The sequence below is a fragment of the Pomacea canaliculata genome, linkage group LG1 (assembly GCF_003073045.1).
Source record: "Pomacea canaliculata isolate SZHN2017 linkage group LG1, ASM307304v1, whole genome shotgun sequence".
Lineage (NCBI taxonomy): Eukaryota > Metazoa > Mollusca > Gastropoda > Architaenioglossa > Ampullariidae > Pomacea > Pomacea canaliculata.
Window position 1 is genome coordinate 15083377 of NC_037590.1, and position 60948 is coordinate 15144324.

The 60948-nt window shown below is 37.7% G+C and overlaps 4 protein-coding genes across 5 annotated transcripts; 2 read left to right on the forward strand and 2 right to left on the reverse strand.

Annotated features, from left to right (window-relative positions):
• Positions 1-23017: 23017 nt before the first annotated feature.
• LOC112561664 (elongation factor Ts, mitochondrial-like) lies at positions 23018-27507 on the forward strand. The gene is made up of 6 exons (XM_025234268.1): positions 23018-23173; positions 24204-24370; positions 24993-25121; positions 25240-25347; positions 25868-26039; positions 26398-27507. Exons 1-6 carry the CDS (start codon positions 23155-23157, stop codon positions 26859-26861), a joined length of 1059 nt encoding a protein of 352 aa, XP_025090053.1. The 5' UTR covers positions 23018-23154; the 3' UTR covers positions 26862-27507.
• A 606-nt stretch (positions 27508-28113) lies between these two features.
• LOC112561672 (guanylate kinase-like) lies at positions 28114-35203 on the reverse strand. Its single transcript, XM_025234282.1, has 8 exons — positions 35081-35203; positions 33387-33533; positions 32242-32283; positions 31771-31867; positions 31305-31449; positions 30873-30957; positions 30407-30492; positions 28114-30166 (listed from the first exon to the last, which is right to left on the reverse strand). Exons 1-8 carry the CDS (start codon positions 35136-35138, stop codon positions 30122-30124), a joined length of 705 nt encoding a protein of 234 aa, XP_025090067.1. The 5' UTR covers positions 35139-35203; the 3' UTR covers positions 28114-30121.
• Positions 35102-49717, forward strand: LOC112561653 (beclin-1-like). 2 transcript variants are annotated; one of them, XM_025234249.1, is made up of 17 exons: positions 35102-35211; positions 36761-36943; positions 37155-37225; positions 37679-37734; positions 38042-38126; positions 40466-40528; positions 40811-40884; positions 41193-41265; positions 42459-42583; positions 44117-44179; positions 44659-44742; positions 44998-45058; positions 45583-45671; positions 45927-46037; positions 46631-46676; positions 47143-47240; positions 48335-49717. In XM_025234249.1, exons 2-17 carry the CDS (start codon positions 36799-36801, stop codon positions 48435-48437), a joined length of 1347 nt encoding a protein of 448 aa, XP_025090034.1. In that variant the 5' UTR covers positions 35102-35211; positions 36761-36798; the 3' UTR covers positions 48438-49717. The 2 variants fall into 2 exon arrangements, with proteins under 2 accessions (XP_025090034.1, XP_025090043.1); XM_025234258.1 differs by having other exon boundaries at positions 46634-46676.
• Positions 49718-50034: 317 nt separating this feature from the next.
• On the reverse strand, positions 50035-56380 carry LOC112561679 (sensorin-A-like). Its single transcript, XM_025234293.1, has 3 exons — positions 56080-56380; positions 54303-54391; positions 50035-51244 (listed from the first exon to the last, which is right to left on the reverse strand). Exons 1-3 carry the CDS (start codon positions 56310-56312, stop codon positions 51210-51212), a joined length of 357 nt encoding a protein of 118 aa, XP_025090078.1. The 5' UTR covers positions 56313-56380; the 3' UTR covers positions 50035-51209.
• Positions 56381-60948: the final 4568 nt, after the last annotated feature.

The window sequence follows — 60948 nt, forward strand, 5'->3', positions numbered from 1 at the left end:
TCAAACTTTGTTAAAGATGTCGAAAGGGAAATAATAGCTCTATCTGGCCTGGTCCACAAAGAATATCGGTTTGGCATTAGTTTGTACAATTGGTAATACTGCACTAGAAATCTGAATTTTAAAATTGGAGATATAAAAATAAAACAGTTTCAATATTTTTTTTTTTTTTATCAATGAAAGCATTCTATAGATGCTTCTCTTAATCCTGTGTCTTGCTCGCAGGTGGCTTAGTAAATCATTATAATACTTTCCTGCCTAACAGATATATGAATTGTAAAATAGCAAACACGAAAAACTGATTCTGTTTATACACTTCACATGCGGAACAAATATTTTTACCTCTTAAAAATACTTAACCGTTGTCTTTTCCTGCATGCGTCATGATGTTTTAACGAGATCCTGCTGCCCAAAATATCATCGCTCGAATGCCCTACATACTTGCACTGGGCTCGTTAATCTTATTTTAACGTTTTCTAAAATTATTTTTAACCTTCAAAGTTGTTGACAACCTGCATACAAGTCAATATCGCCCCTGGGAAAATGTGTCGCTAGGACACAGCTACCTTCTTACGCATTGTCAGCAGTCGTGGATGATGCTGTTGCCGGATCTTCTGTAGGTCTTCCATGAATGGTCTTTGCACACACCTTCTGATGTATGCCAAATGTCAAGGCCAAAGTTCATTGATTCGTTCAGCAAAGCTGCAAGTCTTTGTCGCAACTCATCGATTCTCGACGACTTCTTTGCTCTCTGGCGATGTGATTATTCACCTTCCACGTTTACCATTTCCTCCTCGAGCCACACTTTGGTGGAGGATCAAGCCACGAGCCTAAATGTCCTCTCTTACATAATCCTATTTCCTTGAGAAGTATTTCCTTCGTGGTCTTCCTATGATATTTAGAATCGCAAAACTACAAATACTTATAATGTAGCCAGTCCGCTGCCATTAATATACTTTTTATGTGCGTTCTGTTGCCTTTTTCTTTATAAAAACTGTTTAAGTCATTCGGGTGTAGACCTGACTGTCTTGTCTTTTCTTGTGAAAGAAATGAACACTCCTCTGCAGTCTGGTTGACGAACCATTGTTATCTATTGTTCATCATGCAAGGTCGCGTAGTCGCGTTTGCTATGAGTTCTTGTTTGTTTTTGCTGTAGTAGTGGGCAGTCCCCGTCGCTATGGCAACACACAAATGAAAAAAAAAATGTCCAAGACGATTTTTGTGTTTCTCCTCGTGGCACAAATCCTTTTTTCAAATATTTAGCTTTGCTGACATCTTGCAAGGAGATGGCGAGATGTTAAAAGCTAACTTGAGCGGAAATTTTGTTTCCGATGACAAGGTGTAATCTCTTAAATACTACTTTTCACAACAAAAAATGTGAAGAGCCCTACTTTCGTCTGCGAGGTATCAGTTTCAGGTTTCGACAAGGATCGAAAGAAGTCAAAACTTTATTGAATACATTAATTTCATTATACATTAATTAATGCCTGTCATTTCATTTCCTTTGTCATCAAGGCTACAGCCTATGGAAGAACTGGGAATGGATGTTAATTTAAATAAAACCAATTAAAGTTTGAAGAAACGCTGAAGAATGACAATTTCTTGCTCAACGTCGGTCTGTATATTTCTGAGTATCCACGTGTCGTTTTGTATGTCTCTGAATCTTTTCTTTGGTCTGTGTGTTTGTAAATAATTTGGCGAGTTCTTTATGAGTTCTCTTCCGCTCGCTATCGTGGACAGTTGCTTTTAAGCATGCCACTCGTGATTCTAATTGCGATTAGTCATGATTCTTGCTCAAACCTTCAGGAAGTCTACCTTACCTGCGATATCTGATGATGTCTGCCAACACGTTTTGTAAGCAATATATGTTTTGTACGATGTTGAACCACATCTTCCATTTAAGAGAGTAAGCTCATGATACATCTACATTGAGGCGTCTACTGTTTGAGGATTTAAAAGTTTTTGTTTCCAAAACCAGAAATGTCTGACGATTTAGAACCAATCAACACGCATGTTTCTAAGTTGGAATTTTCAGCTTTTTCCAGCGAGTCGTTAACATGGATCAATGGGAAGGAAACGTCAAGAAGACGTGAGGGTAAAAAAACAAATAAACTCAGTGAGTTATTTTCGGATCTGTGACGATAGTAAGAAAGAGTTCAGCCTTTGTAAAGACCGAATCTTCAAACTGTTCATTGTAAAACTCTGGTGTTTCGTGGGGCAATGAATTCTTGAACTCACCCTATGACAGTTCTCTTGCCACTGTATATATTATTCTTTCTTTGTCCTCTTCTTCTTTCTGTTTTCCCTGTGTTCATTTTAAGTGCACAGCTGATCTTCCAGGCCATGCTTCGGTAAAACTTCCTGTAAAACTTTGAGACTCTTTCTGTAAAAAAAATAAACATCTGCTTCTTAGAGTTAAGCTGTTGAGCAGTTTGCAGGTGCTTCTTCTCACGCTTCCGCCTCCATTACTGCGGTGCATAAACATTCACCCGAGAGATTTTGACTGTCAGTTCATTGGAAATATATTGATGATGCTGTGTACACAGTGTCTGAAAACAAGAGACCATTATATATAAATCGTCAGATTAGACAGGCCTAATGAACTGCTCAGGAAAATCCATTCAGGAAATCCGCACCACGAACATATATCTCAGTCCTGGGGAAGTCAGCGTTTTCCGGATAACATTTCCCACAGAGAAAAATAATTCTTTTTACAAAAACTAAGCAGAACCATACAAAAATAGTTTCCTTACATCAACCGAATAATTATAAGTTGTTAAAATATATCAACAGACTTTGGCTGAAATCTTCATGGCAAACACTACTTCTTGATCCTCGTTTGTTCCGCGTGATCTGCTTCATCTGGAGAGTGTTTCAACTCGTGACAACCACCACCAATGTTGGAGCTCATCGTCCTCCGTTGGTTTCGCCAGGACTAACGAAGTACTTATATCTGATGTCAATAAGTCGTTATTATAAGTTATCACAATATTATTCACAATGTTCAGGACCAACAAGGATTCAGAAGTGAGAAAACACACGTTAGGTTCATATCTGACTACACAGCTTTGAAAAGTTCTACATAAAAAAATATTAGTAACTTTCTCTGAAATCTTCAATATTTCGCAGTAAGTGGTCGTCGAAAAAATTATTCCATTAAAGAATTATTTTAAATTGCAAAACTTTCTTATGGCTAGAAGCAAAAGCCTAGTAATCAGCTAAAATGCTTATCAGGCTCTTTTGTTAGAGGAGTTAGAAGACATTTCATTCATACAAGGCATTAATTGAAACTTCAGGTTCTTTCAGTGCAATGAGTTCCTTTTTAAATGTGTTACTTTCTTAAACATCTGTCCCTGATATATCACACCCACAAGCCTTCAAAGTACAGCTACTGTGCTAGAAACTTGAGGCTCGTGATTGTTCTAGAACTTCAATAACATAGGCTGGCTGTACTCAGTGCTTTGCATTATCAAATTTGTGAACGCCGGTAAGATATAATGATACGGTTGTTCAAACCCCTTGTGCATAATAATAAGCAAAGGCGGAGACTACTTTATTCCAGATATAAAATGCACCGATGGTATGCCTCTAGGTATGACAATCTCAAATCATCTTGACATAGTGCGAGCTTCAGGCTGTCAGAAAAAAAAATGTTCTCGTCTAATTTTCCTGGAATAAAGGAAGGTAAGAGGCAGGAGAGGAATAAAGGAAGACGAAACCGGGAAAGACAAAGTGGGCGTATAGAACGGATGAAAGAATTTTGTAACAAGAGATAGGGAAAGTCAAATTGAGAGGAATAATTCTGCTGGGGCGGTGGGGTTCAGGAAGTTAGTTTTATATATATAACTCCATGGTGGAGTTGGTTACTATGCCAAGGGGGAATAAGTCTAGACGACCGCGGGACTGTGGCACTGGAGAAGGCATCGTCTGATGATTTTCAGAAATTTTTTTATGTAGGGGAAGACCTTCTCTACAATGCACTGAGTGTACCGGAATGAAGGCGTATAATAATAAATGTTCTGACAGGTGCACAGAAGAATTTTCAGTTAAAACCCTCTTGCCTGGATGGCATCAAGATTTAAATCTTTCTCTTACCTAACTAACGAACAGGTTTTATAGGCTGTTTCATGACTGAGAAAAGATGAACATATGGCGCTAGATGGGTTTGGTGAAGTTACTTTTTATTTATAAGTTTATACTTATTCCATTGACAAGTGTATTTTAGGCGTAATTATAAATAAACGATTGTTTGTGAAATCCTGAATTTTGAGCGGAAATGTTTCAGAAGGTCGGTATTTATTATTTAACCACAACTTGCCATCTAACTTGCCTTCTCCTTTAAAAGTGGGGCCGGCAAGTGGCACAGTTTACAGCAGCAAGTAACACTTGCAGTCGTTCGCAGTCTACAGGTTTCTCCCAGACAGATGAGATAAAGGCGCTGTATGAGAGGTTAGCCCTTGAAAAAATATTGTAGTTCCAACGACGATGGCATAATTCAGCTGACAGAGGAAAGACGGACAAGCTAAAAATTAAGCTAAGAAAAAAAAACACACACACACAAACCTAGCCACACAACACAAAAAAACACAAACGCAAGCACGCACTCATGCATATAAACAACAACTGATACTCTTCCGGGTGTAAATAATATCTCCAATCGGCTTCGATACACATTAAACCCGGGTTGCCTTACTATTGTTTCCTTTTAACTTGTGGCGTGGATTATTCAAAGAAAGGAACCCTCCATTGCTGTTAGAATTCCTGCAACAATCGCTGATTGAGGGTCTGGATCAGAAACACATAACCAAGCACGAAAACTACAATGTTTTGCCCAACCCTGAATTCTCAAAGATCACCGAGGACGACCAACCTGATTCCGTCCGCAAGGACTCGGTGGCACAGGTTTCAAACCCTGCGTGGTGTATCATTTATCTACTGAGCATCGCAGGGGGAAGCATAACGACGGAACGAAAAACACTTAGCAGACGTGAGTTGTGATAATTTTCTAGATAAATCACCAAAAACAAAACTAAGTTGTACTCAAGCTGATTTGTGCGTACAATGGTCGTTGTTTAGGGTTATCTCTAACTGAGTTTATGTGTCCATGACTTCTCATGTCGGAGTCATCTACCATTCAGTCAGACAGCAAAGAATGGCAAAAAAAAGGTGATGTGAAGAGAAGACGAAAACAATAGGATTCATTCTTTTTCTGTGCACTTGATTGCGTGTTCAGTGTGTGATATATTGCGTGCCTATCACGTGACATTTGCATGTGATGCTTAACTTGCGTCTCCATGGCGCCAGCAACAATTATACCTTCGCTGGTTTGTGTTTTGCTGTCGTGTTTGCGCTGATTCGCCGCATTCGTGGTGTTTGAAAAATTCGTTTGCCAGGCTACGAATGAGCTTTACAAAAATTTAAATTATATTAAAAATTTCGTTGTTTTATCAGACATTATAAACAGTCCTCGTGGGGAAATTGGGTCACCAAATAAAATCACTGAGAAACGCAAACCTAGACTTTAATTTAAAATGTTAAACTCTGAGAAAAGCGACACCAACTTGAATGGACACCTCAGGATAGTTATTGCCCTTGACCTCATCGACACGATGTCTCCAGTTTATGTCTTTAGGTTCATTATTGGTTTGTTGCACTGTGCGTGTATCTAGCTTGTGTGATGAGATAAAAATATAATTTACTGAAGTGAAAATACTGTCTGATAATTTTTTTTTAAATGTACATTTTCTGCCGTAATTTTTATTTTAAAAAAACTTGATCAGACTGATTTCAAAGCACAGACGATGTCTGTGACAATTAGTATGAGAGACCGCGGATGGATTGAGGAGGGATGGTAGGCACATACTACGCAGTCGTAGGGGTCAGGGAGGTCCGAGGGTCGGAGAAAGATAATGTCACAAGGGCGTGGATGTTCATTAACTCTTTCAGGCCCCTCATAAAGATGGAGGAATCTGCACAACCTTCGGGAAGGGAAGTGACATCTAAAGGGTCTCGCCCACCACCGAGTACCGAATGTAGTGACATGGCCGCGTTACAAGACATTGGCTGGAACTTCATTACAAAAAGACAAAGGCGAAAGAATCCCTTGCCGTACCCACATAAATTTGTAAAGTACCTTTAGTGGCATTTGCTTAACCTCAAGCAAGATTTTGCCTTGGCACACTTATTTTTCACTGTTTGAAGAAAATATCCATTGACATCTACTTTATCGTCACAACAAAGCCCGCTATCATTAGCCCGATAACAACTATACCAAAAGATGGACCGATGATGCTTCGTCTTATCCATGATGACTACGAATGCTACAAAACCTACTCCTATCATCGCTCTGTTCGCTGTCAGACTATCTAAGATGTCTGTCCTATTGCAAAGTTCGGGCACTTTTGTGCAAAAATAAACTTGCAGTCTGCGTGGAGGTTAGTCCCCATCCATCCGGATGATTACAAGGTTGCTGGGCTGGAGTGGAAATTCGAATACGACGCCGACGAGACACACTTCTTCGATTTTCGGCGACCATTCGCTTCAAAATGCAGACCTAACCTTTCCAGTCGCATGCTATTAGAGGCATTGTGAACAGAAGTGGCTTCACCGAGGTCTTGGACTCTATTGACGACTTCTTACAAGCTTTCGAATCGTAAAGAATTGTATCGAAGCTCTGCAATTTTGATAACCTTTATTCTACGTCTGGGGTTCACCATTAGTTAGAAAAATATAGTCTGTCCTTCTCAGCATGTAACTTACTTAGGCATGGATGTTACACCAGCCCTGTAATAATCACCTGCCGACATTCAAGCGGTGAGTAAAGACATCTAGACGACAGTTGAAAAATCTTGAGAACAACTTATGAAGTCGTGCGAGGAATTTTTTTTTTTTCTTTTCTTCGGCGAATTCTTGACAGTATTCGGCTTCGACTTTAAAAGAAAAGACTGGTCCAGGTGGATGGCATTTCATTGTGGTTCACACGGACTATCATTAACAAAGGAAGGTGCAGAAACCCGTACGTTAGCGACCTGCTAAGCCAGATGCTAGCAGACCATGAGCTGTCAAGATAATATTCTTTCCTGACCTTCTAAACTCCGTCCTTGACACTCGACACCACTGCACGTACCGGGAAAGTAAACAAATTCCAACAGCGTCTGGCCTTCTGGCATCACTCTCTATTCCTTCCACATATCAATCAGATTGTACCTGTTTCTTTGTGCTCAGAGGTAAACAAGAAAGTTGGAAAACAAGCTGGCCATTCAAGCGGTGACCTGCTGTGCGGGAATGTTTACCGACAACACAAAACACTTAAATCTCTCACTACCAACACGTTTACCACCAGTTTCGCAGAGAGACGAACATCCTCCGGTCTCAGTGACAAACAATACGCTAGCCCTGTAAGCAGCATGTCTTGCCCTCAGGTTAACACGATCAGGTATCAGACTATCTAAAAATAGTGAATTTCGAGCACTTAGAAAGAGGGATACACCATCCTGTAGAAGACACTTGTTTCCTCAAGACTACCTACCCTCTGAGTAACAAATCCAACAAAGGGAACTGCTGTTCTTCGAGAGAAAGCCATCACACCAGCTGAGTTATTGCAGCTTCACCTACATGCTGCTGCTGGTGTTATCTTAAGGGCAGCCAGTCTAATTATACTGTTTTCGCATCGAAAGTAAATTTAATTAAAATAAGTTTTAGGCCAGGTACTTTCTTTCCCCTGACAAAATTCCCAATAGGATCACGAAGTACTAGGTGTTAAGACTGTACAATTTATGCTTTAACCATCTAATGACATGTAAAACATTTTGACACTCGATGCTCGGTTATTAACATGACCTTAATGAGTCATTAACAGAACTTCACAAGTATAACGTTTCCTGTTTGGGAAAAATGCCGTTGATTCTATTGGGGATTTTGGGGGGTAGGGGAGGCTGGAAGGGTTTGTAAGAAAGTTGAAAAATTGTCAGTCCAAGGTGCACCTAGCATAAAAATGTGAACCCTTGGTATTCATATAGACGACTTGTAAATTACGTGGAAAATCATTTATCTTAACACATTTTTTCGTGATTTCAATGGCAACAAGAGATCTGGATGGATAAGGATGATTCCACTTGACAAAACGGATTTTTAACAGGACATTGTTTTGCTTTAACTATCAAATATCGTCGTCAATGTAAAAATAAAAGGCGAATTAATTTCACTAATGTGTTTTACTTTCAATTAAGGACTGTGTACCGGCAGATGAAACTTGCAATCGTTCCTTTTGATGTTAAGATGCAAAATCGTTGTCCTCTGTCTGACTTGTCTTTTGTTCAGGGCTAAGGTTATTAACTATTTGTGGTGTAGCAAAGAGACATCAAAGGATTTCAAAATGGCGCAAAAACTGTCTGATATTAGCGGCGAATCCCTGTCACACGCACACTCTACCGTTGCTTTAGGACGAAAAATAAGATTAAAAAACATCAACAAAATCTGAAGAAAAAAGCCTGGTGTAAATGTTCTTCAGAAAAAAAAATTAAAGTGTGAAGGTATATTACCCATCTACATTTCTCTACATTTAAATCATATTTTTTCCATAACACTAATAACCATAGAAAATGTGTAGCAGTTACAATGTCTCTCTCCCTTTCTCTTCGCCCACCCTCTCTCTCCCCTTTCTCTCCCCCTTTCTCTCTCTTGAATGTCCTCCTTGAAGCACCCTTTGTCGGATCCGGAGCTCCAATATTCAAAGGAATACAAAACGCAACATTCTTTACCCAGATTGCCTCCTTCCTCGAGGCACTAACGAGATCCGGCGCACAGATCCTGAGGAAAATGCAAACAAACAAAATACAAAATTTTGAGATAAATATCGTGTTTTTAATATCTAAACATAAAAATTTATATAAAAATATAAATTTACATAACACGAAACTAACAATAGTCTGAATGCAAACACAACTCGTATGTCTCACCTCAACAGGTTTCTACACTCCACTGACAATTCTGGTCAGGACTGAATGCGAAGACTAGGAAAACTTTCAGGTTCCCCCACACCCGACCTGGTTAATGGAAAGACTACTCCACAGATTGAATTAGTACAAAACAGAGCAAGACCAGTAACTACTAACTCATCCCTGACTCTTAGAGCATTCAAAGACGCCTTTCATCAAAGAAAAAGTAGTCGTCGTGAGACGGGTACACCACTCCTAATCACTTGTCGTCTGCCCACCATTTTCCTGTTTTCAACGACTTTAAAAAAAGCAGTTTGACGACAGTCCCTTTTTAGAACTACTGAACAGGAAATTTATAACCTCTTTCTTACAGTTTAAAAAAAATACAATGAGCAAGCCTGTCTAGAAAACATGCAATTGTTTTTAATTTCGGAAGGAAAGGGAGATTTTTTTTGTTTCCGTTGTTTGATAGAGACTTGTCAGAAAACGTTTTTTGTTGTTTGTTATGTCTGTGGAAGGTCGCTCTCATTAGGCAGGTTCTGCAGAGGTTTTTACAAGAACTCAGACGATGAGAGCAGTGATACCGAAAGAGAGCGTTTGACTAAACAGCAAACGGTCCTTTCCAGATGGTAGATGCATGTCAAAACAAGGGGGTAGATGTAAGACAAGACAAGGGATAGATAGGTATAAAAACAAGGGTTAGTTCTGGCACGTTTCAGCTTCGCTCCCTACCTGGCATCCAAACTGAGCATTTTTTGTTGTTTTTTTTTTGTATCAATAGACGGGAAGAGGAGGCTAGCAAGAAAAGCAGACGATATTTTAAGTCTGTTATCGTAAGTAAAATGGCGGTGAAATGCATCTAGTGTGTCGGTGAAGGGTCTGCTTGCTTTGTGCTTCTCGCTTTCCGCTTTCATTGCTGGATAACAATCTTGCTCTCAGCACTTCTTTAAGGGAAACAGGGCAAGCAAGCCTCTTCTTTCCAGTCCATCAAGCCTCTTCGCACAGTTCTTTGCAGTGCATCCACAATTGGGAACAGGCGCAAACTGAACTGCAAGGAGCGTTCACATTTCATCCTTCTTTTTTTCATTCTCATCACTGATACAAGTAGGCTTGTTCTTCGTCCTTTCTAGCACCAGAGCATATGCATACGAAGATTTATTTCTGTCCTGTTAATGGAGCGCCAGTTTTTGCGTTCGATTTTAATTTTTTAGTGCTAACACGAATAATTTTACATTTCTTTTCCGTCCTTCACATTATTATCTTTACATTGGCTGTTGATTCATGGCGGCCATGTTGAGCAAGCACTTCCAAGCGGTTCTATGGCATTTCGACCCTGCTTTGAGTCCTTTGGAAGAACTTGCATCCTGGCATCCTTTTTCTTGCATCTCACTCCTTCAACACTTTGACGCTTCGCACAGGCACAGGGAAAAATGAACACTGAAAGAATTTTCGAAAGCTCAGCACCGTGAAAGACTCATCATCTACATGACAAAATCAAAGAAAATAAATCCAGACCACCACTTCTAACACTTTTTTCTCTTGTTACAACCCCATGCAAAAATTTGCGGTCTCCACTATCTGAAAGATTCAATTAAGAGTTCGTCGACACAGCAGAAGTCAACTGAAGCTCAAGAGATTCGGTTTTGCTTATTTAGACTGTATTTTATTTATTTGTTATGCATTTTTTATTGTACAAACCTAATTCAATTTTACATAGTTTGATCACACGTAAATCTTTCTTATAGAAGTGGAGGGTTAGGCCTAAGAAGTACCTTTCCATCAACCTCTTCGAGTGAACAGAGAGCTCTTGCTTCAAGATGCGGTGCAGACGTTGAGCGGAGACCATCATGGAAGCTCCCTCCAGTCCACAAAACCTCCATACAGAAGTCCGAGCAAGAAACAGTGACAGATGAGGCCATCTTCGCACATTTCCGGCTCTTTATTTACAAAAACGACACTACTTCTCGTTAAAGAAATGTCTTGCCATAGTTTAATCTTAATTGCAACGTCTTCTTCTGCATGTCAGCATCTCTCGCTCAGCAGTTTTTCTCCCATTTCATTACTATTTGGACTAAGACCTAAGATTCTTTCGAGACATTGGATGGCAGGTCTGGGCTAAAGATTTTTGCATCTCTTGCATTCGCAAATTGTGCACATTACAAGTTACTTGATGATGGTGGTCTGATGACCAGGACTGGAAATCTCCTCACATTTTGCTTCCCTGATTGACATCGCAACGTGCGGACCTCGCCAAGACGCAGGCAGTAGTCGTGCTGAGGTGACATTTTCATGGAAGTTTAGAGACACCAGAGGGCGCCAGGTGAGGATGTAATTACGCATTACACTGTTTCTTAACGAGGCTGAGGAAGGGGTGGGAGAAATGTCATGATAGCAAGCGTGTGACCATGAATTAGGAGGTCTTGCGGATAAATTAGTCAGGCGCTGTTTCGGTCAACGATGGACCCCACATACAAAGGTGGTCACATAATTATGATGAAGCAGAACGATTCCTTTGACTTGATGGAGCCATCAGATTATAATGAAGCTAAGTAATTCCTACGACCTGGTGTCGCCATAAAGTTTAAGGGTCGCTGAACCTATCCTATCAATTAAAGACGGTGGGGTCCATCAGATTATAAGGGAGCTGGGCAATTCCCATCATCTAGTAATGTTGCTGTCGTCATGTCGTCGTAAAAGGAGGTACTTGCGCATGTTTTGGGTGGGTACCTGACTCCTTAGAGGTTTGAAAAGATAAGGAAATGAGGGAGAGCTAGAAAAGTGAGGTCATACCCTCCCCAACGACCCTAAAAGGTTAGGGGATGACTTTTACCGTTACCTTTTTTTTTTTCGTTATGTTACCATTTTTTCATTTGTTATTACATCTGTAAAGAATGACTAAGGTCTTTTCATAGAGTGATGATTAAACTTTCGAACCTACTTATTTCAATGTGCTTTTTATTTCTTTTTTTTTAATCATCAGTTCAGTTACCTGCAGCTTCTCACAGCACTTCTATTTCCATAAAAGCCAGCTTTTTGTCTGGAAGCTGTCATGGTCAGACATTTCTGACGTCTGTAAATTCTGTGAAGCTTTACAATTATTTTTATTATCATTTTCCCAACTTCGATCCTGGCTAAAAGCTTTCATTTGGTTTTTGAGACATTTCCTTTATAACGAATTTTTTGCGTGTTTTAGATATTTTAAATACTTACATTTTTCTAACTCAGGATTTGTTTTATGTCTCTCTGTCCTATTTTTCTCAGATAAATTAAAGGGTTTCATGACTTATTCAACACAACATTTTAAAACAGTTTCCTGCTGGGCGTGAATGCAGGAATTCTTCCTGATTCTTCCCCGCTTTTACAGACGTAGTTGTCAAGTTACCTTGAGTTGTTCTCGCTCTTAAAAATAAAAATGGATGCTTAAAGAAAGCATAAAGCTTTGTGCTAAGATCTAATATGTAGCAGAGCTATAATTTCGGTAAAAGCTGTTGCAAGAAACTTGCAGGATTAAAAAAGAAAGATGCCGGCACTGCAGACGCACCGAAGAAAGAATAAAAAAATTTCTTTGCTATTACTGACTTCCATGACATCCATATCAATAACCTGTAATGTTATCGTCCGATTCTTCCAGCGTTCGCACTATCTGTAACAGACTGTTACTATCAGAATGAAAGCAGAATGTCGGACTATCGTACCCAGGGCGGTGTTTGTCGAGACGACGCCTCAGGACAAGTGGACGTCTATCCCACCTGCGCATCTACATCAGTATGATGTATTCCTTACTTTGTCCTTGTCTGAGTAGATTGATATAGGGCTGCTTGACCGTTTGCCGATTGGACCGCAGCACTAATACAACCAAAATCCCTCGAGGACAGGAGGAGCAACAGCTGGGAGAAAGGGACCACAAGCCTGCCACCCTCTATACAGAGCATGATGTCAGTGCTAAGACCAGAAAACAACAGATTAATTCTGCTAGAACCTAAATTCAAGGCTTTTATTCCGTAACAGGAAAGTTGTGCTGTTCAGAATCCTAGATGCAGCTCAATAAACAATATTCCAATATTAGGTTGAAATGTCATCTTATGTTAGAATGATCAACAGCACAGCAAACACAGAAGGAAAATGAGGCTTCATCTGATGAAAACTCAACAGCCCACTACAATCAAAAGAAGAATACATAAAAACAAAAACTCTACAAAACTCGAGTTGCATGGCACAAAAAAATACTTCTACTTTAAACATGGACAAAGACACCAACAAGCTGTAGAAGCTCATTAAACTAATTAATGATGATAATTCAGAAATGAAGAATACTGTCTTAAGGTCATGGGGAAGAACTTCATACCCAAGGAAATATAAGCCTATTGCCTGTCAACGATATATCAAACTCGCGAGAGAAAAAAACCAGGAAGATCAGAAAACATAAAGCCATACAAAACCATAAGTCAACTGAGAAATGTACGAAGAATATCAGCCAAGAAGTGGAAAGCTGCAATAAAAAAATAACTTAAGAGCAAGAAGGCATCAGACCTCGACGGCATCACAAACTTCATGTTGAAGCACCTGAGCTTGTGAATTGGTTATTTAAAATTATTTATTTTGTGAATTCTGAGTTGTGCAAGTCAAGCACTGCTCCAGTGTCTTGGAAAAAGGCCATCATACGCCATCCCCCTACACGAAGATGAAAAGATAACAAGACTAAAAGCAACTACCGCTGCATCAGAATTCTAAGTTGTCTTGACAACTTTATAGAAAAGGCAATAAACATGAAATTGTTGTCCTTCCTTGGCCACAATATTCTGCTTCTCACGCAGACAGGTTTCAGGAAAAACAAAAGCACAGAACACCAGCTAGCATTCATGGTTCAAGAGATTGAAACCGGTTTTGAAGAAAAACAATGAAAATCGCTGTTGTTTTCTTTTGACATGACAAAAGCTTTTGACAAAGTGTGGCGATGGCCTCCTGCTGAAGCTGCCCAGAACGGATCGGCTGAAATGATTTACGGATGGATCCGCTGCTTCCTCCACAATTGCGGTTAACACCTGTCACCAATACAGTGAGGGTTGGCTGTCCTGGGTTCAACTCTCGTCTCGGGTAGGCTGTTCTTTTTCTACATATGGCATTTGTTGATAGGGCTGGCTGCCTTGCAGTGATATAACTTTAGTTGCTGGCTCGGCGTAAAACACCAATACTGCCCACAACTTCTTCACGATCGATTGGCAAGAATCATGCATGGACACCTCAGTGAATGTGTTAAGATAAGAGAGGGTGTGCCATAAGGAGAGGTGGTCACATTTTATGATTCCTATTAACATAAACATAACCCCTGTTATGGGTGCAGTACCCATCATGTCGATGATGTAGCCGTCAAGAGTGTGGCGTAACATGCAGCCATACAGAGTACAGGAGACCGAGAGAAACCTACCCTAGCGGACGGAAGACTGGAGCCTCCAACTGAGTGAGGTGCAGACTCTAGCAACGATCTCTCTCTCTCTACTCCAATGGAAAGCATAAAGCCTGGCAACAAAATTCGTCTTCGATGTTTCTTGGTGTCAAGTTAGACACCAGACTGTCGTGGAGGCACAGATTTATGCCATGGAGAATAAAGGATTGAAGAAGCTGTCCATCATGAAAAAGCTCTCTGGACCACCCTGGGGGATCCAGTGTGTAGATTTTGACTGTCTCCACAGGAGCAGTTTGTCCTGTTTTGGGATATGGAGTCAGTACTTGGGCAGCAGAAGCCATGATGCATACCAACAAGCTAGAAAGTCCAGAATTTTGGAATGAGGACATGAGGAATGAGGGACCCTTATGATTATAGGAGATGTCTACGGTTGCAGCTGGTAAAAGGAGAAAGAAAGCTGAAAGGTGAATGGCCGGTCAAGGACATGGGGGGAAAAACGTGACAAGAAACGGTGCGCTGGAAACGAACCCAGCATGTCAGCTGGAACTCACAAACCCAGCATGTCAGCAACTTGAGTGGTTGTCAGCAGCAGGAAAGGCATTTTAGGATAACTGGCAAGCTTTCTCGATTGGGAGCACAGGAGGATAGGAATAAACGAAATGTCCTTGATGATCAAATCGTCACCAGGTCGACATTCGACTGACTCGCCCGTCTGCCTGGCTCTTAGCTGGCTTCTCGTTCTGATAGTGATGGGCACTATCTGTGGAAACTTTCTTGAGGTCTGCCTTCCACGTAAGCCAAAACCCTAAAAACAAACTGTGAACTTGTAATAAAAAGTATTGAGTGTAAATCAAATAACATCCTCCGTTTCAAAAAAGAAAGGGGCTTAGAAGGAATAACATATGCAAGAGGAAAAAAAGAGAAAGTTTCCTTCTTCTTGTGGCAATAAAGAAAGATAATGTATATTATTTTACCGTTTCTCGCAGCCAAGTATCCGTTGCAAAGAACCCTGCATTGTCAACGCCATGGGTATACGCTAAAGACTTCGTCATTTATCCAGAGAATTTTTTTAATCTCACGAAAGGTTTTAGTTCCTTGAAAGAAAAGAAAGATTTATTTCCTTAATGTCTGAGCTCTGCGTGATTTACCGTCAACAAGAGATGTTGCGTCAATGGGTTCGAACCAGCCTCCTTGAAGATCATTGATGATCCTTGGCTTTACGTTCGATGGATCCAGGTGTTGATAACAATGACGAAGTTAGCATGCGGTGGATTGCTGTAGGACTTACATAAGCCTTGTGAGCTAGTGATGATCTTTGCCACTGATATATGTTAAAGTGAAATCAATTTACGAAAAATTAACAGCCATAAATTTTCTCGAAAACACCGATTTATAGAACATCCTGGAACGTGAGCCTCTCTGATTTTAAACGCTTTAACCATGACATCAACATCTTTATTTTTCTTTCTTGATTCCCTTTGACATGTTGTTACTCTGAATAAGAGAGAGAGTGTTAGGGGAGGGGTGGTTATGTGTAAGACAGAGAGGAAGAGAGGGGGAGATAGATAAAGAAAGAAAACTTACGAACTCCATCTTATTGCACTCCAAGTTTGATGGAACACTCCTCCATTGAGTGTTGTAAGATCGATGACTTATTCAAAGAATCACTGTCACGAGTGCTTGCTTTCTGCAGAATTAGACATTTTCTGTTCATTTCCTTTCCCGTGGAAAATAAATCTGTAAACAATTCACATCCATACATTTGGCGAGTGTCACCTCTCCTTTTTTTTAGATGGGTGGTGGGGGAAACCCCGATAGAGTTCATGCCGACAGGTCCACTTCCCTTAAGATTTTGAACATTTCAGCTGTTAAATGTCTTTTCCATTGAAAGAATCTTTCTCTGTCTAAAGCACTTTTTTGCATTGACGAGACATTTTACAAAACGTCTCAAAATAATATTTTTCTTTACTGTGTCGTCTGTGTTTACTGGGCTGAAAACATTCCTGGACTCAGCAGAAGTATTTCAGTCTTTGCTCAGTAATTTCATTACGAAGTAGGTTGGCGTAACGGGTTTAATTGCAAGAAAGATTCTGATACTAGATAAGTTTTGTATGCAAATCACTTTTTTCCCAAAGCTGCATCGCTCCTTCTAACGTATAGGACAATGCTTAAGATAACGAAATACCCGGGTTAGGCTGTTGTTTATTGTGACATTGTTGAATTGTCTTCACTCGCAACAGGTATTTTGCGCTGTTTAGTGTTTCTGCGCTGAATAAAACTCCTTCCATTACTGCCTCACAATTAATACATACTATGCCTTGAATCTTTAGCTGCTTCTCTCGGTTATATTAAAATTCAGTGATTGGAACTTTTCTCGATTTTCTTTAAAACGTGCCTTTAAATGTTCCCTTCTACACGGAGTCTAGATTTTCTTTTTACTTTGACCCATGTTTAAAAAAAACAGCAAATCTAGTCTTTTTTAATATTGGGTAGAATGATCTACTGGAAATACTTCCACTAACTTGACATCGCACGGAAAGCTAACACGCTATCTTACCTGACACACTTGGTCAAACTTCTTGCCCTCTGGATTTGAGGCATAAAACGAACAGGTGACATTTGACCAAATGCACTTTGCAAAGCAATAGAATTATCTATTACAAATAAAAGTCAACCAAATTTATGATTAGCGAAATTTATTTATTTGGACACTTTTATTTTCGAACGATTTATGTTTCCATTTTCTTATTTGGCCGAAGGAGTCAAGCGCTATTTCTTCTGTGTGTGAATGTTTGCCTTGTAAACAACTTCCACTAAGATGATATCAACTTCCAAGTTCCCTTGTACGTCCAGTTAAAAGCCAGCACTGCTAATTAACCGTAATAAATAATGGGGATGTTTTGATCCATGTGTCTGGGTTTTTGCCCAACGGACCCTCTCTTTAAAATATATTCCACCTCCTGCTCTTCTTCCAACCATAATCAAGATAACATTCTGCATTTAGTCTGTGTGCTTTCAGCTTTTTTAGAGGTGGCAGGACTGGTGATGTCGGTGGTAGAAGAGATGATGTCAGCGCTGCCTCGCTCGTGGTAAAATAGCAGTTGTTGTTGTCGTCGTTGGCGAAGTGTCGCGCAGTAATGATGGCGGTGCAGGCATCAGCAGCATGAGACGAAGTAATAAAAATAGCAGCCTTAGTAATATTTTCTTTCTTACTTTCTTCTTCTTTGCTTAAATAGGGAGAGAGGGAAGCACTATCGGTTTTCAAATCTTCATTTTATTTCGTGATCTTTGCAGGTCATGTTCCGCCACTGGACCGCTGAGCGCCATCTTCCTGCGAGTCGTTTACTGGCTCCTTTCGTGGAACGGATGTGCATGGCGGACAAGGGTTGAATGTTGACTTGATCGATCTTCGCCGGCGGAATATTAACTCTTTAAACCTGAGCCAGAAAAGATGCACTTTGCTATTACCAAAATAAAAACTCTCACTTAAAATAATAAATAAATAAAAATCATGAGGTTTAGTGTGCTTACCCGAGAGCTATGCTAGCTCATGGTTACTTCTATTTCTGCCAAAGAAAGATTTTTACCAAACTGATTTTCACAATCTCTTTATAATCCTAGTAATATGCCAAGCCCTGAAGACATGGATTGCAATGGACGCCAGCCACACAATCATACCCCTTAAGAGAAAAAAAAATCCGAAATACTAGTTGAAGAAATTATTGAGCATGAAGAAGATTGTTCATAGAGGAAGGTTTTGCATACAATAGAGAAGATTACTTTTGGATGATGGTGATTTGATTATGATCGGCATGATCCACGACTAATAAGAAATGAACAACAGCTTTTGTTTTCTGGTTTCATTTATTAGCTGAAAGTGAATGTTGATGAACACTTACTGAAGAGAAAATGCATCGCCGAGGAAAAACGTATCAAAACTCTGGCGTATAGTTGTCTCCATGTTCTTTAGTAACGCATCGTTAGTTGACCGAAGGAGATGCTCATTTAAAGGACTGGCATTGACAGGTGGTCCCCAGTCCTGTTATAGCCATGGTCCTGACTCGGTCAGAATCTCCTTGGAACATTGTCGATTGGAGCTGCCGTGCCCTGACCTTTCAGACACCAGAACTTACCAAGAATGTCAGTGTACACTCCTTTAACATCTATGACTTCACAAGGTGAGTTTTCTGTTGGCATGTTGTATCTCGTCTTACAGCTTAGATATCATCAAAGACTCCACATGCCAGCAATGCTATTACCATTTATTAGTGCAGTCATTAACTTCGTCTTAAACTGCAAACCCTTACGTAATTCCCGAAATAGCAGAGCATGTCTTTGAGCTCTTGTGTCAAAGGCTGAGAGCGAGTTTCTAAAAGACTATGAAAGAGAGCGAAAACTGATCGTGCCATGGCTAAGGGGCGAGTGAGAAAACAGCGCAGTAGAAATCATTTTTCAAACTTCAGAAAACTGCCTCCTGTATGTTCGCATAATTTAGAAAGTCTTGCATCATTAATATTTCACCATAAACCCAGAGAATCACATTTTAAAAACAGTTTTCACATGAACGTAAACTTCTGCTGCGGATTCTGTTGCTCCGAGGAACGGAACTCATCGACAGATAAAAGGGTTAAGTTATGCCGATCACGGAAGGAAGCCGCAGGAAGTAACCTCTCACGAACCCATTCTGCAATTTCCCCACCCCACCCGTTACTAAGACCAGCATTCAACACTGAAGAAAAGCTCATATGACTTAGTGAGGATGATTTTTTTAAAGGGGGTGTGCGCTCGGAGTGAAATCTAAGCATCTATTCAAAGTTCAAAGCATGCCAGCAGCAAAGCAGAAAATGGCGGAGGAGGCTTTTCTGGAGCTAGGCACCGTAGCAGAAAATGGGAAGAGACCGAAAACGGAGATAGGGAAGGAAGTCATTATAAAATGATTGCAAGCCGCGTGTCAGAAACACGTGACTGGAAGGACATTCCTCCCGATGTCTATTGTGTATACCCCAGCTTTGACTGACGGCAGAATGGATAAACACCGCTGGTATCTCCTGGGTCGAGCTTTTGCTTTGTTCTGCGACAAGATGGATGAAATGGTTCTCACGGGGTGCGGTTTATGTGACGGACACAGCACGAGACTATACATGAAAATGAAATGTATTGACCAACACCAAAAGCGAGGTTTTTAACAATGTTCATAAATAGTCAGTCTTCCCTCCATTCTTCTTTCTCTTTGCGTGAATGTGCGCGCGCGACTGTGTGTGTGTATACGTGCATGCATGCGTAAGTACGGGCATATGTGTGTGTGTGTGAGAGAGAGAGATATCATGTCTGTATTCTCTTATGGTTAACGATGAATTTCAATGATAAAGCATTCAAACCTCTCGGAGACTAACAGATGCCTCACGCACTCGACTCGTTAGAAAGTTTTCCTACATCAGAGGCCTATTTGCGGAATTTTCCACTTCCTGAAAGGTTCCCTCCATCCTTAACACGACCTGACACGATGAAAGTCCGCGGTTCTTAATTGGCTCAATCGTGGCACCCGGCTCTGGAAGAAGTAGCTCATTATGACGGATGCGGCGCAAGAATCTGTGGTCAACATGAAAGGCTTGTCATCATCGTGGACCTTAGCAACAGTGATGGCAATTCGACTGTAATGAGACTAAACCTTGAGAGAACAATTACAATATTGCTCATATATGAGCCTGTGACAAGTGTTCGACCTCTAAATTGAGGGTAAAATTAAGTGCAATGTTCTTGTTTTTCTGGCTATATTTCTTGAAAGTATGTGGGCCGAAGGAAAGGCTGTATCTATACAAGCAAAAATAAAAAAAAAAACAAAACAGTACACAGTCTTTTTAAAAGAAAAATTTCATTATTAATTATCGAATGAAATATTATTTTGCATACAGTTTGCGTGATCTTATTCCAGAGCGTCTTTTTAGTATACTTTTTTTAATTGATTTCAGACTCGTTTCTTTGTTTTCATATTCTGAGGGACAATATGAATGCGTACAGAGTTTAATACTCGTAAGAGTGGCTATAAGTGTCAGCGTAAAGGAAGGCTAAGTAGAAGAAATAAAAAAAACACTACATTAATTCAAAACAAGGCAATAAAATCTGTAAAAATACAATTTTAAAATACGTTTAGATATAATTTAATGGTTGTAGAAACGCGCTTTGTTCTCACATACAAATCCATAGCATGTCTGAATCCGCATCAACTTTTTTTTTTCGTGTATCGACTTTGCTTTTCAGTCTTTGACCCCTATCATCAATCAAAATGTGATGTTAGGTGTGTTCCCTGCCTAAAAATAGCGTGGTTAAGCCCCTTCTAATGAAGATTTCCCATGATGTGAATGAATCGAAAAATTACCGTCCAGTCTGGAATTTGTCCTTTTCTACGTTGCTAGAGAAAGTGGCAGTGAGACAACCGTTAACTTGAGCCTAACAACCTCCTCCTCTCAGTCTCAGTCTGCTTACCGCCCTTTCCACAACGCATTAACGGTCTTGCTGAATGTCGCTGATGACATTTTATGTTGGCTGGATGAGGAGCAAGTATCGATTCTCGCTTTGTTAGACCAGTCAGCAATCTTTGACACAATTGATCATTTTATACGGTTTAGCCGCCTCCCTGCATTTTTATGATGTTTTGGGTTCTGCCCTAGTGTGAATTTAGTCTTATCTTTCGGGTAGGACCTAGGCCATACCAGTTGATAAACAACTTTTAGCAGTCCAGTTTGACTTTGTGGTTTCTTAAGTGTCGGTACAAGGCATTTTTCACTTTGCTAGTGTTCTCGGTCTTTTGCTGACACTCTACACTTTTAACTTAAGATGACAGGCAAGCTTTCCAGAGTTTAGAATCGTGCATCATAAAAATCAAATCTTGGATCATTATCAACAAGCAAAAACTGGAAAAAAAAAAACAAAAAAACCACACCCACCTGGAATAGTAGGCCACAAGTTTCAGTCTGACTGTTGTTCGAATAATAACAATAACAATCATAATAACAATAACAACAACAACAATAATAATGATAATTGTCTTTTCCAACAAGAAGAAGAATTATTATTTTAAAAATGCAAAATTTTTAAAGCGCATACTCATATTCCTAAGGAACATGCTCTCAGCGCTCAAGAACAAGAACGAAACACTATCCTCCATCCAACAAAAAAATCAAGGAATGTAGCTTGGCATTTTCCAGATGGTTTAATCCATCCCCAGACTGACTTCATCTTACTGCCGAGTCGTTTTAAATCCAGCATCAACAAAATCAAAACATGGAATATCCAACCCATGCATAAACAGCAATAACAACCTTGTCTAAAAGAGCCCAAGTTGAAGCTGAAGAGAAACGCAACACAACCAACCTCCGAACTCGTTATGATCTGGGGAAGCTGCAGCACCAAAACGTTGGAGAAATTTTGAAGACCCAGGTAAAAAGTAAATTTATCACTCTCAATATGATTGATTGTGATGTAGATACCCTCGCTTAAAACATCAAGGAGATGGTATTTCAACATCCAAAAAAAGTGTTTGGAAGGCAGAAGAATAATAATAAAAAAAAACGCCCTCTGTCGCAAATAATGCGCTGGATCAGGAAAGGGATGAAGGCAGCTAAGGAAAATTGCATCGAAGAGCAATTCCGTAACATAGATGAGGAAACCAAAGCAGGTCAGCACAAATCTTCAGTCATCGAAAAGAGCAATGATCACCTTTCCACAGTGCACTTCTGTACTAAATCCTATGGACTGAATATGGAAGTGACCCGCTTAAGACCCAGAACCCAGCATCCTCCAAAGTAACCAGACTACAGCCAGCATCCATGCAGTCCTACCAGCCCTGCGAAAAGAGTTCAAGATAGCTGTACGCAATCCGAAGAGAGAGAGGTTAGTCACAATGCGTCGGGATGGAGACTAGAACTAACAAGAGCAAAGTATGGACAACACCATCGGATGCGGCACAGCAGAGATCTACATGAATGGAGGAGGCTCGAGGAAGTCAACAATTTTAAGTACTTCCGGGCGCCACCTTTTCCAAAGATGGCAAACATACGCTTCAGCAATGGTCAGGCTTGGACAGAATATGGCGCAGCAACGTTAGGGTAACCTAAATGTATATATAAGCTGTACAAGTCCCTCGTAGCTCCCCCCCACCTTCCAGTTCTGTTGTATGATTACGAGACGTGGAGACTGCTTGATGATACCAAATGACTGAATACTGGCATTCGAGACCATGCGTCTTAAAAAGCTGTTCCGAATCTCCTACATGGAACGCAAGACTAACGATTTTAAGTGCGGTCGCCGACATCATGAGACACCAGGAAACCCTTCAATGAGGCGGCGCAAGCTGGTCTGCTTCGGCACCACACTCTTCAGGGCCGGAACTGTAGGTGAGGTCGAAGCCGAGATGGACTGAGAAAGAACTGGATGACTAATGTGAAGGAGTGGACTGGGCGTTCCATGCAGGACCTGCTCATTTCCGCTCTTCTACCAACAATAAAATGAAAGCAAGATTAAAGGATTTTCTCTCGTCTGTTGATGGTCATCTTCATACGTATATATGCAACCTTATTCTACAAATCTGAAACTTGGCAAAATACTCAATGGTTTTCACGTTTTAACCAAAAAAAATAATAAGTACCACCTTAAATATAATTATAAACCAGAAAAATTAGAAGTGACCAGTAAACGGTGCAAGAAACATAACTCTCTTTAGCTGCATGGTCATAGCTTCCCTTGAGTGACCGGCGATTGTCGGTTGAAGAGTTCCTCCACCACAGCGTTCACGCTGGTGTCACGATCCCAGCACTTCTGATGCCTCTAAACATGTGGAGTATGTTTGAAGACAGAATCCGTATTTTTTTATTTAATGCTGGAAAATGTTTTAAACATTTCCTTTGTACTTTCCATGAGTTCGATAAAGGGGCAATGTCACACGGCTGTACTTCGATAACCGCAGAAACCTTCAGCGTCCCCGATTTCTTATTTTGGGGTTCGATTTCGACGAAGCATAATTTATAAACATTTTATTATCGAAATCGAACAGGATAAAAAAAACTAGGTTCATTTCTGAAAAAGACATTTTATTTTGTACACACTGCTTAATACCGATAAGGTTACAATTGTCAAACTTTTATAAATATTAATATCGTTATGCATCTATACAGTTACAAAATAATCTATGATTTGGGTTTCTTGTTTTTGCTGTAGGAAGTAAACGGCACAATTTAATCTCGGAAAAACGATAAATGACTTTAAGCAACTGTACTAACTAACCTCTTTGCTTCAACATTACAAGATAGAAGGTCAAAATGCATCTTACATGTACTGCATGGGAGCTCCTGTTATTGCTTTGCTTATCTGTTATCACACCATTATTGTCATCTATTGAAATCCTGTGCATACAAATCTCAGTTTTTCTATCCAAACTTTCAGTTCAACATTTCATGACACAACCTTTCTACTTATTATAAATTTTAAGTTTGATAAAATTTGCTTAATATTACTTTCTCCTACTGACATTAAGGTTTGAGGCAAAAATTAAAAATAAAGTTTTTTGCTTCCCTAACAAAATTACAGATACAAAAACGTTCTTTCAAAGCATGATCTGTCATTTTGTAGGGAATTTTAATAGTAGTGTTGCAAGGTGCAAGGTATTAAATGCATTAAGTTTAAAGATATCAGAATTGTTACATGATTTCAATGATGAATGTATTTAGGCCACCCTAAATTTGTGTTTATTAATAGTAAGTCATGATCAATGCAGATTATAGAGACTGATTTTTTTTTATAGTAATTAATGTAACTATAGTTCATGCACTTGAAAAAAGATTATATGATTTAAAATTTGCATCTTGTTTCAGGTTTGGTATTTCAACGCATGCCAGTATCATGCCTTTGGTCAAGTACTTTGCGCACAATGAGTACAGGAGTGGATAAGACACTACTTAATAAACTACGCAAGCGCACTGGGTACACTCTGATTAACTGCAAGAAGGCACTCGAACGGTGTGGCAATGATTTAGAGGATGTGAGTTTATGGTGGAACCAGACCTAACCTTTCTTTACCTTCAGAACAGTGACAACAATAAACATGCATTTGTTTCAGAAAATAATGTCTTGTTAAACAGATAAACTAACATATACAGTTAACATAGGCCCTACCATGTGCATTTAACATGATTTCTAATGTTCTCTGCTGAATTAAAATTGTTAATGAAAAGATTTATATAGTCTGTTTAAAATAGTTTTTTGTCTTTCTGTAACAAAAGTCGTGAGAATTATGCATTGAACCATGTGTTATTTAGTTTCCTCTTTGCATTTTCTGTATTTGCTTTTATTTATCATTAGTACTGTTTTTTATTCTTTCATAGTGCATATTTTTTTCGTTTGTTTTCCTGTCCCTCTTGTGCTGTCGTCTTGTTCTTGTTCTTAGGCGCTAAGAGCATGCTCCTTAGGAGTGTGAGTATGCACTTCACAAATTTTGCATTTATCATCATTATTATATATGTGTTAATTATATGGGCGTTACTTGCAGCTGATAAATCAGATTGCATGTGGTTTGGTATCTTTTTTTTCCCTTTTGTCGTGCATTACTAGAAACATCTTCCATGATTTTACTTGCATATTTCTAATATTGTTCTTGATGACAGGCAGAAAAATGGCTTCATGAGCAGGCACAGAAGGAAGGTTGGTGCAAAGCTACAAAGCTCCAGACTCGCTGTATGTCACAGGGTTTGATTGGCATTGTGAATGATTGCAAAGCAGCTACTATGGTCGAGGTAATTCTTATTTTTATCTAATTTCATTTATCTTGACAGTCTAAGGAGAAACCAGATGTTAGATTTCTGGGTCACGTTTCTGTAAAGACCTTTTAACCTTTTGCGTTATTTTGTGCAGGTCAATTGTGAAACTGACTTTGTGGCCCGCAACTGCAAGTTTATCGACTTGACCTCTCAAGTGGCACATGCATGTCACCATTTTTTTCTCAAACAAAAATTACCCATGGTCAGTATTGTAAACAGATTGCAAACTACCATTGATTATAAACCACTAAAGAACTGAGAAATGGCTTGTGGGTTTTCAACTGCAACACAAATTTCTCCTCCACTAGTATGTGAATAGAATTACCAGACAGTAATAGTTTGCCTTATCTATTGGCGAGAGCGGGATTCTAATCTGTATTTAACGGTGCTAAGCAACTTTCACCCTATTTGGATTTTTACCTGCTTGGGAGTTGTGTGTATGCGTATACCAGACACCTTTGGCTGCAGGATAACACTCTGATACAGTCTTAGTTGCTGGAACATCATAAACCACTATGCACAATGGAGATTTGCTAAAGAGAGGTGATTAATAAATCAAATACCATTGCAAAAAAAAAGAAGAGAATAGATAAACACAGTCAAGATCAAGTTCAGGAATGTAGATCCATAACTAGCCATTACTGAAATACACCCTTGACAAAAATTAAGGGAGAGCTCACCCTTTTAAGTGTTGGCAAAGGGATATAAATCTTTGTGTGCAGATTTTTGCCAATAGAGGTATGGTCAACTCGATCCCAGCACCTCAGGGCTGTAACACTCTGGCAGACATAGTGGCACTTTGCATTGGTAGTGTTGGAGAGAATATGGTTCTGAGACGAGCTGTTCACTTAAAGGAAGAAAAGAGTTCTATCAGCTCATACGTCCATACTTCATGTGAGTGTTTGTGTTTTATCTCTGTAGATAACTACTATTTACTACACACCTGTTTAAGATATGCAAAATAGTGATATTAGCATAAAATGAAATTTTTGCATCTATATCCGTGGTTACATAAATATATCTTCTTTATACTTTTTGCAGTCATAAAATAAACATATAAATTCAGATGTGCTGCAAACACAATCTTGCTGCATCAGAAAACATTTTCAGATAGAAAAGTGTACTAAAAAGTACCAGTTTCAAAGATTTCAGTGTGCACATTGAGCAGAAAGTGTGATTAAAATTAGCACTGAACATTTTTCAAGAGTTGGTTTTTTAATTGTTATTTTGCTGGGTTTTTCTTACCTTGCAGGCCCTGAAATTAATGCATGTAATAACTGCTGCTTAGGCAAGTATGGGGTTCTGATGAGCCTACAACATGATGGGAAATGCCATGAGCGAGACGAGTGCAATCCATACTCAGGCTTGTCGCTGGATAAAGTTTCCAATGTCCTCGGTCAGCATATTGTGGGCATGAATCCAAAGATAATTGGGTACGTTAATCCAGACAACTCATGTAATAGGGCACCAAGAACCTGTCAAGAAGATGAAGATGACTCATGTAACCGACCTACACGATCCTGTCCAGACAGAGAAGAAAACAAATGTGAGGAACCACCACGGAGGGAATGCAAGGAGCCAGAGGAAGACAGATTATTGTTCCAGGAGTTCCTTTTAGATCAAAACATCAGTGTTGGGGACATGTTAAAAAAAAATGGTGTCACTGTTAAAGCATTTGCTCGCTTCGCTTGTGGAGAGGCATTACCTGATGATTAGCTATAACCTCAAAGTACACCTACCTCATATAAATCATTTGAATACTGAACATATAACACATTCTAAAAAGTTACCCACTAAAGTCTTTTCAAACTTCTGCACCTTTGCTTTGGTTTTATGTTAGGAAACTTTTACCTGGTTTTCTACAATTGATCACACTAAAGCATTTCTCAGAATGTAATGCAAAGGGGTTTTGTTTAAAATTGGGTCGGGGTGGGAGGTTAGTAACACATGACAAAGCTCAACTGAATAAAATAAAAACAGAAGTGTGAAAAATGTGTCCTAAAGCACAAATTTTTTTTCAGTCATAAATTTTGTAGTCTTCTCAATTTCTTAAGGTAATATACAGGGAATCCTGTAACTGACACCATCACAGTGAATAATGCAAACAGGATTTTATATCAATCCTTGACCCAAGTCATCCCAATATACCTTTCAATCAAGTTTAAGGTTTTCTTGTTGAGGTTGACATCTTGAGAATGTGCTAAGGAGCAGGGGTCATACTGTCGCGAACAACTTATCCAGGATTTTTTTTTTTTTTTCTTCCTATCATGATGGGTATATCTGTATCTCGATTCTGCATACTCCTGTTCCATCACCCACACCACAGGACCATGATTTGGAAATAATAAACAACAAAATTATCCTGGCTTTGTTTTCTCTGATTCAGAAAGTCTGTAACTAAGCAGCATGTCACGTCATGTCAGTTTGTACAACCTTTTATTCCTGCATTCTTAAAGGCTAACCTGGGTGCAACATTATTTTCACACATGGGTCTAGTTCCCTAAAAGATATTTTTGTTTCATTTGCAATATGCCTTTAAACAGCCTGTGAAAACAGCAAAGACCTGAAATGTAAGCTCTCTTATTGGGCAACACCTCAATACACTAATACTCACATTTGCTATGGCCTTTAGTCATGTCAGAATGTGTTTATAACAAAACGAATGAACATTCAGCTAAATTGCTCACAACTTATTTTTGGTAAGTCTCAAGTTAGCCTTTAATATTTTTGTTTGTCATTTATTGAATTCTACAATAATAAAAGTAAAAATAGCCTGGAAAATAAAACCACAACCAATGAATGTGTGTAATTAGTGAATATAATCATAATTAAACTGCTGTAACTGATCTTGTTAATTCTGAATGTCAGGTCAAGCATAAATAAGTATGGACAAAATATGCAATAAAAGACATTAAAAGGAAAATCAATCAATTCTCCCATTAAAAAAAAAAAAAGAAGCATTACACAGTCTGAGAAAGGCAAACCTTTAATAAATATACCTCACTAAAAATAAACCATAGTGGCTACAATTGTTTGAGCTTGACATCAGACATCCACAGTTAGTGTATGCCAATCTTAAGTTTGGAATAGATCGAGTTGCCATTACTTTTTCTTGGTTCAACTTAGAATAGTCTAGCTGGCCGTATGGGTAGTGACCCTAAAAAGATTCACTATGACTAGGGCTTGACATTCGAAAGATGGGGAATTCACAAATCAACTACAAATAGCTACACTATGAACATGGGGAGTTCTTTAGTTATCCCTAAATGATCCTAGATGTTCTGTTCCAGTCAGCAACACTAACCATCAATCTACAAGGCTTCCTCTGAAAATATTCATGTGGATAACAAGCAATAACACAGAAGCTTGCAGCTTATGGTTCTGATAGAAATGTAACTTACAGCACACAATGCATCTAAAATGATATCTCAAGTCACCACTGCCATAAAGTGATGATTTTACAAGAGTATGATGATCTTACCAGGCATGTACAAACAGCAAGTATTCATCAAATATTCCTGATTTGTTTAGTCTGGAATATTTTTTTTAATCTACCTTGGAACATTTTACTAACACCACAATGCCACAGAAGAAAGTGCATGAACTGCTGGTCCTTTCTCAAGTGTAAACCTTTCATCAAAATCCACGCAGCCTATGAAAGTCTCAGCTTAAATGTAAGTTTCCCATGCCACTAACAAACAGCGAAAAATGAATGAATGGTTATCATGATTATACAAAAAAATTCTGTACATATAAAATCTACAACAGAGCTGCTTAACTATCAAAGTTTAATATTCAGTAAGATACAATTTTAGAGTCATGTCATATCTGTGGAGTAGTCTTCTTTCAGACATCATGTTTAATATGGTGCAATTTAAAAAAATATTCACTAAAGTCAGATGTTGGAGTGATTAGGAGTGTCCAAATAAAGATCCACTGTATTCTGTAATCACAATACTCGGGACAAACATATCTATAAATCTCTTTAATAAGGGACTTCCCAGTAACTATGTTGTTTTACAGCTTCTGGAAATATTCTCTTGTGTCTTTTAATACCTTCCATGCTATGCGTGCATTTGTGTTTGTGTGTGGATAATCATGTGGGGGTGTGACATCAGTATTGTTAAGCCAATTATATCAAAACTCAGAGTTTGCTGCTGGCAGGGCAATGTGATACAGAAATGCTTTAAAATTTATTAGCTCTACAAAGTATCATTCTATTATTAAAACACCATTTCAATAACCCACTTTGAGCTCTCAAAATATCTTTACCTTCCACCAAAGAGCATGTTTACCATGTGAACAAACATAAAAATGATAGTCAACTTAAAACATCCCAAAATGTCATACTTTAATAAATGTACACATCTTGATATTTCACCATTCAATACTGCTTGCCCTCAATGATAACCTTTAACTGCATACCTGTAATTACATCCACCACACTAAAAAAACATTAATGATATCACAGAATAATCGTCTACAAGTTAGGGGGGGGGGACACTTTCATTGGTCCAAAGTGTGACTGTATTATCTCAGTGTTTTAATTTGTTTCTCAATCTGGTTTAAAGCTGGAATCAAATCAAGATCGAATAAGTGTTTCTGCTTTTCAAATACTTCATTTCAGCTGAACAATTTACAAAGTTCATTGTTCTGTGGATGAGCTACTTTAAAAGTAATGGTTTCTTACAATTCAGTAAATATAGTATAGTTTATTCCTTGTTACTCCTCCAGGAGCATAGGGCCCCCTTCAGTAAACATATAGCAGCTTATTTTTTAAAAGTAGTACTGCCGCACGAGTTGAAATATGAAAGAAATCTATAAAAGTGCACACTAAAAATCTGGATGAAGTTGCTACTATCGTTCAACTAAATCATTTAAATAAAATTTTATATAGGACGGTAAAATGGCTGCAGTATGTAATATAACAATAAGCATTCTACTATTGGATGCACTGTTCATAGTGCACATTTATTTCACTTTCGAGCTTTATGCTTAGCACCCTTGAGTTCTGCAATATCCTATAATAGAAAAGAAAAGAATATGAAACAGACATTTTATACTGTTCAACAACTATACAATGGCACCAATTATTCTTACTACAATTTTATTTCATGCAATGGAGTGAATACCTCTTAACTCCATGTTCTGTGATAATTTTTTAGATGTTTACAAATAAGCTTCTTTTGCAATGCTAGATATTAAGTTTTAAATTGAAATATTAGAAATTTTTTGCAAGTCTGATGCAACAAGATACTCACCTCCAGAAGTATACCTCTCAGCTTTTCATATGCAACATCAAAGTCATCATTAACAATGATATGGTCGTAGGCACCAGGCTTAGCAGCTAAATTAAAAAAGAAAGCAAATTTGTTTTTCAACAATATTGCTATTGTTTTCAGGAAATAAAAAAGTGTGCAGTACAAAATATGAAAGATTAAGTCAAATGAATGATATTTGCAGACCAATCAAAATCAGGATACAGTGTAGTCATGCAGTCAGTAAAAATGGAAAATTCTTGTATTTATTTTAAAAATAAACCATAATTAATTTTTCAAACACAACACAACAAAAGAATTCCTTGAAAGTTTTTAAAATCAAACACCTCTCCAGCTCTGCCAGAATGATAGGCTATTAATCAACAAACACAGTAAGTGCAAGTTCTTGTCATCATCTTTATTCACATATTTCTGAGTTCTTGGCATCTAAGAATAAAATGATGCTAACCATAATCCATTGCTTCCTGTGCTGTTTCCAGTCGCTTCTTTAAACTCTCTTCTGTCTCAGTTCCTCGTCCTTCTAGTCTAGATTTCTAGAATATCAAAAGAAAAATCTATATATAATTAAGTGGGTGAAAAATCTTTTTAGCTCATTTAGCATGTCCAAAAAATATGTTATGGACAAGACATTGACCAAGACATCAATGAAAGCAAAAGCAATCCTTCAAATGTAATGAGCCAAGGAAAAAATGACTATGAGACATTAACAACTTCTGGTGGGGTTAGGGTTAGCAGCATGAACATTACTCCAAATATGTGAAGAGGTGTAGTGCTGAAGCTGAATGAATTTTTTCTTCTTGTCACCCTTAGCTGGTGATCCTCACCAACCCTGAGAAGCACCATATCAATAAAATAAGTGACAGTAAACTTGTTCTCATACCAAACTTTCAATACTTGGTGGTTTCACAAAAATGAAGCGTGGTTCTGGTTTCATGCCTGCCTTTTTTATACTTTTTACCCCGTTGATCTCAACATCCAGAATGCAAAGTTTTCCTGATTCTTGTATGGTCTGAACTGCCATTTTACTGAAACACAAGACCTTCAATGACATCAGTCATCACATATTTCTGTACACATTTATTTCCAGGCTTGAAATATGGTAAAAGTTACTAATTAAAACTGAAATGAACTTACGTAACTTACATGCAACAGACATGAGACCAGCAAAATATAAACTTGTCTGAAAAAATTATTATGACACACTACTAAAGTAGACATCAAGTGAAAATAAATTAAATCTTTATAATTCTCCATTCTTTTAATTTTGGCATGTTTCACTAGACAGTCTAGATATATATATCCATGTAGTCTAAACAGTCTATATATTACAAAGTCTCTGTACATACCTTGTTCCATACATGTTACCAGAAAACTGTGCATATTCAAGAAATCCATTGTTTTTAATAAGTTCTTCAAATTCTTCTCGCTTTACAAAGTAGTAATCTGGAAAAAAAAAATTAACATGCACACTGTGTTTTCTTTTTTTGCGTCTAAACAGCAACAGTTAATACTCCTTTCATTGAAAAATATAGATAAAAAATAATTTGCAGTAAAAGACTACAGACACTTTATTCGATTATCAAACAAAAGATACTTTCATAAAATTAATTCATCATTAAATGAAGAATATATAATAGATATATATTAAAACATGGGGATCTGAATGTTTAAATAAAACGGCTTCACATAGACACATTCACTATATTGTCTGTTTAGCTTGATCATTAAGTGTAGACTGGTGGATTTTTGTACCTTTAATAATCTTCTCTCACAAAAAGTAATTTTTTTTTTTTTTTCCTGTTACTTGGATTACAAACCTTTTCCATCCTCCTCTCCCTTTCTGGGCTGGCGAGTTGTATCTGAAAAATAATTTTAAAAAACCAGTGACGAGTTGCTCATTGTGCTGCATGACAAAAAGCATGTCAGAATTAGCTCAATGGTTGTGTAAATAGAAATAGTGTGAATGCATGTATGTGTTAGTCTTTATTTAGTAAAAAAATAATAACTGTTCTTTGATTGGCAGGATAAGAGCTAGTGTAATTTTAAAAAATTTTATACCTCGTAATAAAGCAGTAAAGGAGTAAGGAGTTACAGGGGCAGTTTAATTATCTTTGTATACTTTTGCACCTTTCATATTTTGGTGTATACTTTTGCACCTTTTAGATTTTGGAAAAGTCCTTTCAGAGGTTATTTTCCCAATGGTGAACATGTAAAATACTGACCTCAATCAGGCAGAAATGGTCATGAGATTGCAGGTTTACCATAACTATTCAAAGAGTGATAATGACATTTATCCTATAGAGTAATGGCAAAACTACAGGAAACTGATGTATTAATTATTACAAATCTATTTATAGTGCCCCTAAATATTAAGCCATTTGTTGTCACATACAGATTCAGGCTGTCTGCATCAATTACATCTAGATGATTTTAAAATCATTTTCAATCAATCTCTTTAATAACATTAACAAGCACTATTATATCTTACTTTCAGCAATTAAAAAAAAGCATTTTGATTTGACATTATTATGTGCACTTTACAAGCATATTTACAGATTATTATATGTGTAATAACATCTTATTAGTAACTAGGAAAATCTATGGATACTTCCAGTCTGACAAACCCAAATGGTGTAAGAAGCTTATTTTAAGTTAATGAAATAAAGGTAAAGCAAGTGTACCCAGCCTGATCAATATTTTCTGTTTCCTTAGTTCACTGTTCTTTTATAGTACACAGGTATTTTGAATAGGATCAATACTTTTCCTTAATTCGTTGCTCTTCTGATAAGCATACAGGTAGATCACTTTTAAAACATGTTGTGTGCACATATGCATCTCCTATCTCCAACTGAAAAAAATCCCCTCCCCAAATATGTTCCCCTAAACAGTTACACACACAAGAGATTATCTAAAACAAACTTTCTCAAAGTGTCTTTATGAGATAAAAAATTTGGCCACTTACGTGAAACACTGAAAGCAAAGCAGTCAGGAAATTCTTTAAACAGCCGATTCAACAATGTACTTTTGCCACTTCCTGATGGCCCACTGACCACAATTGGTCTCAATGCAGAAGTCATCGTTCGAAGTGCTTTTTGCACAATGGTAGTGCCTTAGATATATAAATAAACAAAACATCTGCTGCATTGTTGTTTACAATATGATCTTTGAACAAAATTTTTTATAATACTGATTCACTAATATAACAAACTATCAAAATAATTATCGAAAAATGTTTCAAGTATCTGCAATAAAAATGTTGACTTTATAAAACATTTTAAACAAAATCATGCTATAATTTCAAAATTGAATTTCATATAGTACTCTCAACCAGAAACTACTTTTGTTTGGAGTGTGAAGTTTAAAAACCAATATCTAATTTTAAAATACGGGAATTTTATAATTTTCAATATAAAAAAATTTGCAGTCAAATTCTATACCCTCAAGTTATTGGGCCAGATTGAGCAAATGTTTTTAAATACCAATTACAGATAAAGTAAAGCTCTTTGATAACAGAAGTGTGAATGCCAAAAACAACTTTATAAAATAAAATTTTTAATTTCTGTTAAACAAAATTAGCCAGAAACCAACATTTCAAAAGTCAATAATCATCAACATAATTTTATCTAGAATCATAAAAGTTATAAAACAGTCTGGATTAATGCAGAATTAAGCCTTCCCTTTGTTTCCAGGGTGCAAGTTGCTTTCTGCATTAAAGCTTGCAACAGAAAAGTAAGAGATTGATGCATTACCAAGAAGTGATAATTATGCTGCTATCCCTTGCTTAGTATTTCATAGAAAGTTGCTATGGCAACATGCCAGTGGTTGATTGTGTTGGCCTGAAGTTATTTTTGGGCAAACCTTGCAAATATGGATACAGCAATTTTTTTTCCAAAGTCCTTTCTAGGAGAAGGATTTTGCAATCAATTAATTGCTGCTGCTGTTGTCCTGATAATAACGATCTAGGGAAAATCTCCTGGTCTTCTGAAGCAAAGCCCTGCCAATACTGGTGTGATGCTTGTTGCCATAGAAATGGTCATCTGCATAGTGAGCGTCAGCAGGATACCAGAACTTTAGTGGGTGATAATCCCATGAATATTGATGGGGAAAAAACCAATAATCAACACTGTTACTTTACAGTTGATAGAATTTTCTATTGACAACTACATCACATTTAAATCTTTTTCTTGCATTTCATTTTTTGTATTCTTTGAGTGCACATTGTGCACACGCTCGCACCCCATCACACACGCACACGCACCGCAGTTTTATCACGAACTAAATATACGTTCGTGGTTCTATCGTAGGATGATCACCTATCATTTTTACTCCAAAGAAACCTTTATCGCTTTTTAAAATACCCGTCATAAAATGACGTCACATGTCATGTCTTGACGTGTTAATTTTCAGTACTTTTCAGTCTGTCGTCTTGCTTGAACGCTTCTCTTTAGCCTAAAGAAGTACACGCTGACGATTACTGTCACAGTTTGGGAGGTGACCAAGAGCTGATCCTTATCGACTACTCAAGTTTTAATTGTGATTATATATGACATGTAGCTATTTCAGTATGTAAAGTCTTTAGAAAGTCAGTATTTATAAAATCCTTTAACAACTGAAATAACTAAGAACGTGAATGAAAGAAGGATCTACAGTTCTTACCTCGGTGACTGAATAAACACACCACGCGTCCGGCAGCCGTGAACCCGAATGAAACCATCTGATCAAAGCGGGAGGGCTCGCCTCCAACATTTCCCTTGAATAAATTTTGGTTTGGAATACGGACTTCACTGGTAAAACAAAATTTTGGATTTTGCGAAATGTCATTCCTTATCATTCTTGTCTTCTCTCAGTCTACAGACCTCTGTCTCAGTCAACATACTCACAATCTGTTTATTAAGAAGGAGAAAAATAAACAGACTAGATTGGGTCGTGAGTTTTTAAAGGTTTGATTTATTGTTCACTATAGGTGATTTCCGTGTGGGATACTCGCGTGTGTGTTGGTGGGTGACAGCGGGGGCTTGGGGACTCGATTATACCTATAGAGTGAAAAAAAAAAAAAATAAATCTGGATAGTGTCGTGAACAGGCATCAGAGAGCATGTGGATGTTCATACACGCTGACTTTACCCATCTGCTACCGTTACGATCTTTATAAAAAGTATCTGCATAAGCGTTTTGCGTCTGCGATATCGCTCTTTTAAAAGTAAATGGGTTTGAACCCGCTGTCGCTATATATATTGAGGTGAAGCATACTGAGAGAGATAACAAACGGGGCGTGTCTATATTACTTATAGCGGTGACGTTCCCAGACGAAGTCAACATCAGTCGTTTTATGTGTATAGAAATGAGAACACAATCCTTATAGTTGTGGCGATCGAATATGCTACATAATGTTAGTAAACGGCATAGGTTGCTGTTCACTGCATTTTAATTATTCATCAACGATCACATTTTAAACCAAGCAACATAAACAGTTCCAACAATAATCTGCGGTCTTTGACTCAAGACAAAAAAACATCGTTAAGGATATGATACTTAATTGCACTAAAATGTGACCAATTAATATATTGTACTGTCAAGTGTATATTTTAATATAACGAAATATTATTAAATTTTCTCTATACACGCATACACTTATAATTACAGCTGCTTTTGCTAATATCGCGACCACGAAAAGACGAAATTGCTCATCTGCATAAATTTACTTTGTCGATCTAATGCTGAAAGCTCCTATAGTAAGTATACATATAATCGGCTTAGATTTTTTTAAGTTTTTCTCCTCCAAGATCAGAATCCTATTCGGAGCTTAACCAAGTTAATCTTGAACATTCCTTCTTCTCTAAGATATTTATCCACATGACTGTTTCTCAGAATGGAAAAACAGTGGCTTAATTCGTCCTATTTACGGATAATAATAATTAAAAAGTCGGATGGGGAGAGGGATGTATACAGTTTCACCGCAATTGAAGTCACACATAAACAATTTTGATAAGCTGTATTTTTCGCGAATTTTTCCATACGATCAACAGGTTGTTTAATGAGCAATGACAGTAAATGACCACACAATAAAGTTCAAGGTAATATCTAACCACGAACTTGTATTACTATAAACATCCATGATCTAACAGTTTCGATCGGTACTCTCACTGGTAAAAGTCTGCGAGCTCTAACCGCTTTCCGGCATACGCCTTGAAAAGATGATATACTATTTTTTATCGCAGTAATATTTTTTCTTAGTTCTTGTAGCCAACAGTTTACCTCTTGAATAGTTTTCTTTTTCAAAGTTCTTACTTTTTGTAGCGTTTACTTTCCATTTTACGACAAGCAACTTTCCGTTAAGGTTTGGACCTATGGTTTGGACGCCCAGTTTTTATAACAATGGCTTCATCAAGAGTTGATACTTCAGGAAAACTATCCTCTGCGACTACTCATGTGAGTTTCGTCTGCCAAAAATGCCGTCAGCCCCTTAAACTCGACCATTCATTCAGCACAATTGGTCAGCCACTTCTTATGGAGTTACGAGGTATGTATCAATGTGAAAAATGAAGAAAGGATGAGCAGCGTATTTATCGAAAAGCCTAGTCAGATGATTTAAGAACTGTGAATTTTGTTGTTTGGCAATCGATCTGCTGCATGCTGACTGTCGTGAGAATATAAAAGATAAAAGAAGAAACAAATATAATGCAGTTTATGGTCGTTCTTATCATTAATCATAACTATTGATATAATTTCAGAACCACTGACTAGTAATTTTGAAGATGGCAGAGCCAGCATGGATTTGTCTTTTCCACATTCCTCCTCTAGTGTAAGTTTCCAAGGTCTGAGGTTTTTGTAATCAATTATTTTAGCAAATAATTTAAACAATTCCATAAAACTTTGACCAGCTTAGTTTAAAGTTGTAACCTTGTGAAAGAAAAGTAACAGGAGCTTCTGGAAAGCAACGTTTGAGGAAATCGATAATAACTAGCATAAAAGTATAACTGTTTCGCCAGTTCTCCCCAGAAAAGGACCGCATACAGCTAAATTGCTAAAATTTATAGTTGTGTGGATTTGGTGGTGGTGGTGGGGAATGATAGGCAGATAAATTGACATTTGACTACATTTATTAGGACAGTTTGACCAATACCAGAAAATTACTAATACCAAGACCAAACTGCAAGAACAAATGTGACTGAAACATTGATAGATAACAGTATCATATGTGAGGTATGTTTTGTTTTCATTTCGATCTTTTGTATGTTCTTTTTATGTTTCCTAGTTTCCAGAAACAGATGAAGACCCAGATGTTCTAAAAATAAATGTACCACCAGCCAGGTATTCCTTTCTAATTTTCCACTCTAAAACGGGTGACAGTCTCTTTCTTTCAATCAAATAGTATTTGGCTTCAATTTTAGATTTAACTCTTTAGTAGTCAGATATGTAAGAGTGTGTGCATATAGCTAGGTACATACATTTTTGTAATTTTTTTAATTCAGTACAAATAAATGAAGAAATGAGTTGAAGTTATGAAGATATTCACACCTGAATCAGAAGAGTTTAGTAACAAACTCTAGTAAATGCAAAAATAATTACGTAACGGTAAAGTTTTGATATGTAATAATATAAATGATTATCTTTGTAGGTCTGACCTGAATGATAGCTCAGATTTTATGTTGTTGGGTGAAACAAGACCAGACAACATGGAAAACCTTAGTCACCGCCTAAAGGTAATTTGTAGAAGTTGATTAATACTCAGCTGTTTTTGTAAATGCTTGCTTCCATTTGAATTATCATTTTTCTTTTGCTTTGACAGGAGATACATTTAGATCCATGAGATTTTGCAACACCTATTATACTCATAACTATAACAGACAGTGATGTTCCCTTGCATAAAAAGCAGTACAGTGGAACCTTGGCTAACGACAACAATCTGTTCTGGAAAGTTGGTTGGTACCCGAAATGTTCGGTATCTGAAACAATTTTCCCCATAACAAATAAAGGAAATAGATTTAATTGGTTCTCAGCCCCTGTTGACTTACTAGTATATGAAAGTTACAGGCTATATAGGTCTGTTTTTTAAATGAGAACCCCGTAAAATCTACAAAATGTTATTTGATTTAGATACAAAAGGAAAATCTAACTGGGTATCTATTATTAAAAGAAAGTTATTTTCATTGCGTTTGTGTGTGTTAAATCAAGGGTTACAAATGTGAAAGAATGTTTATAAATTTTAAAGAACGACAAGTTTTGTGTAGATGGCAAGAGTGGGAGGACCACATCACTAGTAGTGAGAGATTTTCCTTTTTATGCTACTTATGGGATTTCAGGAGCTGTCAAGAAATATTTACAATTAGACCTTGATTATTATTGTTGACAATTCTTGCTAAATTTCGGATGGGTGTATCTAATATTGCTGTTCATTATTTTAGATATAGAAGATATAATCCACTTGACCTTTTATGTCCATTATGTAAATTAAGTGAGGAAGATGAAGTTCATTTTGTTTTGTTGTGAAGCCCTACATCATTTTAGAATAAGATACTTACATAAAAAATGGTATACTTAGTCCAAATAAATTTAAAATGAGTTTGCTACTAGCCTCATTCAAATGAAAAAGTTGTTAAAAATCTGGCATTGTTTCTCCTCCATGCCTTCCAGTTTAGAAAATCTACAATTGAAGGCAAATAAGCAATTATGAATGTATTTTCCTTCTTTTCGCAACCATGTACTGATGTATGAAATATTGTATTATTTTGATGTTACTCCCCCTTCAAAAAGGGCAATGGCCCATTGAATAAACTACTTATGCTTATGCTTATGCTTTTTAAATGAGAACAGTTATAATGCAATATAAATGGAGTTAAATAAACATAAAAACATTAAAGAAAGCATTTCTCAAACCAGCCTCTACTGGCTTTGAAAACAAAGTCACTTGCAGCACTTGTCCCAGGGGTTTTCTTCTGCAAATCTTCATAGATTCTCAGCGCCTTCTCACAAAGGAATGACTCATTGATGTTAACACCTTCTAACTGTTTCTCGCTTATTACAAGCAACAACTTTTCTCCTTCTTCCATTATTTGAGGCCTTTGCTTTTTTAAAGTACTTGTACTCACTCCTTTTTAAACAATAGAGTCTTTAAGCACCTCCTTTTGCTTTAAAATCGTCGAGATTGTCAACTTCGACATGCCGTATTTGGCGGCGATATCCAACACACGCACACCTCCTTCATACTCTGAAATTTCCTTTTTCAATTCAATTGTTGGCCACTTCTTTTCATTACCTTGCTACAATTGCTCCTAATATTCTTTGGAGCCATGATTGAGGATTATATTATTAAAATAAAGCAATAAAATCACTAAATAATAAGGATGCACACAGATAAAAATAACGAATGGCCGATCGTAACTGTGTCTCAAGCGCGAGTGATGCTTGGTCTGAGATGCTGGTCCATCACGTGTGGGTGATGTGGCTGTTAAGTATCCGAATTTTTTTCAGTATCCGGTGCAAGTTTTTAACAAAATTTTTTGTTGATATCTGAAATGTTCGCTATCAAAGGCATTTGCTAGCCGAAGTTCCACGGTATAAGAAAATTTGCTTTGCATTTTTGTTAGACAATTCTTTTGACATGCTTACATTTAGAGTTAACACAATTTTAAAAGTTTCTTAAACTCTGCAATGACTGCCTCAAATTGCATACCAAAATAAAGTGGCAAATGTTCTTTTCTTTTTAAAAAAAAGTAGCATAGGGAAAAGGTACTGTAATTTTGTTCACCTCTATAATGAAGGCCTTAGGTCAAAGTAAGATGTTCTATCAGATTTGCATAAAATCGACCTGTTTAAGAGTTATACTTAGATGTGCATTTTTAGGGAAGTCTTCAAGAAGATACAACTGTTATGCAGGGCACTTCAAAAGGATTTTGGTTTCACTGGTTACATCATGGTCATTCTTTTATTATTTTTGTTATAAATGTATAAAAAGAAGAAAGCTTTAATTATTGTTATCTTTCAGGTATATTAGTGCCACCTTGTCACCACTAACCTTGCCATTGTTGCTCTTAAATTGCAGGTAGCCAGTGTTCTCTTTGACATAATGTCAGGACAGTCCGAAGTGGACCATCCTCTTTGTGAGGTATGCTAAGGCAGTTTTTGAAGAGGTAGTGGCTAGTTGTTTGACTGTTCAATTGCATTTAAATAAACAAGTGGCACACATATAGTGTGCAGTTTAAAGATTTGCATTGGCTGTGAACCAAACACATGAGAGAATCAGTGTGTCAGCTTTTGTGTTACAGTTCAAGTTTATGCTTTATTCTGCCATTATATAATTTATGGTTCTGAAATAAATTGAAAATTTATTAAATGCATCCTTAATAAGGCATAATAATCACACTGTTTGTGTTGCATGTAATCTTAGGAATGCACTGATGCTTTACTGGATCGGCTGGACCAGCAGCTTAAACTGACCGAGGATGAGTGTCGAGATTACAAGTGAGCATTCCTTAAATGATAGTGGTTTTAGCAACATGTTTAGAACGACTGCAAAAAAATTAGCCTATTATTTCTGTTGTAGACTTATTTAAGACCTTGTACAACAAAACCAAATTCTTATGTCTTAAAATAACTGAAGCAGCACTGCTAGTGATAACTATGATGGTCCATGTAGGCAAGTACATTTAACTCAAACACAAAATATCAGTCAATAGACTCCCCACCTCCACCTTCCTAATAATAAAATTTAAGGAGTGTCAATTTTTTTCACGTTTCTTTTGTAATTTTGGGAATGACTTCTCCAATAGAGAGTTCCTTGAAAAGCTGACATCCTATGAGAACAAAGTTGATGAAGCTGCTTTGGATGAAGAACTCAGACAGGTAAATTTCAAAAACCTGTTTGTTTTATAGTGTAATTTAAAGACAATTTTTTTTTATCTAAACTTTCATAATTACAAGATGATTTAGCTGTTTCATCATCCTTCTCTTGACTGGTCACCTGATCACCAGGAAGATTCTGCAACTTTTGGGTCTTGCAACTTTTTAAGATAAAAGCAAATTTGAGGGTTGAGTGTGCATGGTTTTGACTTCCGCTTTAAATTCGGGCTTATCAAACCTTGTGGTTGTTGTTGCTGCCTATGTCTGCATATGGGTATGCCCTCATTTTACCATTGTTGATACTGGACAAAAGGGCAGTATGATGTTATGAATCAAACTATCCTCAGCTTTTCTGTGGCTCTGTGCCAACACTAGGTTTCTTGAAGTCATGTCGTTCCCCTAGCTCAAATTTGCCTTGTATTTCTACCCATTGCTGATATGCATCTGGGTCAGTCTTGGTGTTCTACTTGCCGAGCACGATGAGGATATCCTTCAGTTCGGAATAGCCTTTAGGATTTTTTCTAGCTGTTCATAAAAGTCTTTATGATCTTTGTGTGGGGAGATTAGAGTGTAAACTTGTATAATGGGGACATTGTGAGGCCTGAATGATCTGCCTGCCAGAGATGAGTGTTCTTCCCTACATGCAAGGAAGGACATGCCATGCTCGTGTTTGGTTCCACCCACCCACCCCACTGTACCAAAGCTTGTGGCCTACATCAATTTTTGTTTCTCTTCAAAGCCTGATTTCTGCCATTTCCACAATGTCCCATCAGAATCATTTCAGCTCATGGTGAGTTCTTTTACCTTGCTGCATTAGTGTAATGTTTGGATGTTCCTCATGCTGATGGAGGTTCCTTCCCTTGTTCATAATCTTGCTCCACTATTGCACTTTTCGCTCTCCCCTCCGTAGATTTTGAAGTGGTTGTTGATGTCAGACTTGCCCTTTAGTGGTTCTTCGTGAAAGGATTTTAAGTGTAATTAATCCAACCTCAGAAGAGTTTTGGATTGTTATTTTCCTTAATTTGTTAGATCTCATAGGAAAATATGATGTTATGCAAAACTTACTAATGTGTATATCCTAGTCTTGGACTTTAGTATCTCTTAGTGAAGACAGGTATGAAGCATTAAAGATTAATCAGAATTAATCAGTTTATCTGATTCTTATTTTTCTTTCCAACCATCTTTTGGAACAATAGCTGCACCTGGAAGAAAAGCAATTGTTGCAGCAGCTGTCAGCTATTGAGCAAGAGCAGAGACATGTAGAGAATCTCATCAGGCAAGAGAAAGAGGCTCAGGGTCGTCTGGATGAAGACGAGGAGAAGTAAGTTTCTATGATAAGCCACCTAAAGGCTGAACATTTAGCTCATGGTGGGAACGAATGGTTGGGGCCAAGAGAGAGAGGTAAAGAGTAGACTCCATGCTGCGGATCTTAGTGGCCATTCTTCACTAATTGCTTCCATTTGACCCAACAAGTACCCTCAGCTCCTTCCAACATATTGAATCTATTCTTTCTTGCTGGACAATGAAAGTTTGATGGAGAAGTAAGTTTCTGAGAACTTTTTCAGAGAATTGTGCATGTATATGACTTTCATCCTATTTATGGTTTGACCTCTTCTGGTTTTGACTTAGGTGCATTGCTATGGGCGCAGTAAATAAACAACCTCTACACTCACTATAAAATAAATTGTCACTGTAGCATTGTTAACAGTACATTCAACCTCAGTTAACTTTCATCCGTATTATTCACGAATTTTTAAACAGAAAATGAAAAAGAAAAATGCTGCTACTATTATGGACATGAAAATTCCCAGCAGACAATGGACGCTTCTAGCTTCAGTGAAGATAGATGCTACATCAGCATCAACATCGCATTTCACTTTCAGAGAGCTTTAATCTACAAAATATCAATAAACAGATGCTTGATCATTCTGCTATAAAATATTTAGAGGACTGAGATGAGTTTAAATTTTTAAAATTTCAGCACATGGGAACTTTCAGCATCTTTAAAATAAAGCACACAACTTTGACAATAGGATTGTTTTGAATGAATTAATGAGGAGTACTGCTCTAGGAATATTGTTACCAAGCATTTCAAATGTTGCTGTCAGTTAAGGCATCAGTTTTCTTTTTTCAGCAATTCACTTTTTTTTCACTGTTGTATCACAAATTGTTCAACAAATGGTTTTTCAGTTCGAAAAAAGTGGTGAATCAGTAAATGAAGTTTGAATTAAAAACTTTTTTAAATAATTTATGTGCACAAAAATTACGTCATATTTGCTGCCAGTGATGGCCAAAAAATAAATCTGTATAGTTAAATGCAAAATTAAATTCTTTTTAAAATTTATCACCCTCTTTTAAAACATAAGGTATCATTAATTAAAATATATAAAAATAGATCTGTTACAGAGGTAAGTATATAATGTAAAGTATTCTGCTGTCACACCAAAAACAGTTTTTAAAAAGTCTGTTTTAAAGTGGGATACAATTATAGATAAAGATGGAAAATTTTATCAGCTGTAAAACTACTGAAATAAAAAGTGATTTTAAGCTAGTCCTCTGGATAAAACTGGGGAAAATACATGATTTTAACCAGAAATCTTTATTTCTTTATGATCTTTTTTCAGTGGGTTAGGGAAGGGACAGTATGGTTTTTGTTTTTCCTTGTGAGGAGTCATTAATGAAATAGCACTGGTGGAAAGTGGAGAGTTGAGATACACAGCAGCCTGGTGATTTAATAACGCCTTGGACAGAATTGTTACGTTGGTCATGATCTAACAAAATCTCATGTTTGCCTGATGCCTCGCTTATTTTTTTACTTTTCTTAATCTGTTTGTTTGTTGACATGCAACTGCAGATATTATAAAGAGTATGCAGAACAGAAGCGGCAAAGGCTAGAACTTGAAGATGAAAACATCAGGTCAGTTTGGCTGTCAGTTCATGTTTCATTGATCAGAGACAACCACTTATTAAATTCATGTATGCTGTCATTATTATTATTTCTTCTTCTCGTGAGTTTAAGATTTACTGGCTATTTTTCATAGGATGCAAATGTTCACTTTCTGACAAAGTTTATTTCTGGCAGAGATGATGAAAAAACAGCGTAATTCTAAATATGCTTTTACCTGTGAACTTTTAATCTGCAATTTTTTTGATGATATCTGCACAAAAGAATTATGACAAAGCAAACCATCAAACTCATCCATGGCTCATCATTTGGAAGTAAGCTGGCCAATAGAAGATGAAGATTTATTTTTTTTATATCTATATATCTTTGTTAGGAAGCCTTGATGCTGCACTTTTATTTATTACAGTCTTTTCAATACTGTAGTTTTTAAAAATATAAACTAATTACGCTAGCAATGCATAGTGCACCTTGTAAAATGTTGTATGTTGTAGTGCGAAAAACCAACTGCAGTACAGCTTGGGACAGCTAAATAGACTGAAGCAAGTCAATGTTTTTAACGCAACTTTCCACATATGGTATGTCTAAGCTGTTTGTCAGTTAATAAAAATTAGATGATTATCACCTACCTTTTGATGAGAATAATGGAGTTACCATTCAACATAAAGAAATTTAATAAAATTGCTTTGAAAGAAAGCTGAAGGACAGGTTTGTGAATGATGTAACGTGGTTTTCCCCACATACTTGAAGATGGTATATTGAAGGGGTTATAATAATTTACATTAGCTGCTAATGGGATTTCCAATTTAAAAATCAAATTTATTGCCTTTTAGGCATAGTGGACATTTTGGAACAATTAATGGCTTTCGCCTTGGACGTCTTCCAAACATTCAGGTATGGCCAGTATGTATGAATCTGTGCTAGCTATACAGTAACTGCAAAATAGGTGCCTTTGCATTATAATACATGTACTAAAATATCTTAATGTGGGTCTTTGATAAACTTATTTCATAATCAGGAATTTATATAGAAGTCTTATGTTTTAAAAAGGGTTCATAAAAGCAATGACGTGAACCAAAAGAGGAAGCTTTGCAGGAAAAGGAGAGTAATCAAGAGATGGTTAAAAACTTTTGTATACAACCCATAGAAAATTTACTTTAGTGTAAATTAATTTGCTTTAATCACATGTTGATTTTACATATTAATCTAGTACATTTTAAAAATTAATAGGTATCAGCTATGCATATAGTTTATTAGATTACACTGTATCTTATACATAGCGATCAGATATCCTGCAGGTTGATTTATAATAATTTATTCACACCAGCTAAGTGCATCAGTACTTGTTTGAATTTAAACAAGTGCATAATTGTTTATTATTATTAGATATCACACAAGTACACATATTACCATTTCAGGTGGAGTGGAATGAGATTAATGCTGCTTGGGGTCAGACTGCCTTATTGCTGCACTCTCTGGCTCGCAAAGTTGGGCTCACCTTTGAAAGGTTGTTCAGTAACCAAGTTGGTTAATTGCACTAACATAATCATAGACTGTATGGCACTTAATAGTGAATAAGAAAAAATAATAATACATACACTTAATATGTATTTTTGTTAATCTTACAGAAATGTTCACAAATTTCAGACTTTGTAGTTGTCTTTTCTCACTACTAGATGATCACAACTGAAACACTTTGTCATCGTGTACTACATTTGAGTATTAAAAGAAGGGTTTCAAAAGAATAAAATGGACCTTGCAGGTATCGTCTTGTACCCTATGGCAGTCACTCATATTTGGAATTATTGACAGACAGATCCAAAGAACTGCCACTGTATGGCTCAGGAGGCTTTCGCTTTTTGTGGGATTACAAGTAAGACTTTCAAAAACACAATCCTTTCATTTTTTTAGACACTTTTGAATTTTGTGATTGGCTTATATGTTCTGCTGCATTTCACCCGAACTTTTAATGTTGACATAAGCAACATGCAGTGCAAACAGACTTCAAAAAAACTAGTTACATTAGAATCAAATGTGATGCTTGTAATCTTCATCTAGTTGTGAAAAAATGTCAAGCTTTTGACTCTGACATCATGACAGATGTTAACTGTGCTATATTTTCTGCTTTAATGCTATTTCTTTTAGCCATTTATTCTCTACATATGGCTTGATCAAAGGCTGGACAATATTTTTTTAATTTGCAGATTAATTGTACATGAGTTTGGTTTTGTTTTGTTTGGTTTTTTTTCATTTCTTGTTAGAGCCTTTGACACTTTATGAACACATTATTAAATTGCTTCCCCTTCTACCCATCACCATTTTTTTTTTTTAAGAAATCAGCATTACATGACATTGTTGTCAATAAAGACTCTAGAAGATGTTATGTCTTGTTATTTTCATCAGAAATTTTAAAATAGACTGGTGTATGCATTTAATGTTTGGTCCACACATGTGTATTTTTCTAAGCAGGTTTGATAATGCAATGGTGGGCTTTCTGGATTGTTTGAACCAGGTGAGACAAAAAGTCTTGATTATGATAATTTTATTTTTTATAACCATATTTTAAGACAGACTTAGCCTTGACAACCATCTTTAAAGCATGAATTTGCATAAAGTATTACAAGGCTTGCTACTTTTATCAGGCAGCACTACATAAATTGATTTTTTAATAGGGTCCATAGTGTGTTAAGTCAATCTTCTACTCTGTGTGACTAGTATCTTGTTTATTTTTTGTAAGAGATATGTACAGTGCACATGTATAGTTTGTGATGCAGTACATAAGTATGCTCTTTCAAACATCTGTGAGAAGAATTGTTCATTTTTATATTTTATCTTTCATAGCAGTCCTAAAACAACTGGACTAGGGGTAACTTTTAAATGTACAATTTTAATCAGTTTGTTACTACATCATTCCACTGTTCCTAGACAAGTCTCTTGTACTTTGGTATTGGTAGAGGTCTTAACTTAATGTGTTTCAGCTCGGACAGAAAATTGGAGGAAACGATTTTAACATGCCCTACTTGATTCACAGTGAAAAACTTGAAGACCAAAAAACACACAATATTTTCTCAATCAAGTGAGTATTTTATATTTTGTGGTAAATGTGGTTACTTCTGCTATAAATATGGTGATCGTATGTGGAAAAGGCTGTCTATCTTTGTATTAACAGACAATTACAGGGTTAACAATGTAAAAGGCGACGCCAAATGCAAAATTAATTTCAAGTTACTGAGTCTTGTTACTATAAGATACTAATTTTCAATAGTAAACTTTTTTTGGTTCTGAAATTCAAAGCCTTTGAAATTCAAAGCCATGGACTGGCTTATGAAATGAGCAACAGAAGACAAGAAAAGAGGAATCTGTTGAACACTTACATCTGTACTGGAACTTAGATTATGCTGATGACATTTTTAGGTTATCCAGCCAACACAAAGACGCACGGGAATAAATGAGCAAACATGCCCATGATCTAACAAAACATAAATGCATCAAAAATAGGACAAAGTAAACAGGCAAAGCAAAAACAAAGAAAGACAGAATGTGAAGTCAACAAAACCCATCACAATTGTTTACAAAGAAGTAGGGAAATCCAAGAATTTACATACCTTGGCAGTATAGTAACAACAGATGGAGGTACAGAAAAGGATGGGAAAAACAGACTCATCAAAGCAAATCAAGCCTTTGCCATGCTAAAATAAATTTGGAAGTCTAAAGCTGTAAGGAGGAATGCAAAATCAAAAACCTTCAGAAGCAATGTCCTTTTGGTCTTACTCAAAAGAAACATGGCGAAGGTCAGTAAGAAAGGACCAGAAACTATCCTGGAATAGATTGGTAAACTTGCTGCTGATAGACAAAACTTGCAGTCCATAGTGGATGCCTTACATTTCCTTTAGGTACAAAGATGATTGAGTAGCCTTTAAAGTGTGTGTGCATGAATGTTAGAGATGCATGAAAGAAATACAGTAGAGAGACATTGTATAATGAAAATTCTAGGCTTATAAACAGTTGTCATATTTTTTATGTACAGTTTTGTTTGTTTGTTTTTTGTTGTTGTTTTTTTTTTTGTTTGGCTGAACATTTTCATTTTGAAAGCAATTTATCTGCATTCCTACTGCAGTGGTTTTTTTCCTGTTTATGGTAATTTTACTTTTCTTTTATTGTTTTCTACAGGATTCAGTTTAACTCTGAGGAGCAGTGGACTAAGGCACTGAAATTTGCTCTTACCAATCTCAAATGGTGCCTTTCGTGGATTCAAGCTCAAAGTGCCAAGTAACTGACTCAGAATTTCATCTCTTAAATCACTTCCTCTCATTCCTTTATATCTTTCTATGTTTTTGCCATTGATGGTAAATTAGGAATTCCTAATAATGACAATCAGAAAAAGTGCCAAATTTTAGCATTTAGGAGTAAAGGATTCAGCAGGGTTGGGAAAAAAAGGAAAAATTTTATAACACCAGATATCAGGTTAAGAGAAAATCATAGAAACTGTTGTGTCTTGTGGCTGAATTATCAATAATCTAAGAGCAATATGTTGTGAGAATGAGAGAGAGAAGTACACAGCACTAGTGTGCTGTTCGCTTATGCAAGAACATTCTGGAATGTGCACTGTATTTTGTCTCATTTTCAAGGAATGTTCCTCCTCACTAATAAAAGGAAAATCCATCAAATGATCTAGAAAGTAACCATTGCTAAGCTACGATACTGTATTCATTTTCTTTGTGTTTTTGTGTCTGTCTAACATATTTGCTGGACATGTGCATTTGCATGTACCAGTGTTTTTAACATGCACAAATATTGTATAATGGGTTTTATTTCTTGATTTGTCAGAATTATGGCTGTGATAATGTACACTGGATATGAAACAGTGAATGTTGTATAAATTCATTCAGTTGCTTGGTCTCTCAAATGGTACAGTGGTTCCTGCATCTGACACTGTGCAAGGTAATGAGCAGACTTTGAATCTTGCTGTTAACTCCAGATTCATCCATCTTATTTGCTATAAAGTCAAATTTATCTGTTTACCCAGGAAGCAGATATGTTCCCATCTCACTATTGTCCCACGTCACAGTTTATATTGTGAGCTTCTCCTTCCATGTGATTTTAGGATTATTTCAACTCCACTTTCTTCCTGCTGTGCTCATCTATGACCATTTCAGAAGTACTGTGACAGAGTGAATGTTACAATGTGACAGGTTAATGGAAGAGTCTTTTATAAAGGCTGTATTTTATTTTTTTTTTTTATTGCTCATCATTCCATGAGTTTTGTTCACCTAATTTCTGTGAATGTTCCATTTTTTGTCAGTATCATGTACAGAATGTATGATTTGATGGTCCTTACCATGTGTCATAAATGGTGACTCATAAATTTGTGATGCATACAAAATATAATTGTGTGATATGCTAATTGCTGCTTGCGCCTTTGTGTATCATCTTTTCTTAAAGTCGTAAATGGTAGGATGTTGATTTATGCATGCAAGGCTGGTGAAGGTGTACATAGTATGTCAGTGGAGAAAAGAGTAACAAGTGAGTAAAAAGGATAAACTTTAAAATTTTGCCTTTTGTAAGTTTATTTGTGCTACACTATGCAGTGTAGTTCACACTGAGAGAATAAGGATGTTCCAAACACGCAATGATCTGTTAACGTCAGTAACAGTTTAGTGTTGCAGAAAGTCAACTTTTTGGGGTATAATTCCAGAATATACTCTTCCGTGGACACCATAAATAGATGCCTACTCATGGATATACATTCATAGTAGAATTGCTCAATATTATAGCAAACACTTGCAAGTGAACACTTCCACACACTTCTCTCAATCTAGAAACAAGCCCATATAAATTCACAGCTGAATAAAATCCGCATTCAAGGAGAGTCAACGCCAGAGGTACTTTATTTGATATCTTTGCCTTATCCTCAGCACAAATAGCCATGCAAACCAACAGAAATTTGTCATCACTAACACTTCCATCTTAAAATAGCCACGAATGTACTGTATGGGCAGCCACTACCATCCTGCTATACCTATATGTATACAAAGCCGCAGTTTCAAATTTCCGAACGCTCTGCGGACGTCTACTTTGATGTATATGAGTTTCCTAGTGCCTGGGACTGATGGCGCAGCAGTGGAATAAAACCTGCGGATAAAGAGTCGTTCTGGAACCTTCTCGCTGCTTGACAGTCGTGCGTCATCGTCTTGCGTCCTCTTAAAGAAGAGTTCTGGGCGAGGGAAAGAGCGGCTGAAGCGATGCTGTTGAAAAATTAATGACTACCTCGGTTTTACGGTTTCAAGAAATTTATTTCCCTCATAGACTTACCGGTGGGGAAATAGGTATTTTTACTGAAATAGAAAAAGTAAAACAAAGGAACGGAAAAGAGGGGACAATAGCTATAGTTCGCAAATAAAACTAGAAGGATCAAAATACCATGTTATGTACACGTGCCATTCAGTAAAAAAAAAAAAAAAAGAGCAAAGCTACTTTTTTCTTCTTCGGTGTTTTAATTAGTGGCTAGCATTCACAGAGTACGTATGTCATAAATGTTCTTGATACCGAAAATTGTGACATTTTGTTACTTTATAGCTGCTTAAAAAAAAAAATTCTGGATTTTGAGGGTGTTATCCCTGATGGCCATGTCTTTCACTGTAATTAATGAAGAGCAGACAGTGTTATTCCTATGTCTGAAACTACCAGAAAATGCGCATTTATTCAATGAGAAAAATTTAGTCATCGTGTGAAAAAACTGGTTTTAGTAACAGCGAACGTTTGTCATGCGTAAAAAACCAAATTTCGTTTGCTTGAATGCTGTCCTTGCTTATCTACGAGTTTTCTAGGAATCATCAACGTTATCTGCTAATGAAGACATTTTTAGAAGGGAAACGTTGTGACTTTTATCTTCTTTTTTTTTTTCAAAGAGTCTTTAGAAGCGGAACAGCTGGTGTAGAGGAAAGCACGGTGTTTCCTGGTTCAGCAGGATGTCAAGGCGCGTGACGTAGCACTCCCCACAGATGAGGCACGTGTCTGCCGAGCACGTGCAGCCTGGAGGATGACGTCACAGTAGTTCGCTGACAGACACGTAACCATCGCCTAAACACAAACAAGCAAAAGCAAACACTTGTTAAAATATTTTCCAGGACGAAAAAAAAACAAAAAAAAACAGCGGAATGGTCTTTTAGCTACGGAACGTGGATAGGATGGTATTTCACGAGGCAGAATGAGAGAGAGGGAGCTATAGCTAAGGTGGACCAAGCCCACGTTCAAGATCTTATGCTATTGGAAGGTTTTTAAGAACTATCCCCTTGCACGTCACCATTGGCAAATACCACGCATGCGTGCACGAACGAGTAGAGAAGAAAAGGCCCGCTCGGGTTGCTTATTTTTTTCCCCTCAGACTGTTTAAATCGTCTGAGTCTTCTTTCTTATTATTGAACTTAAGCTCCTTCTCTGAGAACTTTGCGATGCACGTGCGCGCGCGCTTGTTAGTGGGAGGGAATGACAGACGTATGTGGGTGGGTGGGCTTTGCCATTTCAAAGTTTCCTAAGTTGCTTGCCTGGCCGAGGGAAATTATTTCTAAAAAAAATAAATAAATAGATAAACACAACAGTAAAGGCCACAAGAGATAGACAAGACTCCCAGGGTGATTCATATTGGCTGTTCTCTCTGTTCTGCTTAGCGTTAATCAGCTGAGATCACTTTGATAATGATTGCCTGTGTCCACTGAAAATTGAGCAGAAGTACAGAGAGGAGCCGCAAAGATGAATTATTTTAGAGTATGTCTGCGTGTGTGTGCGTGAGAGACTGAAAGTGTGTGTTTGTGGTCTGTGTGTGTGTAGAGAGCGGGAGCGTATGAAAGCGCGGTTTCAAAACCAACAATTATTCGCGATTCCAGCATGTGTATACAGCAGAAAATTCTCGTTTTCAGGTAAAAAGATATGTACGACACGGTTATATCAAAGGGGTCTAGACTTCCAATTTCGCTGTCGATTTTTAAAAAAAAAAACTAACCGTCTGCAAAGAGAATTCGTTTTGATTCTTGCTGAAATTGCATCAAACTGTTGGCAAAAATGCACGGGTCTGGGTTGGATTACTAAACTACACTGGATAGGAAAATGAAAGCGACCTCCTTTTTTTTCTCACCTCCCCCATATTGTTTTAAGGCTTGCCGATGACAAGGCCAATCGTCTAAGAATAACAAATGCGATGATGAAGAACTGATTACATCGTCGCCAACAGAGATTTACGTCCTGTATAAGATTTCCTTTTCAGCTTTTTTCTACTTCCTCTCCAGAACAGAACAGAAAAACTTATCTCATAAATCTGCTGCAAAAATTAAACCATATTTTTTACAGACGGTTAAGCTAGGTTTTTTTTTAATTATAGCAAAATCTATTTCTGGCTTTCCACCCCATCTTTTGATGTTTCCTTATCAAGAACAACAACAACCCGTGGTTTATATAGCGCATACTCACGCTCGTAAGAGCATGCTATTAGCACTTGATACATGGACAATGAAAAAATAAACAACAGTACTGATGACTAATAAAAGACAGAAAATGCGAAGAAGAATCGGGCAACAAGCATAGAAGGGGAGGGGTTGAAGATGGACGAACATTGTGCGGACTGTTGTTAGAAGTAATATTCAAGGAAGACGTGTGTTAAACGATAAAGAATAAAGTAACCACTAGAATAGTTAGATGTGGGTATGTGCATATCCTGTTGCATATGTGCGACCCTTCCTACCCCTCTTGTTGGAAACTTTTCAGACCTGACAACATTTCAACTCTGCCTGAAGTGTCCCTACATGAAGACGTCCAGATGTACATTGAACTTCACGCCATTGCCATTGTCTACAGGTCCTGAAATAAATCGTTTCGTTTCTCTACAGTTTTCCACCCTTGTATTTTGGAAAACGTTTATCTTCGTTACCGAAAGGTTAATGTTGCGAAACTACGTCTGTTAGTAGCTACAAGGAATTAATGGAGTTTCAGTGGCTTTTCCGAAAGCTTTCGATGAACAAAACCTGCGTTGCAGGCGGAACTCTCTACCTTCGAGCCTTTAAACGCAAACATTCCATTTAGTTTAATTGATCAATCGACAACCGCCAAAGTAATTGCAGTTAGTGCCTGTCGTCGGCGAACGCAAGATACAGTAGTGTCCTAAAATTATAGAAATATATATAATCAAATTTATTTACTTATTTTTAGAAAATGGAGCACTTTTTAACAAAAATCTCTTTTCAGACTCACATTATTTTGTGGTGTTTGTGACCACTAACATGTCATGCACAGGTCTTCCAGGAAAGGTCGCTTTGTGATGATCATTGTGAGAATTTTTTTAATCAGTCACGTGACAGTTCGGTTACAGCAGACTGCCTGACAATCGTGACAAGATCTAATCCTCTTGAAGATTCCGTTACTCTTTCCTTAAATAATAAATGACTTTCTTTGCGTATCTTACTCCATCGACTATATTCCGTCAGTCAAATGAGTGCAGCGGCTTTTTTTCCATGGACTTTCGACCTGAGGAACCACAATGGACGGCCGGGGAGGGGAGATAAAAAAAAGAAAAGAAAAGAAAACAAAGGACTCGACGAAATGGTGAACGTGGGAGGGGGATATGGTGGGAATAGCAAGCGAATAGGGATTATGGTAGCAGGCGAATGAAAGACCAGAAAAAATGCTTGGGTGGGATATTTCGATCGAAACGTTGATGGTGTTCAGATAGAAATATTGAAAATTTCGAGAGGAGTCAGAGGGACAAACAGAACTTCTGTACTCTGTATCTGATGCACTTATATATATATAGAGAGAGAGATTAAAAGAAAACAATTGCGGACCACAGATATTTAAGTGGGGGTGTATTTAAGCTGTGAACATAGCAATACGGGATTAATGAGATGATATCACAAGTTAGCACCGTTTAATGTGACTTGACTGGATTCTAATTTTTTAAAGTTTTGTAACTGACTGGAGACAACAAACAATATTCAATTCTTCTTTAACCGGTAATACATGTTTATTTCTGTCGTATAACCATTAACAATACTAGACTTATCTAAAATTACCTTTTGGTTAGACAGTTTGATTTTTGTTCTTCAAATTGTACTTTGGCAAGAAAGCAATATTCCCTCAAAGGCTTACTTACCATTTCTGTCCAAGTATCGGGCGACGTGGGTGGCGAGTTCTGAATCTTGCTGAATGGCCTGAGTGAATTCCTCTACTGACATCACCGTGCTGAAAACACACAGACCGCGTTTATACTTTCCGAATATTTTAAAACTCATCTACTGTACAGAATATTCTAAACATCAGAAAATGTACAGACATACATGTCATTTTTTCGAACAGATATTCAGTTATTTACTGCTCAGAACTCATTCTCAATGTTCATAGAAAATTATATATATTTGTTTACTGTACAAAAACTAATACTTTTAAGTTTGTAAAATATTTTTTTAATAACTTTTATTTTCAATACACACAATAATTTGCTCAATTAACAGAATATTCTAATAATTGTTATTTACTGTACACTCATTTTATTCGTCTACAAAACGGTAAAACGTTTTCTTTAAAATTGTCTTTTATGATTGTTCTCGAAGATTCCATGTGTGTTGTCAAATGTTATAATATTCTCAGATTATTAAATACAAAAAAGATTGAACTATTTATATGCTCATGAAAAACAATTCCCTCTAATTCAGGAAGGCTTACAATGAGAATCTTGCTGATCAAAAGAGCAAGAACAGTTAAGAAGTATTACCCAATCAAAAGTGTTTGGGCGCAGATAATAATGCCTCTAAATTGCTTCTTCGCACCACTCATTTAAATTATAATCAAAGAAAAATCTTCCTTTAGCTGCTACTACTGTTGGTGCTGCACGATGCATTAAAGACCAACCTGAATGGTTTGCATTTTTTTACAGATATCGGTAGATAAAGGCGTTATCAAACTAACATGTAAATTTCGGCCTCCAAAACCCATCCGCGATTTGCACCTGCGATCAACGAGCGCGGTAACAGTGTATGACGTCACGTTAACAGTGTACTACGTCACGTTGGTACACCATTCACAACGTTGGCAGCCGTCAACACCAATCAGAGCGACAGGTTGGGTTATTCGGAGGCTGACAGTCTGCATATCTCGTGCTAAAGTAACAGTTTTTCAGAACCACGAGAAATACAGACTGTTAGCGTCCGAATAATCCCAACTGTCGTTCATTCTCTCTCTCTCTGATTGTAGTTGACTGAAGGCAATGTTGTAAACTGTGTACCAACGTGACGTAGTGCACTGCTATCAGCGCTCGTTGATCGCCGATGCGAGTAGTAGCGGATAATTAATTAACGGATGGGTTTTGGGCTGAAATTTACAGGTTAGGTTTATATCGCCTGTATCTACTGATATCTGAAAAAACGCAAACCGTTCAGGTTGGTCTTTAATGTGAGGATAGAATCACTACGCCAAATTGCATTTTCCCGTTCTTTTTAAGCATTTTTGCAAGCAAAACTACGAATTCCTCAAAAACATGCTACATCGCTCTGAGATATTATGTAGGGAAGAGAGACAACAAAAAAAGTAAAATATTTAAGGTGAGAAGAAGAATAAAATAAGCCTGTGTAAGCTCTTTTTAAGCAAATACTATGTACACGATATAAATGAGCATTACACAATGAAACACATCTTGATTTGAGTGAATGGTTGTCACTGCATGGAAGCCCTTGACTTAATCTCACAAAAAACCACAAAATAATGTTAGAAAGGAAAGAGAATAAATACTTCTTAGCGATTAGGAAAAAAAAAGACTCAAAAGTCAAGCTTCTACAGTTTAGTCGATTATTTAGAGTCTAAAAAAATCGCGACTGTTCAGAGGCTGAACAAGAAACTGTATAGAGAGGAAATAAATAAACAAATAAATAACGCACCCAGCCAGCGTCCTCATCAGCCCTGAAGACCCCCCTTCTGACCACTGGGACCTCTTGCCGAACAAGTAGCCGGCCTTGAATGGTTCGTCCCTCTGACGTCTCCTGCCCGCGCGCTTCTGTGCATCAGTGAAGAGCGAGAGGTCACTGGCAGCATCCTCCACGGCTAGCGACACGACAAGGCACAGGACGGCCAGCAGGACGGCCGCGGTCACGAGGTCACCAGGCATCTTCATTGCCGCTTGTGATGAGAAAGAGCGGATGGTCTGTCTTCTTCGGTCGGGTGGTCCGACGGGGATAACTGCACAGAAAATAATTAACTCTTAATCAGACGTCAATTTTTTCTCTTTCTCTGTTTTTTCTTTCTTTAATACATACACCTACAAATACACAGATGCGGATATATGCATTTGTATATTTGACAATGTTGGGAAAGAAAAAAGACGCCAGAGAAAAACAAAGAAGGAAAAAAGGAGCATGGGAGAGCTTCATTCGTTGTTTTTCATTAACACTTCTTTTGATTTTAATATTGATAATTATTTTTTTATACTGCATTATTTTCTACCACTACAGACGTATTAGACCTGTCAAGGCTAAACCTTACAAGTGAATGATCAAAAGATTACATCTCCAGCTTCTCAAAAACAATTTATCCCTGATTTCCTTGTTCAGGATATAAACCGAGCATCATTTTAAAACAAAAACAGAAAAACAAAATCCTGTGGTTGACGCTGCGAGTGGATCTGTTGGTGTGCTCCTGTTCTTGTTGGGAATACCCACCAGTCACACGCGCGCCTCTTTGAGCTCTGATTGGCCATCGAACGAGTGATCACGCTTTCCAAAAAAGTAATCACGGCCTTGTACCCGCGAGCTTCTCTCGCGACGGTCCCCGTGACCTGCTCCACGGCGAGGGCAAGCTTGGAGGCGCCCGCGGGCAGGATGGAGTTCGACCCGCTGGAAGGGTCTTCGCCAATGAAGAGTTTCTCCAACGGTTGCCTTTCCATGTCGTCGACAGTTTCTCCCCACCCCACCCTCCATCGCCGCCAGAGAATACAAAGGCCCTATAAGCAGCGTACCCCGATGAGAGGGCGGTGATGCACTTTGATTTTCGTGTCTGCGATCGATCGATCGTCTGCTTTTAGTTTACCTGGGCTGCGTGATGCGGCCGATCAGCCGGGGCCTCTGTGATCGGTTCCCTTTCATTTCCTGGTGACAACGAGGGACGTCTAATCGCTGTTGTTGGTCAGGAATTAAGATATACACTTTTACGATCAGTGAGATAAATGTGGGCTAAGTTATCGAAGCGGATGATCTTTGTCGGCTGGGAGGACTTTTGCAAATTTCAACTCCAAATTTTTCCATTTTATTGTTACTATTTGCAGCTGTGGGTTAAATAAGAATTTCTCTTATCTGTTCTTCGTGCACTCCTTTGTGTCTTTCTATATTGTCGATGTCAACATCATTCTCATTGCTATCACGCCCCGCCTACTCAACCACCATGGTACCCATCATCATCGTCGTCGTCGTCGTCCTCCTCCTCCTCCTCCTCCTCCTCCTCATCATCATCATTGAAGCCTGGTCTCCACTCCACCTTTCTACCCAAGAAACACACTAGGATAAACTGAGGACTGAATTATTTATCATCTTCTATTTCTTGAACATCGTAGGAATTGACAGATTATTGAAGATGATTCACATTTGTCATCAAGTGTAAACCTCTTTCTTCAGAACAACAACAAAATTCAAGGAAGACACCAAAACGATCTTTGCTTTAGACAGATTTCTAGTATTATTGTGTCTAGTTTATGTAACAAGAGTTACAGACTTTCAGCTGTTCTCGGGTGCTTAGCTCATCATCTTCTCAGCAAGGAACATCGCCATTCACATCAGCAGACGAATAAGCAGTCTGTACACTAAAAAATCTGCGACTGTTGACATCAGCCACTACATCCACAAAATCATATCTGCTTCAAAAATTGGGTGTGTTGAGGGGGGCAGGCAATTAAAGTAAGTCGTTGGGGATACAGTTTCAACCATTAACCCTTTTATTCCTGCTAAGGACAAAGTCTTCTACTTCTACATGATAGATGACAGGATTTTTTCTTGTTTTACAGTTGGTTTTGGTTTTGTTTCAGAAAAGGTGTTATTTCTTTATTTCATGTACATGTATTTCTATATCGAGTCAACCAGATATCATCAAGCAGACTAACCCATAATCTGTGGAACGAATAAATTTTATTTCTTTGTGAAAAAGGTAACTGCCGGAAAAGCGTTTTCAGAAGAATGAGTGCTTGAAATATGGAATATATGAGAGTTTATCTAAGCAATAAGTGTTAATTTAGCTGTGGGCTTAGTCTTAATTCCTAGCACTAGTTGCCTCCGGAATGGATACCGTGAAAACACAGGGATATTTTTACCTTAACGAAGAGTCAAAGTCCATGAAAACAGCGACTAGAGGCTGATACAGTTTGATGTATGATTTGCATGTCTTATGCAGATATTTTTCGAATTATAACGGAATAGAATACCTCCTAAATAATTAAAAAACAACTGTTTCTGAATTATGTAAGTTATGAAAAACAAAGAGCTTTCCAATTTCTTCGCAGCAATGAAGAACACGAAGGTATGAAAGGAAGTTTTTCATCTCAAAAGTATATTTCTGACAGTAAAATAAAATTGAAGGCAGAACATATTCATTCTAGTCTACAAACACCTATATGGGTTGTGAGTTTAGAGTACGAGTAATCAAGTGATAATTTATTACTTGCGACAAGCAAATCCCAAAATAGGCGAATGACGCAGAAAACAAAGATGGGCAGTGAGTTTGGAAGCAAAGCGGACAGAGGGGGTGGCTGGTAATTGACCGCCTGACAACTCTACTGCAGCAAACAATTAATTTGTTTACTTTAATGATCCCAACATTGTTAACCTCAGTTGCGAACGTCGTCAATGAATGGAAAAATTACTAACTCCCATCCTTCATTTTTGTTTTTTTGTTTTTTCACGGTTTTGTTTTGTTTTGTTTTTTTTTTGTTAACCTGACACCAGAACAAACGTGCGACTGTGCACGGGAGCAACAGCGAGGGTTGGGGTGTGGGTGTCTTGCGGGGTCACTCCTACGTTTTTAACGTGCTTCACGTTGGGTTTACGTTCTCTGGAGGTCAGAAAGTTGGAGGTGAGCAGGTATAGATTAGGTCCCAGGAGGCCGATAGGTTGGCGCCCGCCGAATCAGACAAACACACAGGGCAAGCCGAGTCGACAGTGTCGTCCCCATGGGGTGGCTTACGTCACTGGTCGAAGCCGCTGCGCGCGCATCCTACCCAGACAACCTTCCTGTGTGGAAGTTTCAAAAGCTCCATCCTGTTATAAACGTATCGTGGGATTTCCACTAAACCATTTTAAACTGCTTGTTGCAATCAGCGATAAATGACAGTCAAGCTTAACCAAACCTGCAATGTCCTGCTAGGCTGGAAAGGTGTACGAGTACAACTTTTGTCACTTCGGGTATATGACCTCTTTGAAGTTGCCTTTCTTCTGGATCAAAGAGAGACCACCGGCCAGGGACCATCACCCACACCCCAATATAAGGAAGCGTGCTCCTACCCGGAATCCAGATATGGAGCCAATGCAACCTGAGGTTTGAGGATATGAATCTCTAGAAACTTAAAACAGTTTTAGTCTGCTCCGTGCTTTAATGTATGAGAGGTTACGGGTATGGCTGGAGGCTTGGACGCACTTTAGTGGATGAGGGCACTGAATAGTTTACGAGGTAAATGGCGGACTGTAGGTAATAATGTAAGCTTATGACTCAGTGTAAACTATGACGCACTGTAGTCGTTAAGGTGGTGGTTGTAGGTGGTGATGGTGAGGGCAGTAAAGCCGGCGCGTCAACGCCGTAATTATGCACATACACGTTTGATTGGCCAGATACGCGCGGCTCCACTCTATTTGCATAGTGCCACGTATGGAGATGTGGTCTTGATGCACACGGCAGCTGTCTGCTGCTTATTGTTGCCAAAATCACGCCGTGCAAACCCGATTATGCGCCCGGCAAGTGACGGTCACCTATTTCGGATCACGACAGAGAAAACGGCGAACTAACGGTAATGAGGCGCCACGCCAAGGTTCAATGGCTAATCAGTACTGTCACTTTGGGGTGTGGGAGAGAGTGGAGAAAAAATTTCCGCCTACCAGCAGAACGTTTCCTACTTATTAGTCGGACGGCGACTTTTTGCATTTGTGTGTGTGTGTAGGCGGGGGAATGGGGAGGATGGGGTTGTTATCCTTTTTTCTGTTCTCTATTTTTGTAACCTTTTACTCTCCTCATTTTCCTCAACTCACATAACCAAATAGGCAGAAACTAGTCAGAACTTTCTCTAAAGATGTTTACATTTTACCATCATACATTTATCTCCCTGGTACTATTTCTTTTACCGACAATGCCCTAACGTACCGCTGTACAATGTCAACGGTTACAGTTGCATCATCGAGTGCTAGGGGCATTAACTCAAGATAAAGAAATGCCCATCAAAGTCTAAAGTAAAAAAAAAACTGCTAAAAAAAGTGACAAAAGTACGACCTTTATTTTAAGAAGTCCTATATCACACTCCCATCCTCAACAATAAAAAAAAAAGATGAAACAAAAGAAAAATGAACTTGGCACCCTACAATGTAGGCCAAATGGTTTTCGTCTCAATGGTTTTGTTTTGTTTTTGTTTTTTCGGACAATACAGGAAGCCCCTGTAGGAAGAGACAAGGGAATGTAAAACCTCTATTTTTCTATTTTTAAGTATAATCCTTTGCGCTGCCTTCGATTTGCAATAGAGGGTGACGTTAACTGGTACGAAGCCGGTTTAGAAAGTTGGATTCCCG

What these genes read in the sequence shown, in the direction of transcription:
- LOC112561653 (XM_025234249.1), top strand. Translation starts at nt 36,799, where the DNA reads ATGGCTTCATCAAGAGTTGATACTTCAGGAAAACTATCCTCTGCGACT. An exon ending in ATAAATGTACCACCAGCCAG is followed by an intron (nt 37,735 to 38,041) that starts GTATTCCTTTCT and finishes TTATCTTTGTAG; the next exon opens with GTCTGACCTGAATGATAGCT. An exon ending in CTTGAAGATGAAAACATCAG is followed by an intron (nt 44,180 to 44,658) that starts GTCAGTTTGGCT and finishes TGTATGTTGTAG; the next exon opens with TGCGAAAAACCAACTGCAGT.
- LOC112561664 (XM_025234268.1), top strand. An exon ending in GTGGCAATGATTTAGAGGAT is followed by an intron (nt 24,371 to 24,992) that starts GTGAGTTTATGG and finishes TCTTGATGACAG; the next exon opens with GCAGAAAAATGGCTTCATGA. An exon ending in TCAAACAAAAATTACCCATG is followed by an intron (nt 25,348 to 25,867) that starts GTCAGTATTGTA and finishes CTTTGTGTGCAG; the next exon opens with ATTTTTGCCAATAGAGGTAT.
- LOC112561672 (XM_025234282.1), bottom strand. Translation starts at nt 35,138, where the DNA reads ATGGTTTCATTCGGGTTCACGGCTGCCGGACGCGTGGTGTGTTTATTC. An exon ending in GGTAACATGTATGGAACAAG is followed by an intron (nt 31,450 to 31,770) that starts GTATGTACAGAG and finishes CTTGTGTTTCAG; the next exon opens with TAAAATGGCAGTTCAGACCA. An exon ending in ACAGGAAGCAATGGATTATG is followed by an intron (nt 30,493 to 30,872) that starts GTTAGCATCATT and finishes TTTTTAATTTAG; the next exon opens with CTGCTAAGCCTGGTGCCTAC.
- LOC112561679 (XM_025234293.1), bottom strand. Translation starts at nt 56,312, where the DNA reads ATGAAGATGCCTGGTGACCTCGTGACCGCGGCCGTCCTGCTGGCCGTC. An exon ending in CTGATGAGGACGCTGGCTGG is followed by an intron (nt 54,392 to 56,079) that starts GTGCGTTATTTA and finishes GTGTGTTTTCAG; the next exon opens with CACGGTGATGTCAGTAGAGG. An exon ending in CCGATACTTGGACAGAAATG is followed by an intron (nt 51,245 to 54,302) that starts GTAAGTAAGCCT and finishes GTTTGTGTTTAG; the next exon opens with GCGATGGTTACGTGTCTGTC.